Source organism: Salvelinus alpinus, chromosome 24 (genome assembly GCF_045679555.1).
Source record: "Salvelinus alpinus chromosome 24, SLU_Salpinus.1, whole genome shotgun sequence".
Taxonomy (NCBI): domain Eukaryota; kingdom Metazoa; phylum Chordata; class Actinopteri; order Salmoniformes; family Salmonidae; genus Salvelinus; species Salvelinus alpinus.
In genome coordinates this window covers 866,819-934,338 of record NC_092109.1, presented here as the reverse complement: position 1 = coordinate 934,338, position 67,520 = coordinate 866,819, and the positions used below count along the sequence as shown (strand labels likewise).

At 42.9% G+C, this 67,520-nt stretch overlaps 1 protein-coding gene across 1 annotated transcript; it reads right to left on the bottom strand.

Moving 5' to 3' along the window:
- Positions 1-6,806: 6,806 nt before the first annotated feature.
- On the bottom strand, positions 6,807-45,359 carry LOC139551984 (volume-regulated anion channel subunit LRRC8A-like). Its single transcript, XM_071363318.1, has 3 exons — positions 45,240-45,359; positions 26,174-28,295; positions 6,807-9,932 (listed from the first exon to the last, which is right to left on the bottom strand). Exons 2-3 carry the CDS (start codon positions 28,283-28,285, stop codon positions 9,657-9,659), a joined length of 2,388 nt encoding a protein of 795 aa, XP_071219419.1. The 5' UTR covers positions 28,286-28,295; positions 45,240-45,359; the 3' UTR covers positions 6,807-9,656.
- Positions 45,360-67,520: the final 22,161 nt, after the last annotated feature.

The following is a 67,520-nucleotide window of genomic DNA, read 5'->3' as shown; positions in this document are numbered from 1 at the left end:
CCCCTGTTGGCATGTCTGGTGGGGTAAGTGTGTGTGTCAGTGCTGTGTGTACGTTGACTGCAAAAATATGAATTTCCAACACATTGTTTCACATTGTTTCAAATCAAGAAGTGACGCAGTCAGTCTTTCCTCAACTCTTAGCCAAGAGAGACTGGCATGCATAGTATTAATATTAGCCCTCTGATTACAGTGAAGAGCAAGACGTGCCGCTCTGTTCTGGGCCGGTTGCAGCTTAACTATGCCTTTCTTTGCAGCACTTGACCATATGACTGGACAATAATAAGATAAAACTAGTGCCTGCAGGACTTGCTTTGTGGAGTGTGGTGTCAAAAAAGCAGAGCATCTCTTTATTACAGACAGACCTCTCCCCATCTTTACAACCATTTCATCTATATGTTTTGACCATGACAGTTAACAATAGTAAAGTACAGATACCCCCCAAAAATACTTAAGAAGAACTTTAAAGTATTTTTTACTTAAGTACTTTACACCCCTGATATGGTTGAATCATCAGCATACATGTACACATATGCTTTTTTAAATGCCAGTGGCAGGTCATTGGTAACAATAGACAAGAGTAGAGGGGCTAGAGAGCTGCCCTGCGGTACACCACACTTTACATATGTGACATTAGAGAAGCTTCCATTAAAGCCCTCTGAGTTCTATTAGATGGCTCTGAATCCACGATATGGCAGACGTTGAAGAGCCATAACACTTATGTTTTCTTAACAGGTTATGGTCAATAATATCAAGGCTGCACTGAAATCTAACAGGACAGCTTCCACAATCTTCTTATTATCAATATCTTTAAACCAGTCATCAGTCATTTGTGTCAGTGCAGTACATGTTGTGTGCCCTCTATAAGCATTTTCTTTCAAAAATATATATTTTACCTTTATTTAACTAGGCAAGTCAGTTAAGAACAAATTCTTATTTTCAATGACGGCCTAGGAACAGTGAGTTAACTGCCTTGTTCAGGGGCAGAATGACAGATTATTACCTTGTCAGCTCAGGGATTTGATCTTGCAACAAGTCCAACACTCTAACCACTAGGCTACCTGCCACCTGCTACCTGCATGCTGAAATTCTGTTAATTTGTTTACAGAGAAATAACATTGTATTTAGTCAAACACCATTTTTTCCCAACAGTTTGCAAAGAGCTGGCAGCAAGCTGATAGGTCTGCTGTTAAAACCAGTAAAGGCCGCTTTACCACTCTTGGTATGACTTTGGCTTCCCTCCAGGCCTGAGGACAAAGACTTTAATCTAGGCTCAGATTAAAGATATGACAGCTAGGACTGGCTATAGAGTCAGCTACCATCCTCAGTAGCTTTCCATCTAAGTTGTCAATGCCAGGAGGTTTGTCATTATTTATCAATAGCTAACTTTACAAAAATATAACTTGCAATTATTTTCTTTAATGATTTGTTTTGAGTACAAAGGCTCACTGTTCGTGTTTGGCATTTCCTGCCTAAGTTTGCCCACTTTGCCAATGAAGTACCATCAGTACCACGGGGGCCCCTCTGGGGTGTGTGCTCAGTCCCCTCCTGTACTCCCTGTTCACTCATGACTGCACGGCCAGGCACGACTCCAACACCATCATTAAGTTTGCCTGATCACCGACAAGAGACCTGACCATGTGGTGCAAGGACAGCATCTCCCTCAACGTGATCAAGACAAAGGAGATGATTGGGGACTACAGGAAAAGGAGGGCCGAGCATGCCCCCATTCTGTAGTGGAGCAGGTTGAGAACTTCAAGTTACTTGGCGTCCACATCACCAACGAACTAACATGGCCCAAGCACACCAAGACAGTCATGAAGAGGGCACGACAAACCTATTCCCCCTCAGGAGACTGAAAATATTTGGCATGGGTCCTCAGATTTACATTTACGTAATTTAGCAGACGCTCTTATCCAGAGCGACTTACAAATTGGTGCATTCACCTTATGATATCCAGTGGAACAACCACTTTACAATATTCACTTTACACTTTACACACTTTACAATATCCACATATCCCTACCGGCCAAACCCTCCCTAACCCGGACGACGCTAAGCCAATTGTGCGTCGCCCCACGGACCTCCCGGTCGCGGCCGGCTGCGGCAGAGCCTGGGCGTGAACCCAGAGACTCTGGTGGCGCAGCTAGTACTGCGATGCAGTGCTCTAGACCACTGCGCCACCCGGGAGGATCCTCAAAAGGTTATATAGCTGCACCATCGAGAGCATCCTGCCGGGTTGCATCACCGCCTGGTATGGCAACTGCTCGGCCGCAAGGCACTACAGAGGGTAGTGCGTACGGCCCAGCACATCACTGGGGCCAAGCTTCCTGCCATCCAGGACCTCTATACCAGGCGGTGTCAGAGGAAGGCCCTAAAAATGTTCAGACTTCATAGACTGTTCTTTCTGCTACCGCACAGCAAACGGTACCGGAGTGCCAAGTCTAGGTCCAAGAGGCTTCTAAACAGCTTTTATCCCCAAGCCATAAGACTCTTGAACATCTAATCAAATGCCCCCCCCCCCCCTTTACGCTGCTGCAACTCTATCATCTACGCATAGTCACTAGGTAGTAACTCTGCCTAAATGTACATATTACCTCAATTACCTCGACTAACCAGTGCCACACATTGACTATATACCGGTAACCCCTGTATATAGCCTCGCTATTGTTATTTTACTGCTGCTCTATAATTATTTGTTACTTTTATTTTTTATTAGGTATTTTTCTTAACTGCATTGTTGGATAATAAGGGCTTTTAAGTAAGCATTTCACTGTTGTATTCGGCGTATGTGACCACATTTGATTTAAAGAAATCATTAAAATAATTGGCAACATCAAATGGTTGTGTGATGAACAAGCTGATTTCATGAAAGATGGAGTTGAATTTGTCTTTCTGCCCATAATTTCACAAAGGACAAGTAACCAGATGCAGCTGATAATGTACATAGGTGACAGCAGGCCGGGGGTCACTCACTCATGTAAATTATGACTATAAAGGACAATGGAGACTATGTTGGAGACTCATTGCCAACAAAGGGTATATAACAAAGTATTGAGATAAACTTTTGTTATTGACCAAATACTTATTTTCCACCATAATTTGCAAATAAATTCATAAAAAATCCTACAATGTGATTTTCTGGATTTTTTTCTTATAATTTTGTCTGTCATAGTAGAAGTGTACCTATGATGAAAATTACAGGCCTCTCTCATCTTTTTAAGTGGGAGAACTTGCACAATTGGTGGCTGACTAAATACTTTTTTGCCCCACTGTATATCTGGGCAATTCCATGGTAATGGAATTACTGAGACTCATTTCTCACTTTAAAATGTATACCAAACAAAAAACATTGATTTCAAAGTTTAACATTTTTTAAAACATAACTCTGTGCACAATCACTACTTCCAACAATTTCCACAGAACATTTTACAAAAACATCTACTGGAAGAACTTTGCAGATAATGTTTGGTAACAGAATAAAACTCAGGAAGATTTTACAAGGAAAAAAACTGCAGTTTTTCCCAAATATCTTTTTATTATTATATGCCGTGTACATTTTGCAAAAAACACTTTGAAATCAAATGTTTTTTGTTTGCCATACATGTCGTTACAGGAAATAAATAATGTATCAGAATAGTAAAAAAGGAGCGGTAAAACACCTGCCGTGGTGTTGTGAAGGCTAAAATCTCCCACTGTTACAAGGGCCTGGGGCATTCATCATTTCTCCACTTCGAAAGCTAGTGTTCACTCATTTTGGCAACAAAGTGGGCAACCATAATGGTGATGAAGAAATACAGATGGTTATTTGTTTTCACTTTTCACACAGGTCCACGTTACATTCTGCACTTAAATGAAACAAGAACATTATAGTATGCCACTGTGCGTGGCATACCATGTGTAGGTTGAGATGAATATGACCATCCAATGATCAAAGAAGATGGAAAGGAACCAAAATCTGACTGGAACAAAGGCCAGCATAGAGCACACTCGGGGCCTTACAATGCCAGCCAGCCCTGTTCTAGATTGAAAAGGAGATACCTAGTCAGTTGACTCAACTGAAATGTCTTCCGCATTTAACCCAACCCCTCTGAATCAGAGTGAACACAAAACAGAGTAAAAACATCTATGAACTCATTCAGTTGGCTGACTGAAATATGTATCATTGTCCTGTCAACCACCCAAATACGTATGGCTTATAAGAAATATATATATTTTTTTTACAAACACACAATCTGAATTTCCACAGGCCTTCCAACACTGAGAGAGCATGCCTTGTCCATGTCCATTTGTCATGCTGCTGAGCTATTATTTAACTAATGCCATCTTACCGTGTCAACCTTTTGCACCTGCACTTTTTGTAGCTAAGCCAAGTACATTATGTAATGAAAGTAAAAAGCATTTTTTCTATCTCAGCCTCCCTAAAATGTTTCTATAGGTTTTAACTCTATCATGAACTTTAGCCGGTAGTGCAGGGTTTCCAAAACTCGATCCTGGGGACCCCGAGGGGTGCACGTTTTGGTTTTTGCCCACCACTGATTCAAATAATCAACTAATCATCAAGCTTGGATCATTTCAATCAGCTGTGTAGTGCTAGGGCATAAAACAAAATGTGCACCCCTTTGGGTCCCCAGAACCGAGTTTAGGAAACGCTGAGGTAGTGCCTGTTTATGCATATGCTCATTGTTAGGATTTCAACAATAAGTTGCGAACTGAGAAACTATGCCCCTAAACATGTACAATACATACGCATGAGAGGCATCAATGCTGCTTAGACTATGTAAAAGACCACAATTCGGTATGCTACCCAAATTATGGATTGAGAATGCCGTTCATTTCTCTAATCTTCATGGCCAGACATTGGCCAGACATTATGATATTTTTATGGTAATACACAACCGTAGAACCTTTTTCTTACATTACAAAATTAAGGCCTACCCAGTGCTCACACGGGGGCGCTCCACCCACACTGGATGCACAAAATGATTGTCGAAGCAAGGCATGCATCCCATGGAGCAATGAAGACCATTTCTGTGAGAATTAGAATTTTGCTTGTGAAAGCAAGCTGTCAGTCATTCTGCAGAAATATTTTTACATAAAGGAATTTGGGGACATGTACAGTGCCAGTCAAAAGTTTGGACCCCTACTCATGCAAGGGTTTTTCTTTATTTTTATAATTTTCTTCATTGTAGAATAATAGAAGACAAACTATGAAATAACACATATGGAATCATGTAGTAAGCAAAAAAAGTGTTAAACAAATCAAAATATACCCAATTGAAATGGTTTGGGATGAGTTGGACCGCAGCCAACAAGTGCTCAGCATGTGGGAACTCCTTCAAGACTGTTGGAAAAACATTCCAGGTGAAGCTGGTTGAGAGAATGCCAAGTGTGCAAAGCTGTCATCAAGGTAAAGGGTGGCTACTTTGAAGAATCTCCAAATTTTTGGATTTTTTAACACTTTATTGGTTACTATATGATTCCATATGTGTTATTTCATAGTTTTGATGTCTTCACTATTATTCTACAATGTAGAAAAACCTTGAATGAATGCGTAGGTGTCCAAACTTTTGACTGGTACTGTATGTAAAATATGCAAAACTGGCACAGTGCTGATGGGAGATTACAAAAAAAAGTGACAGGATATGCATCAACTGTTGGGACCATGGCATGACGACCTACCTAAAGTGCCGGCACAGTGGGGGAAGGTGCAGAGGTCTTCCCCAAAGACTGATACAAGATCACATACTATTTAATCTCCCTAATGACTAAGCTCATAATTGAGGGTATTGCAATCTGACCCTAGATCTGTCGTTAAGGGCAACATGTAAAGCCAGATACCGTTCCTACAGGGGCCAGATATTTTCTGCGGGTCACACACACACTTCCAGGTTCCACTGCTCTGTAAACACTTGGCTGACCTCACCATCGGTCCTTTAACTCGCCTGTTCCCTCTATGGTGACATGCTGGAGTGGAGTGGGGATAGATGTTCAATGTGCATTTAGGGGGGAAGGTCTGCAGTCTTGTGATTCAAAGGTGAAAGTGTTGCCACTGTGTCGAAGGTCAGGACAAGTACAGGTCAGGACAAGTAGAAAACAGATATTAATTTTAGCTTGTTGGGGGAGGGGCATGGAAAGGACATAAAAAGCTAGAGAGATGAGTTAGATACAAATAGTTAATTAAAATAATGTTTTAACAGTGTAAAAACAGTACATGAAGCAGAGTTAGATGTGATACAAAACAATAGCATGTAACCATCACCTCAGCTGAACATAAAGAGGCTTACATGAAGAGGGGTGATTTTTTGTGACGCTATAAGGCCGTTAAAGTATTACTTTAATTATATACATCTATATATGGCCACAGCAAAGAAGAGAAATATTATATATATATATATTATACAGTTTTATTTGCAGAATCTCTATTACCTACTCTGAGTCAGTCAGCGCTAACTGTTATCATATTCACCCTTTCAAGCCCGCGCCACACTAAAGCTGTGAATCAATGAGCTCTCCAGTGAAGCCCTGAGATTAAATCCTCTGGCACTCAGATCAGTTTTGGTCATCAATCATAACAGCCCTGTTAAGGAATGACCAGGAGTCCGTTTGAGAGCTGTACCTGTTCGCAGTTTCAAATGTTCTAAAAAGCCTGGAACAAGTCAGAGAGGAATACTCGGACATTACAGTATGTCTGTAGTCAAACAACGATTTATATGTATACACTAGATGACTGTTAGGGGGCGCTATGTTGAAGCCACCGTAGCTCCATCTTGGTACTCCCCCACCGTTATAAAAAATATTTTAGAAGCTATAGAAATGCATTTATTAATGTCTACATTCGTTTTTGCCACATGTATTATATTACAGACACCTTAATACATACTTATGTGAGTTAAACATACAAATAGAAAATGAAAAAATATATAAACATTTTCCTTAAAGCATAATTTTTGGAGATTAATAATATTAAAGTACACTTTTGGGGGGGATTAATGTTACTGTCCCTACTACAAACAAAACAATTCTTAAATACATGCAATTTTGTAGTGAAACATTTAATTGAAATAAAATCAGCAAAAAAAGAAACGTCCCTTTTTCAGGACCCTGTCTTTCAAATATAATTCGTAAAAATCCAAATAACTTCACAGACCTTCAATGTAAAGGGTTTAAACACTGTTTCCCATGTTTGTTCAATGAACCATAAACAATTAATGAACATGCACCTGTGGAACGGTCGTTAAGACACTAACAGCTTACAGACGGTAGGCAATTAAGGTCACAGTTATGAAAACTTAGGACACTAAAGAGGCCTTTCTACTGACTCTGAAAAACACCTAAAGAAAGATGCCCAGGGTCCCTGCTCATCTGCATGAACATGCCTTAAGCATGCTGCAAGGAGGGATGAGGACTGCAGATGTGGCCAGGGCAATAAATTGCAATGTCCATACTGTGAGACACCTAAGACAGCGCTACAGGGAGACAGGACGGACAGCTGATCGTCCTCGCAGTGGCAGACCACGTGTAACAACACCTGCACAGGATCGGTACATCCGAACATCACACCTGCGGGACAGGTACAGGATGGCAACAACAACTGCCCGAGTTACACAAGGAACGCACAATCTCTGCATCAGTGCTCAGAGTGTCCGCAATAGGCTGAGAGAGGCTGGACTGAGGGCTTGTAGGCTTGTTGTAAGGCATGTCCTCACCAGACATCACCGGCAACAACGTCGCCTATGGGCACAAACCCACCGTCCCTGGACCAGACAGGACTAGCAAAAAGTGCTCTTCACTGACGAGTCGTGGTTTGGTCTCACCAGGGGTGATGGTCGGATTCGCGTTTATCGTCGAAGGAATGAGCGTTACACCGAGGCCTGTACTCTGGAGTAGGATCGATTTGGAGGTGGAGGGTCCTTTTTTGCTGAGTTTACGAAAGAAATTCCATGCATTCCTATAGAGGACTGCTCCTACTGGGGAGTGCCAATATGACCGACCGGTGGCCTCTCAATGGCCAATACATAGCATCAGCAATCCAGGGTTTATATAGATCATTGGTCTCAACCAATGATTTATATACACACTTGATTACTAATTGGGGATGCTGTGTTGGAACCACCATGCCTCCATCTTGGTACACCTTAGTGCATACTTTTAAATGATATTATTTGAGCTAAACATACAAAAACATATTTGTTGGTGCATGTTTAGCATCAGCAATCCAGGGTTAATATACATCATTGGTCTCGACCAGCGAGCCTTTGCTCTGGGATCGTTTGCTCCTTTCTGATGCACTCCTACTCTCCATTCATTCACATCTGGGCCCTCGCCTTTACTAACAAATCCAAAACCGCTAACTTTTCAGAACAGAGCTAGATTCAAAACACCTAGCTGGAAAGTTTTCATCGGTAAGTAACATTGCGAAAAAAGGGAAATGGCATATGTTAATACATAAAATTAAAATAATTGTGTGAACAAAGATGAATTAATCTCCCTTTCCTCCAAAGTTAGGCTTTCCTCTCCTAAAATAACTTGGGACAGTTGGTGAGAAAAATAAAACCATCGATGCCTATGCTCGAAACAATTTTACAACAGCTATACATTTGTCTGCATATTTAGCAAAATCATGAACATTATGGTTTTAATCATAGACAATGTGGGACGTACAGCACAGGACCCAAAAGGTAAGGCCATATTAGTAACAAGAGTTGCCTGGCTGGTCTTGAAGGAATCAGCTGAGGTGGCAATTTCCCTCCAAATTATGTTGTTTACTCCAAGTCCCATCGATAAAAGTGTCTCTTCTTTGATTTCCCGGCAGAATATATTGCACAATAACGTGTACTGTATAAGCCATCATTTTCATTAGGGCACAGTATCAAACGTTTCAAAACATTTAGCAACAGAAAACAAAAATGTGTGTTTCTTATTGATAGTCCCTCTGTTTCAGACCATTTTCTTCCATTTGGTGGCTAATGAACAGGGCCCTGCTTTGGATGTATTGGCCGTCGAGATGTGTTCCCTTAAGCCAGTCGGATCCTGTGTCCTCTCACTGCCGTTTGGATAAACACATACTGCTGGTATTTGTGGACTGTATACTTTAAAGTGAAGATGATGGAAAACGGAGCACACACACACATTGCTTGGTAGGCTACATGAGCCTTCCACTCCCATACAGCGTCTCTTTCATGTTGACCGCTGGCTTTCTAGCAGTGGATCAGTTAGGCAGAAGATACTATTTTTCTGAGTTCTAGGAGTGTGTGTGTTTTTATTTTCACCACATGGGCGAACCGTGGGGGTACTGCTTAGCTTTGTAACCCCTTGTCCCTTTGTGGTCTCTGTCTATACGGAGACGACTCAGTACTAAAAAAGAGCCTCGATCTCAGAGAGGTTTATGTCTGGTTAGTCTGTTAAAGAGCATCTTGTGGACCTAAAAAAACAAATTCAGCCAGTAAAACCAAGACACCAACCAACCATCCTTCTCTAAACGTACGTCCAGAAATATTGACACCTCTCACCCCTTTCTCCTTCCCGATACCAGTGGAGGCTGGTGGAGGGAGAAATTGGAGGATGGCTTCTGATTTAAAATGACATCATCCTCCACTGCCCAATACCCCTTCTCTCTCCCGCTTTACTCCTCTCCTTTGGCTTTCTGGAATCTCTCCTCAGACCGGCTCTTTGTCGGCCCTCCACAGCTGCTCTTTGACCTCGGGGGGCAGGGTGTTAAAGAGGTCCTCCTCCACCACTAGGCCGCACCTCTTCAGCAGCCTGCATTCTCCCAGCTCCACGGGCAGGCACTCCAGACGGTTCCCCCGCAGCTCCAGCTGGGTCAGGCCCGTCAGCTCGCCGAAGCGCGAGGGCAGAGTCTGCAGGCAGTTGTTGCCCAGGTTAAGGGTGCGTAGCTTCTTGCACTGGAACAGATCCGGCGGGAGGGACTCGATCTGACAGGGACAAGGAGGGAGAACAGAGAGAGGATGAATGTTGAAAAATAGGAAAAAGGTTCTTGTATTCGTACATTCTCCCCATTGTTAACAGCTATATTTGTAATAGCAGACTTGGAAAAAGAGAAGAGAGATATCCGTGCACTGTTCCCGCCGTAGTTACCCAATCAAAAACCAGTCACACACCAACCCATAGAACTTTAAACCAATCAGAAACAAATCAAAACAATCTGCCCTAAAGCAAAGACTGGCATGATACCCTAGCCCAGAATCTAGAGTCAATTATTTAGGTAGAGGTACAGACATACCATGCATTCGGAAAGTATTCAGACCCCGTGACTTTATCCAAATTTTGTAACATTACAGCCTTATTCTAAAATGGATTCAATTGTTTTTCCCCCTCATCAATCTACACACAACACTCCATAATGACACATCAATATCAGTTTTTTAGAAATTTTTGCAAATTTGTAAAAAAGTTACAACAGAAATCACATGTACATAACTATTCAGACCCTTTAATCAGTACTTTGTTGAAGTACCTTTGGCATCGATTACAGTCTTCTTGCGTCTTGAGTCTTCTTGTGTATGACACTACAAGATTGGCACATATATTTGGGGAGTTACTCCCATTCTTCTCTGCAGATCCTCTCAATCTCTGTCAGGTTGGATGGGGAGCGTCGCTGCACAGCTATTTTCAGGTCTCTCAAGAGATGTTCGATCGGGTTCAAGTCCGGGCTCTGCCTGTGCCACTCAAGGACATTCAGAGACTTGTCTTGAAGCCACTCCTGCGTTGTCTTGGCTGTGTGCTTAGGGTCGTTGTCCTGTTGGGAGGTGAACCTTCACCCCAGTCTGAGGTCCTGAGCACTCTGTAGCAGGATTTCATCAAGGATCTCTCTGTACTTTGCTCTGTTAATCTTTCCCTGCTTCACCATAGGGATGATGCCAGGTTTCCTCCAGACGTGTCGTTTGGCATTCAGGCCAATCTTGGTTTTTTCAGACCAGAGAATCTTGTTTCTCATGGTCGGAGTCCTTTAGGTGCATTTTGGCAAACTCCAAGTGGGCTGTCATGTGCCTTTTACTGAGGAGTGGCTTCCACCTGGCCACTCTACCATAAAGGCCTGATTGGTGGAGTGCTACTGAGATGGTTGTCCTTCTGGAAGGTTTTCCCATGTCCCCAGAGGAACTCTGGAGCTCTGTCAGAGTGATCATCAGGTTCTTGCTCACCTCCCTGACCAAGGTCCTTCTCCCCCGATTGCTTGGTTTGGCTGGGCGGCCAGCTCTAGGAAGAGGCTTGGTGGTTCCAAACTTCTTCCATTTCAGAATGATGGAGGCCACCCTGTTCTTGGGGACCTTCAATGCGAAATTTTTTAGTACCTGCTCCTGCTCCTCATTTTTAGTACCTGCTCCTCATTTTTTAGTATCTGCTCCTCAACACAATCCTGTCTCGGAGCTCTACGGACAATTCCGTTGCACTGTTAACTGTGGGACCTTATATAGAGAGGTGTGTGCCTTTCCAAATCATGTCCAATCAATTGAATTTACCACAGGTGGACTCCAATCAAGTTGGAGAAATGTTTCAAAGTTGATCAATGGAAACAGGATGCACCTGAGCTAAATTTCAAGTCGCATAGCAAAGGGTCTGAGTAGTTCTGTAAATAAGCTCTGTTTTGATTTTTTTTTATACATTTGCAAAAAATTCAAAAAATCCGTTTTTGCTTTGTCATTATGGGCTAGTGTGTGTAGATTGATGAGGAAAAATTACTTTCATCCATTTTAGAAAAGGCTGTAACATAAAATGTGGAAAAGGTCAAGGGGTCTGAATACTTTCCGAATGCACTGTACATGTACATATTCTATAATCATTTATGCATCGTGCCCACACTAACACCTGTTATTAATGGCTGCCATCTGTTGGGACAACAGCACAATGAGTGCATCCTATATAGATTGTTAATTTAAGCCAATTACGATCAGAGTAAGACGATTTACGAGCCTAAAAATAGCCTTATCAAATTACAAATGCTTTTCTTAGCTTCATGCGCTGAAGATGTGAGATGGCTGGGGCTACTTAGGCATTGTTCTTCGAGCAAAAAACAAAACGTAGCACTTTGGTGTCCAGCTGTGAGCATCGGGTCCTCGTTAGGGCCCACCTGGGAACGACGTTTTACAAATTACACAACTCATTTAAGTCGATAATGTGCAAATCGCAAAGAGAAGACTCCGGAGAGGGTCGTAAAAACAGAACACACCAGAGGGGTTCCTTGTAAACGGGGCTAATTTGAGATGCATCACACTCTGTTCGAGGACTATTTTCAGTGTGGACAAGGGAGTGCAGCAAATGGTGTAAAATAGTTTTCGAACTTCATTGGGAGGAATGATGTTTGAAATTCTTTTGACATTTTTATCACTTTAAAAAACAAATCATGATAAAAATGGCATTTTTTAGACCTATACATGCCTTCTGTAAAACCATATGACCTGTGAACGTGATAAACGTGTTCTCGCACACCCCGAGAGCTTCTGGTCAGCGGGGTGGTGGCACTGGGATCCTCATCTCTCCCAAGTGGACATTCTCTCTTTCTCCCCTGACCCATCTGTCTATCGCCTCCTTTGAATTCCATGCTGTCACAGTTACCAGCCCTTTCAAGCTTAACATCCTTATCATTTATCGCCCTCCAGGTTCCCTTGGAGAGTTCATCAATGAGCTTGACGCCCTGATAAGTTCCTTTCCTGAGGATGGCTCACCTCTCACAGTTCTGGGTGACTTTAACCTCCCCACGTCTACCTTTGACTCATTCCTCTCTGCCTCCTTCTTTCCACTCCTCTCCTCTTTTGACCTCACCCTCTCACCTTCCCCCCCTACTCACAAGGCAGGCAATACGCTTGACCTCATCTTTACTAGATGCTGTTCTTCCACTAATCTCATTGCAACTCCCCTCCAAGTCTCCGACCACTACCTTGTATCCTTTTCCCTCTCGCTCTCATCCAACACTTCCCACACTGCCCCTACTCGGATGGTATCGCGCCGTCCCAACCTTCGCTCTCTCTCCCCCGCTACTCTCTCCTCTTCCATCCTATCATCTCTTCCCTCTGCTCAAACCTTCTCCAACCTATCTCCTGATTCTGCCTCCTCAACCCTCCTCTCCTCCCTTTCTGCATCCTTTGACTCTCTATGTCCCCTATCCTCCAGGCCGGCTCGGTCCTCCCCTCCTGCTCCGTGGCTCGACGACTCATTGCGAGCTCACAGAACAGGGCTCCGGGCAGCCGAGCGGAAATGGAGGAAAACTCGCCTCCCTGCGGACCTGGCATCCTTTCACTCCCTCCTCTCTACATTCTCCTCTTCTGTCTCTGCTGCTAAAGCCAATTTCTACCACTCTAAATTCCAAGCATCTGCCTCTAACCCTAGGAAGCTCTTTGCCACCTTCTCCTCCCTCCTGAATCCTCCTCCCCCTCCTCCCCCCTCCTCCCTCTCTGCGGATGACTTCGTCAACCATTTTGAAAAGAAGGTCGACGACATCCGATCCTCGTTTGCTAAGTCAAACGACACCGCTGGTTCTGCTCACACTGCCCTACCCTGTGCTTTGACCTCTTTCTCCCCTCTCTCTCCAGATGAAATCTCGCGTCTTGTGACGGCCGGCCGCCCAACAACCTGCCCGCTTGACCCTATCCCCTCCTCTCTTCTCCAGACCATTTCCGGAGACCTTCTCCCTTACCTCACCTCGCTCATCAACTCATCCTTGACCGCTGGCTACGTCCCTTCCGTCTTCAAGAGAGCGAGAGTTGCACCCCTTCTGAAAAAACCTACACTCGATCCCTCCGATGTCAACAACTACAGACCAGTATCCCTTCTTTCTTTTCTCTCCAAAACTCTTGAACGTGCCGTCCTTGGCCAGCTCTCCTGCTATCTCTCTCAGAATGACCTTCTTGATCCAAATCAGTCAGGTTTCAAGACTAGTCATTCAACTGAGACTGCTCTTCTCTGTGTCACGGAGGCGCTCCGCACTGCTAAAGCTAACTCTCTCTCCTCTGCTCTCATCCTTCTAGACCTATCGGCTGCCTTTGATACTGTGAACCATCAGATCCTCCTCTCCACCCTCTCCGAGCTGGGCATCTCCGGCGCGGCCCACGCTTGGATTGCGTCCTACCTGACAGGTCGCTCCTACCAGGTGGCGTGGCGAGAATCTGTCTCCGCACCACGTGCTCTCACCACTGGTGTCCCCCAGGGCTCTGTTCTAGGCCCTCTCCTATTCTCGCTATACACCAAGTCACTTGGCTCTGTCATATCCTCACATGGTCTCTCCTATCATTGCTATGCAGACGACACACAATTAATCTTCTCCTTTCCCCCCTCTGATAACCAGGTGGTGAATCGCATCTCTGCATGTCTGGCAGACATATCAGTGTGGATGACGGATCACCACCTCAAGCTGAACCTCGGCAAGACGGAGCTGCTCTTCCTCCCGGGGAAGGACTGCCCGTTCCATGATCTCGCCATCACGGTTGACAACTCCATTGTGTCCTCCTCCCAGAGTGCTAAGAACCTTGGCGTGATCCTGGACAACACCCTGTCGTTCTCAACTAACATCAAGGCGGTGACCCGTTCCTGTAGGTTCATGCTCTACAACATTCGCAGAGTACGACCCTGCCTCACGCAGGAAGCGGCGCAGGTCCTAATCCAGGCACTTGTCATCTCCCGTCTGGATTACTGCAACTCGCTGTTGGCTGGGCTCCCTGCCTGTGCCATTAAACCCCTACAACTCATCCAGAACGCCGCAGCCCGTCTGGTGTTCAACTTTCCCAAGTTCTCTCACGTCACCCCGCTCCTCCGCTCTCTCCACTGGCTTCCAGTTGAAGCTCGCATCCGCTACAAGACCATGGTGCTTGCCTACGGAGCTGTGAGGGGAACGGCACCTCCGTACCTTCAGGCTCTGATCAGGCCCTACACCCAAACAAGGGCACTGCGTTCATCCACCTCTGGCCTGCTCGCCTCCCTACCTCTGAGGAAGTACAGTTCCCGCTCAGCCCAGTCAAAACTGTTCGCTGCTCTGGCACCCCAATGGTGGAACAAACTCCCTCACGACGCCAGGTCAGCGGAGTCAATCACCACCTTCCGGAGACACCTGAAACCCCACCTCTTTAAGGAATACCTAGGATAGGATAAAGTAATCCTTCTAACCCCCCCCCCCTTAAAAGAGTTAGATGCACTATTGTAAAGTGGTTGTTCCACTGGATATCATAAGGTGAATGCACCAATTTGTAAGTCGCTCTGGATAAGAGCGTCTGCTAAATGACTTAAATGTAAATGTATAAAGACAACATATTGGTGCCATTATACTACTTATACTGTGCTATAAAATATGGAGTATGTCTTGATTCTAAAATACAATTTTCACATTCATTTATTAAACTACCCTTTTTGAATTTGTTTATTTTAAGACATATTGTTTGGAACAATATACTCCACAAGTGCATCACATTTCCAGAGTGGGCTCTCTGCTAATTCTGCGAGCACCACCAACAATGAAAAAATGGATTCAAAGGGAATTCCCTCTGCTGGTGACTTGCTGAATGTGCAATCCTAAATGGGGTCTGTGATTGGTTAACCTCCTAAGGTCGATGTCTGCGCCCACACAGAAATCAAATTAGCATAATAAAAAACATCCCATACAAATCAGTCAGTTTTAGCTAGAGATGTTTTTTGTTGTTGCATTGGATGCGTCCTAATCCACCTCCTATGTAACACACACAACGCATCTGTAGTGAAAGGTGACAGAGTTAGAGCAGTGTTTGTCAGACCATGAGATATCCTGAAAATCTGTTTTCTCACAAAATCGTCTGTAGCATCCAAATTATTATGACCCCTCTATGGAGAGATGAGACTCTAACGAACACGTACATGTTGGCTTTGTTCTAGGATGCCCACATACAGTGGGGAGAAGAAGTATTTGATACACTGCCGATTTTGAAGGTTTTCCTACTTACAAAGCATGTAGAGGTCTGTAATTTTTTATCATAGGTACACTTCAACTGTGAGAGACGGAATCTAAAACAAAATTCCAGAAAATCACATTGTATGATTTTTAAGTAATTAATTTGCATTTTATTGCATTACAAGTATTATAAGTATTTGATACATCAGAAAAGCAGAACTTAATATTTGGTACAGAAACCTTTGTTTGCAATTACAGAGATCATACGTTTCCTGTAGTTCTTGACCATTTTTGCACACACTGCAGCAGGGATTTTGGCCCACTCCTCCATACAGACCTCCAGATCCTTCAGATTTCGGGGCTGTCGCTGGGCAATACGGACTTTCAGCTCCCTCCAAAGATTTTCTATTGGGTTCAGGTCTGGAGACTGGCTAGGCCACTCCAGGACCTTGAGATGCTTCTTACGGAGCCACTCCTTAGTTGCCCTGGCTGAGTGTTTCAGGTCGTTGTCATGCTGGAAGACCCAGTCATGACCCATCTTCAATGCTCTTACTGAGGGAAGGAGGTTGTTGGCCAAGATCTCGCGATACATGGCCCCATCCATCCTCCCCTCAATACGGTGCAGTCGTCCTGTCCCCTTTGCAGAAAAGCATCCCCAAAGAATGATGTTTCCACCTCCATGCTTCACGGTTGGGATGGTGTTCTTGGGGTTGTACTCATCCTTCTTCTTCCTCCAAACACGGCGAGTGGAGTTTAGACCAAAAAGCTCTATTTTTGTCTCATCAGACCACATGACCTTCTCCCATTCCTCCTCTGGATCATCCAGATGGTCATTGGCAAACTTCAGACGGGCCTGGACATGCGCTGGCTTGAGCAGGGGGAACTTGCGTGCGCTGCAGGATTTTAATCCATGACGGCATAGTGTGTTACTAATGTTTTTCTTTGAGACTGTGGTCCCAGCTCTCTTCAGGTCATTGACCAGGTCCTGCCGTGTAGTTCTGGGCTGATCCCTCACCTTCCTCATGATCATTGATGCCCCACGAGGTGAGATCTTGCATGGAGCCCCAGACCGAGGGTGATTGACCGTCATCTTGAACTTCTTCCATTTTCTAATAATTGCGCCAACAGTTGTTGCCTTCTCAGCAAGCTGCTTGCCTATTGTCCTGTAGCCCATCCCAGCCTTGTGCAGGTCTACAATTTTTATCCCCGATGTCCTTATACAGCTCTCTGGTCTTGGCCATTGTGGAGAGGTTGGAGTCTGTTTGATTGAGTGTGTGGACAGGTGTCTTTTATACAGGTAACGAGTTCAAACAGGTGCAGTTAATACAGGTAATGAGTGGAGAACACTAAATAAAAACTAACAGGTCTGTGAGAGCCTGAATTCTTACTGGTTGGTAGGTGATCAAATACTTATGTCATGCAATAAAATGCAAATTAATTACTTAAAAATCATACAATGTGATTTTCTGGATTTTTTTTTTAGATTCCGTCTCTCACAGTTGAAGTGTACCTATGATAAATGATACAGACCTCTACATGCTTTGTAAGTAGGAACACCTGCAAAATTGGCAGTATATCAAATACTTGTTCTCCCCACTGTACCTCACAAGACTTGTCTGAAGGTCCCCCGGTACAAGTTGAAAAAATTCATGAAAGTATATATATACTGTATATATATAAACTCAGCTAAAAAAGAAACGTCCTCTCACTGTCAACTGTTTATTTTCAGCAAACTTATCATGTGTAAATATTTGTATGAACATAAGATTCAACAACTGAGACATAAACTGAACAAGTTCCACAGACATGTGACTAACAGAAATGGAATAATGTGTCCCTGAACAAAGGGGGGGGGGGGGTCAAAATCAAAAGTACCAGTCAGTATCTGGTGTGGCCACCAGCTGCATTAAATACTGCAGTGCATCTCCTCCTCATGGACTGCACCAGATTAGCCAGTTCTTCCCCCAAGGCACCTGCAAGTTCCCGGACATTTCTGGGGGGAATGGCCCTAGCCCTTACCCACCGATCCAACAGGTTCCAGACGTGCTCAATGGGATTGAGATTCGGGCTCTTCGCTGGCCATGGCAGAACACTGACATTCCTGTCTTGCAGGAAATCACGCACAGAACGAGCAGTATGGCTGGTGGCATTGTCATGCTGGAGGGATGAGCCTGCAGGACGGGTACCACATGAGGGAGGAGGATGTCTTCCACCTCCAAATCGATCCCACTCCAGAGTACAGGCCTCGGTGTAACGCTCATTCCTTCAAAATATATATACAGTGGGGAGAACAAGTATTTGATACACTGCCGATTTTGCAGGTTTTCCTACTTACAAAGCATGTAGAGGTCTGTAATTTTTATCATAGGTACACTTCAACTGTGAGAGACGGAATCTAAAACAAAAATCCAGAAAATCACATTGTATGATTTTTAAGGAAATTATTTGCATTTTATTGCATGACATAAGTATTTGATCACCTACCAACCAGTAAGAATTCCGGCTCTCACAGACCTGTTAGTTTTTCTTTAAGAAGCCCTCCTGTTCTCCACTCATTACCTGTATTAACTGCACCTGTTTGAACTCGTTACCTGTATAAAAGACACCTGTCCACACACTCAATCAAACAGACTCCAACCTCTCCACAATGGCCAAGACCAGAGAGCTGTGTAAGGACATCAGGGATAAATTGTAGACCTGTACAAGGCTGGGATGGGCTACAGGACAATAGGCAAGCAGCTTGGTGAGAAGGCAACAACTGTTGGCACAATTATTAGAAAATGGAAGAAGTTCAAGATGACGGTCAATCACCCTCGGTCTGGGGCTCCATGCAAGATCTCACCTCGTGGGGCATCAATGATCATGAGGAATGTGAGGGATCAGCCCAGAACTACACGGCAGGACCTGGTCAATGACCTGAAGAGAGCTGGGACCACAGTCTCAAAGAAAACCATTAGTAACACACTACGCCGTCATGGATTAAAATCCTGCAGCGCACGCAAGGTCCCCCTGCTCAAGCCAGCGCATGTCCAGGCCCGTCTGAAGTTTGCCAATGACCATCTGGATGATCCAGAGGAGGAATGGGAGAAGGTCATGTGGTCTGATGAGACAAAAATAGAGCTTTTTGCTCTAAACTCCACTCGCCGTGTTTGGAGGAATAGAAGGATGAGTACAACCCCAAGAACACCATCCCAACCGTGAAGCATGGAGGTGGAAACATCATTCTTTGGGGATGCTTTTCTGCAAAGGGGACAGGACGACTGCACCGTATTGAGGGGAGGATGGATGGGGCCATGTATCGCGAGATCTTGGCCAACAACCTCCTTCCCTCAGTAAGAGCATTGAAGATGGGTCGTGGCTGGGTCTTCCAGCATGACAACGACACGAAGCACACAGCCATGGCAACTAAGGAGTGGCTCCGTAAGAAGCATCTCAAGGTCCTGGAGTGGCCTAGCCAGTCTCCAGACCTGAACCCAATAGAAAATCTTTGGAGGGAGCTGAAAGTCCGTATTGCCCAGCGACAGCCCCGAAACCTGAAGGATCTGGAGAAGATCTGTAGGGAGGAGTGGGCCAAAATCCCTGCTGCAGTGTGTGCAAACCTAGTCAAGAACTACAGGAAACGTATGATCTCTGTAATTGCAAACAAAGGTTTCTGTACCAAATATTAAGTTCTGCTTTTCTGATGTATCAAATACTTATGTCATGCAATAAAATGCAAATTAATTACTTAAAAATCATACAATGTGATTTTCTGGATTTTTGTTTTAGATTCCGTCTCTCATAGTTGAAGTGTACCTATGATAAAAATTACAGACCTCTACATGCTTTGTAAGTAGGAAAACCTGCAAAATCGGCAGTGTATCAAATACTTGTTCTCCCCACTGTATATGACTTGTTTCAGGAAACTAGGCATATGTCACACGTCACTACTTCACAGGAGCAGCATTTGAAGAATTTTTTTTAATCAAAATGCGTTTTTTTGGCAGAAATGCCTTTTTGAACATGTGAACGTTCATGTGCCTTAATAACAAAGTTGTATTCCTTCCATAAATATGAATAAAATTGTTCAAATTACGAGCTTAGTTGGTTTAGCCATGGAAGAAGACAGGAACCTTCCCACTAGCCATGATTAGCTGAGAATGTATGGGCTGGACATGCCGGGAGTTGAGTTTGGATTGGTCTGCCATGTAGCTCGCTTCTGTCTATAACGTGAGCTGTTCAGTATGTGTTGCCAGTCCTTTCTACGGCGCCGTTTTGGAAAGACATAACGTTAGCCATCGAGAACTACAAAAGTTTTGTTACTTTTCTCAACAACGTTGTCCTGAATTTAGCAGGTGCTACTGACAGATCAGTAGACAAAGTGATGGGCTACTTTCTGCACACGCCACGGTCAGTGTGAACCGGAGTGACTTGACACAAAGCTGGCCAAACAAGTTGAAGCTAAAAACAAAATGTTAAATGGTTCTAAAAACAAAAGTTAAATGGTTCCAGTCTGCCGTGAAGCGTTCATCCACGTATACAGGTAAAAGTCTAGCTACATTTTCCAGATAAGTTTCTAATTTTGTCAGAAAGTCATTTTTATTGCAAGTTAAAGCATACTGTTAGCTCGCTGGCTCCCTAGCTAATGTTACCTGTGTGATCTGTGTAGTAATATTATTAAAATCAGAAACCCATTTGCATGGCTAGTTATAGGATAATGTTAGCTAGTTAACATTGAACCTAGTTTGTTAGCTTTAGCTACCTACATATTCATACTATAGCTAAGACAATTTGTATTGGTAGTAGTATGAGTTGGGGTTATGCCGGTTCATTGTTTAGCTAGCTAGTTACATGTCTAAACAAAAAAGACTCCACTTCGGCCCGATTATTACATGACCAATCAAATTAGTAGGTGTGTCTGGGGGTGATTACGGCCATCGATTGTATTTTATGAAAATGTGTACATCTAGACAATAGTGACCCATCCACTTAGCTAGATGTGGGTGAGGGGTGGTTATAGTATTTCCTTTACATGACCCATCAATTTAGACAAGTGTGTCGGGTAAGCGTCATCTAATAACGATAAAATGTTTATAAAATATTTTTAATCTGGACACTTTGTTTTTGATATTGCTCCTATGCAAGTACTATCCCTGTACCGTTTACACCTTCTGTATCCTGTGCATGTGACAAATAAACGTAGATTTTATTTGATATAGTGTGGGTTTACCACATGGCCTTACATGTGAACCCTTAAGAGGGTGTGAACGATGCTGAATGGGTGTAGACAAAGATGAGCTCTCCAGTAGGTGTACCAAAACATTCAAGGGCCATTTTAGTTATAGCCTAATGTTAGCTAGTTAACATGGAACCTAGTTTGTTACCCTCTGAAAAGTGGGGTTATAAGTTTATCAACTTTAAATGCAGAATTACTTTCCCACTGTTCCTCCACGCTCCTGAGTGGCACAGCGGTCTAAAGCATTGCATCTCAGTGCAAGAGACATCACTACAGTCCCTGGTTCGAGTCCAGGTTGTATCACATCCGGCCGTGATTGGGAGTCCCATAGGGAGGCGCACAATTGGCCCAGCGTCGTCCGGGTTTGGCCGGGGTAGGCCGTCATTGTAAATAAGAATTTGTTCTTAACCGACTTGCCTAGTTAAATTAAAAAATACAGTGTGTGATATACAATTTTCTCTACTTTATCCAATATAAAAAACACAATTTCAAATTTTGCTACATAAGACCGAATTGAGGCGGTTGGTCACATATGGAGAGTGTTTAGTAACAAAAATAAGGGGTTAAATATGTACATGTAAAAAATGTAGTGTTTCTTGTTCTTTCTTATATCTCTCAGATATAGGACAGACTCTTCAGAACAAACTTCCTTTAGATTTTTTGGTTGGACTATCTGTTGTGAATCTGTTATTCAATGCATTTGTATGGGTCAATAGCTTAGACTCTTATGGGTTAAACATCCTTCCTCCCAATGAAGTTTCTATGTGAGAATTGCCAGAACAATCTGAGATACCAAAAATATTTTTTGCTCCCGCTGGAGCGGAATCGCCTTAAAACCATGATAATAGTATCGTTTAGAGTAACCATCCGATCCCACACACAGCAGATGCCCACCAGAACACAACAGGGAGAATGTTGTATAACCTCCCAGAATTCCTTGCAAGCCCTCAGCATGTTTCTCACTGTGAACTCGATTCCTAAATAAATCAATTGGATGAACGGCGTGCTTATTAACCCGACGGTAATGCACTGGCTCACATTAGACATTACAGGCAAATTGGTTGTAAAGAGTCTGAGGTCAGCTTATCAGGTGATCCGAGTGTTGTTCATGCAAAATTCACAAATTGGCCCATGCAAAAACACAAATGACCAGAGCTATGGCTAAGTCACCTCACATTTATATAATTAAAATGATATTAAATTATGTAATGTGTTTACATTATACATTATGTATATTTACATGATATATTACATTTAGTTAGTGTTACACTTTCACTTACAAGTGTAACTTACAAGAGCTAGCCTACACTAATATTATTCTCAAAACTCTCTCTAAAAGTCAGAAATGAGTTAGACAAGAATTCGCATAAATCAAAGTTCATGCAAATAATCTTCTTAAACAATTCACAAAACTCCTGAATGAGTCTAAGACAGCATCACCCTGAGGTGTTCTGTACAGAAGACAGTAAATCTTTTCCAGCTATCATTGGGGTTGCAGGTAGCCTAATGGTTAGAGTGTTGGGCCAGTAACTGAAAGGTTGCTAGATCAAATCCCCAAGCTGACAAGGTAAAAAAAATATGTCGTTGTGCCCCTGAACAAGGCAGTTAACCCACTGTTAGGCCGTCATTGTAAATAAGAATTTGTTCTTAACTGACTTGCCTAGTTAAGTAAAAGGTTAAATAAAATGAAAAAAACTGCTTAACAAGGCTGAGTTGAATCTAACAGGGTGTTCAAAGAATGACTGTTTTAGAGGAGCTTGACTATACTAAATAGTCCTAAAAATGAATTCACTAGACATTTTGACTTCATATTGGCTTGAAGATGCTTACATTTGCAGTTACTAAAAAAATAAGTACAGTACCAAAATAGTGAACATCACCCCAGAGACAAGTTCTATTTATCTGCAGCCAGAAGCGTGACAAAGTCATTAGCATAATACAACTGTTCATCCGTGTACTTAAAAAATATTTTTTATTTTATTTATGAATTTTCTGCTTTACAAAACAGACAGATAATGACAGCAAACAATACATTCAGAATACCCCCACCCCTCAACTGGAGACAAAAAAAAATATTAAAAAACAACAGAACACAACATTGCTCTTAAGGAATTGGCACCTTGCTTCAATGATATTTGACATACTGTACAGTATAAGGACTATGCTCGACATTAAAAAGAATTACTGTGGATCATGGTTGGTTGCAGGTTGTATGTTGTGTTTCCCATCATCACGTGAAAGATACGTGATAAAGGGCTGCCATATCTTAACAAATGTATTAGATCTGCCAGAGATATCATGTTGAATCCTTTCTATATGTAGCAAACTGGTGACTTCAGCTAACCAGGTTTTAAAAACAGGTACAGTCTCCTTATTCCAAAGGCTTAAAATGTTTATTTTTGCAATAACCATGCCATATTGTAATGTTTTTTGTTCCCAGTGGGTTAAAGTCGTTAGGTGCTGTGACCTGCCTAAAACAGCAGTATCCGGGGCTGGTATGAGGTTACAGCTGTGTACTTCTGAGAAACACGTAAAAATATCCTGCCAGAATGTGTGCAGTTTGGGGCATGACCAGAAGAGGTGACCCAGGGTACCCTCTGCAGATTTGCACTGAGGGCATATCGGAGAGACCGAGGGGTAGAACGAGTGTAATTTGGTACAGGAATAGTGTAGTCTGTGAATCACTTTGTATTGAATAAGTTGGTGTCGGGAGTTTATTGAGCACAAGTGAATATCTTGAAGCAATTAACCCAACAGTCATCAGTCATCTCCATAACAAGGTCTTCCTCCCAGGTCTCCTTCAAATGTTACAGAGTAATATGCTGTAAAGTTATCTACAAAGCTGGAGATCAAGCTCTTGGAGCCAGGGGCAAATATACAACTCTCGGGCAGGTGTAATTGCCTCAAAATGTGGTATATTTAAGCAAACGTAGTTCCTTATCTGAAGATATCGGAAGAAGTTAGATGCGGGGAGATCGTACATTTCCCTCAACTGTGCGAATATGGCAAAAATATTGATGTAAAGGTCTGCAATAGTAGTAATGCCCTTTCTCTTCCAGAATAAAAAAGTGTTGCCAGTCGGTGGGGGTGGGGGGGGGGGGGGGGGGGCATGGTTATGGCAAATAGGAGTACAAACAGAGGTCTCCGGGAGACCAAGTGTTTTCCTTATGATACAATTTTTTTTGCATAAAGTTATTGCCAGTAATACCTGTAGGGGATTCAGTTGATGAAAATAAAAGTGCTGGAAGAGAGGTGTTGTGTATATCTTGGATCTACCATGCCAGGGTATGCATCCTGCCAATAAACCTAGCATTTGCTGCCCAATAACAATGTTGAAAATTTGGTAGGCTCAGGTCACCTAATTCTTTGGGCTTGATTATATGTTTTTTAGAGATCCGGTGTACTTTGTATCCCCACACAAAAGGCAAGATAATAGAATCCAAGGATTTGAAAAAAGCTTTACTTAAAAATACAGCCAGATTCTGAAAGAGATAAAGGAATCTGGGGAGTGTAACCATTTTAATAGCGTTAACACGGCCTATCATCGATAGAGGCAACACTCTCCAGATCTCAATGTTGCGTTTCAACTTCTCTATCACGTTGTGGTAGTTCAATTTAGGGTCCTTGGGGATGACAACCCCTAAATATTTAATTTTGTCTCCTGTGAATGTAAACAATATATGTTTAAGGAACTCTGGATTTAAGTCTCCTTTAAGAGGCATGAATTCGCTTTTATCCCAGTTTATGGTATACCCAGAGAGTTCTCCAAATGATTCGATGAGCTCCATCAGCAGTGGAAATGCCTATGTTTAGCTAAAGCAATGGCAGGATGGCTTCTGATACTGATAGCTAGGGGTTCCATAGCAATGGCAAATAGCAACGGACTCAAGGGGCATCCCTGGCGGCAGGAACGTTAAAGTGAAAAGGAGGGGATTTATTGTAATTAGTGAGAACTGAAGCCGTCGGGCACGCATATAGTATTTGACGCCAAGAGACAAAACTCTCGCCCAGACCAAACTCATTTAATGATTTCTGGTGCGTTAAGTGCAAGTATTGCAACTTTAGAATAAAGATTTAGTAGCTCTTCATACTGTCCCTCAAGGGTGGCGATGCATGTCTCGTGGTCACCTGCGTTTCCTTCCAGATCAATAATGTGGGTTGTATGTTCAGCCAGTGAGGTTTGCACTGATTGTAAGGATGAGTCGAGATGATTAAATCGAGCGTTCATGTCCTCTTCCATTTTCTTGATAGCTGCTAATATAATAGTCGGTGAGGGCTCCGAGTCAGGCTTAGCCATGCTAGCCATTACGGCCAGGCTAACGCAAGCATCGCCATCCTCGTCTTGTGCTGTGGTGGAGACTTTACCATCTTTCTTTCCGGTTGTTTTTGGATTAATTAGTTTCCCCATGGCCGTGTTTCTCATAGAGTTGCTCATTGTAGCAGTTTGGTCGGGCAAAAGTAGAATTTAAATAAAATTTAAGCAAGGGTGAGGAGGTAGTCGGAAGAAGCGTCTACTCCATGGTGCTCACTATCGCCCCCCTCATCTGTGTACTTTTAAAACTCTGGCACATTGCATCACATCAGACAGTTACTTTACTTGAACTAATTTGAAACATATTATTAGCACTATTAGGGTAGGCTGTTACTTTCTCAGAATATTGGGCAAATGAACTATTGAAGCGATAATTTTACCTCATTGGAACTATGGAGACATCTCGGTCTACTACACAAAACTCTACAATGTGTACTCTACAATATGTGCACAAGATCATTAGGGCAAATTATCCCTAACATAACCACGTACCGGTCTTCATCATGCTAAGCCCTACCTTCCTATGAGCCCATTCACATGTGAAAGAGGCAGGTAGAAGGGAGTAGGGCTTTTCAAGAACAAATGTCTAACATTTTCCTGTGACACACAGATAAATGCAAAGACAAGTGTTTTTTGCCCATTTGACCTGACCAGGAAATAATCTGGGCCCTAACAAAGATAGCTAGAAAAAGATAGAAGAAAAACTGTTGGTTATAGAGTTAGTTCCAAGTGTGTATCAAATATTTTCTCTGGGACGCTCAAATACTAGATCTGTACTCACCCTGTTGGCTGTCACAGCAAAGTACTGCAGGTTCTGGAGGAAGCCCACGTCGGCATGTATACTGGTCAGGTTGTTGTGACTCAGGTCCAGAAAGCGCAGTTTGCGGCAGAAGAACAGCTGGCCCGGGATGTTCTCGATCTTGTTGCGGTTTAGGTAGAGCCTCTCCATGTTCGTCAAGGTGCCGATCTGGATGGGGATATAGGCGATCTGATTGTACCACAGCTTCAAGTTTACCAGACGGTGCAGGTGCTGGAAGCTGATGATCTCCTCAATGGTCTTAAGGTTGTTGTCCTTCAGGTCAATCTCCTGCAGGTTGTGCAGGCTGAAGATGGAGTGCGGGATACGTTCCAGGTCGCAGCGCAACAGCTCCAGCTCTGTCAGGTTCACCATCTTCTTCAGGCTGTTGAGCACCATCAGCTTGGTGCCCTCATTGTTGATTGACAGCTTCTGGAGGTGGACCCCAACGTCTGTCACCACCTGAGGCAGCTTGGTCAGGTTACTCTTCAGACGGAGCACTTTGAGCCTCTTGAGCTCTCGTAGCCCGTCGATGACAATGTAGCGGTTGTTCTCTGCGCTCAGGTTCCCTGTGAGGTGCAGCTCGCTCAGGTTCTTCAGGCTGTAGATCCATAGAGGGATCTCCTTGATGTCAGTGAACTTGATGTGGAGGGACTTGAGGTTCTCCCTCAGAAAGGCCAAAGCTGGGGCCTCAATTTTTGCCGGTGTGTGGTAGAGCCACATCTCTCTCAGGCTGACTAGCTGGGCAATGATGGGGGGGATGGTGACATCAGGGATGAGCTCCAGCTTGAGCACCTCCAGTTCTATTAGGTCAAACACTGTTTCAGGGATTCCGTTAAGCATGAACAAGTGCAGCTCCAGTTTCTCCTGGGAGTTCTTGGTGATGCGTTGCCGCAGCTTGTCCAGCGTCCACTCATTGTTGAGGTTCAGCTGACGCAGTTTGTTCTCGCTAACCTCCGACAGGAAGACCGCAAAGCGTTTGGAGTAGAGCGGGTCATACTGGTCTATCATGTGCAACATGAAGGCAAAGTCGTTTTTCACGTCTGGTATGTCACTGTATCTGCTCTCCTCGCGGATTGACTCAAAGGAGTAGCGCTTAAGCGAGCGGCTGAGCATCCAGCAGAGGGTGTACATGCAGATGAGACCGTAAATCCCCACCAGGCTGATATAGAAACATGCCAGAATCTTGAAGAGTGTAGCCAGGGGGTGAGCACAGTGGTACATCCTATAGCCCGTCAGCTTCTCAATGTCCACCGTGCAGATCACACTGAACTTGATGTAGTGCACATAGTAGGCCGTGTAGCAGATGATCAGGATGAACTTGATGACTTTGATGATGGTCTGGCGGATGTAGAGCCGGTAGACAATGTCCCCTTCTTCGACGTGGATCCGGAACTTCTTGACCTTCTCGAAAAGAGCTTTGGCCTGCTCGCCTTCCTTCTTGTCCAGGACACCCGTGTCGGAGCGGTCAACAATGCCCTGCTCGATGAGGGACTTGGTCCTTTGGAGCATGGGCACGCTGGCCTCCACGTCCTCGCTGATGCATGATGCCTTCTTGTCCATGGTACCGTTCATCTTCCCCAGGGGCTTGGGGTCGCTCTCCTCCACTACAGTCTCAGACAAAGCCCTGGTGGTCCATGGTGAGTCAAAACACTTGAGCAGGATGGACACAAAGTGCTCCAGTTTGGAGCTAGTCCGGGGGAACTTGAACCAGAAGTTACTGCAGGCCAGGAAGATGAGGGTGTGCAGTAGCACCAGGTAGGGGAAGTACTTGGCAAACCAGTGCAGCTTGTTCTCATAGCAGACCGCGTCAATGTAGTTGTACTGGTGCCGGTCCAGTTCATACTGGATGCCTTTTGGCTCTGGGTCAAAGGGGTCACGGAAGCTCATATTGAGGTACTCGCAGGATTTGTTGACCACCCACTTGCAGGGCAGGCAGATCATCTTGTCCTGGGTTACCTGTAGCGTGCCCCCAAACACGGCAATCATGAGCATGACGATGGAGATGTAGTCTGTGAAGACGTCCCACCATGGCTTCAGGATGCGGTACGCCGGCTGTGTGTCGGCAAAGTACCGGAGCTCTGTGATGGGGATCATGATGGTTTACCTATAGAAAGGGAGAGAAAAAAAATGTAATGCAAGACATTTACAATGCCACTCATATACTTCAAAGTTCATTAGAGTAAAATCTTCAAAAGGTTGGCTCCAACATGCTTGAACTACAAACATAGCTCATCAAATCGAACAGGATTGCACAATAAAGTCAGAGAATTATTTCCGTTGTGGTGAAATACGTCATGTCAGCATGAGTTAGGGCTGGGCCATATACCGGTATTGATACACGGACCGGTTTGGGTTTTTACTTTACCTTCTTTACCTTTACTTTACCTATAACCGTATTTAAATGTTTGGTTTGTTAAATGTGATACGCCATGTGTAACGTGCATTTTTATGGTTTACTTTGCTACTTAAGTCATCTCTCTCTGCTCTCTCTCCATGCCTCTTTCCACACAGACCTAGCCCCGCCCCGTCACTCAAGGAGCGGATGTTGTTCTTCAACCACGAGATACTTGCATTCAGTCTCTGCATGATTAATGCAGCACATTAAACAATGTTGAAGACAAAGATGCTGTTTTCACTTTGCTTCTTAATATAAATCCACTAGTGTTCTATTAGTTTGTGTTTCTTATATCTGCAAACAGCTAGATTGTCTTTTCTTAGCAAATTGGGCCTGAATCTTGTTACCCGCTAATGCTAATCGCTAACTAGCTAATAAATGTACTGAGTCAGAGCAAACGTAACTAGCTATACAGCCTGATAATAACAGTGATGGTGTAGACGTACAGTACCAGCCAAAAGTTGACACACCTATTCATTCAAGGATTTTTCTTTATGTGTACCATTTCCTACATTGTAGAATAATAGTGAAACTATGAAATAACACATATGGAATCATGCAGTAAACAAAAGTGTTAAATCAAAATATATTTGAGATTTTTCAAAGTAGCCACCCTTTGTCTTGACAGCTTTGCACACTCTTGGCATTCTCTCAACCAGCTTAACCTGGAATGCTTTTCCAACAGTCTTGAAGGAGTTCCCACATATGTAGAGCACTTGCTGGCTGATTTTTATTCAGTCTGCGGTCCAACTCATCCTAAACCATCTCAACTGGGTTGAGGTCGGGGGATTGTGGAGGCCAGGTCATCTGCATCTCAGTGCCGTGATTGGAAGTCCTATAGGGCGGCGCACAATTGGCCCAGCTTTGTCCGGGTTTGGCCAGGGTAGGTAGTCATTGTAAATAAGAATTTGTTCTTAACTGACTTGCCTAGTTAAATAAAAGGTTAAAAAAATAAATAATAATAAACACTATTCTCATTCGTAACCCCACATATTTATATCAGCATGCAAACCCCATGAAGACCAATTTGAATGCTTATTATGGGAAATTCCATCATACTAATGATACCATCATGACATATCAGTTTGTTCAGGAATACAAAACATATTTTGGACGTAATCCTACTTGTAAACTAATTTCATTAGTTATAATAATCCCTACAGCCCAGGGGTTCCCAACCTAGATGATTAGGTATTTTTTTATTACAATTTGCGATTCTTTATATCTAAAACAACACATACATCTGCTGTACTTTAGGCTGGAAACAAGCGACTCTGATGCACATGGGAATATCTTTGGTTTGTCTAACATTCAGAAGCTGAGTTACGACCTTCTAAACTGGGAGTCAAAGAAATTGGACTTTGCTTGGGGAGTAATCTCATACTGTCACTATAAATTGATCGAATCACTATGTAAAAGAGAATATGTATAATTAAATTAAGGGTTCATATAAATTGTCATAAAACATATATTTGGTAGCAGAATAACATTTGGGGAAATCAGGTCTAGACTTCTTTTTCCTTATCCATTATTATCATCATCATCATTAAATAGCCTGCCTAAAATATGTCAGTCTTTTTAAACTACGTACAATTTCAGGAAATTAGCTTCAAAACAACATTTTCCAAATGTCCAAAAGGGGGCGTTGGGGAAAATATTTTTCCGAACCCCTGCTACAGCCAAATGTTTAGGCTAAGCTTCACCACCAAGTTAGTTCAAACAATTAGGAAGTCGTCTTTATGATGCGTTTTACAATAGGCCCACAGCCCAGTCAGCTATTTTCAGGTCAAGCCAGTGTGTGGGTTGCCAGAGTGGTGTGTGTGTGGGGGGGGTCTACTCCATGTCAGGGACATCCCAGACATCCTGTGAGCAGACAGAGAACACTATGTGGCTCCAAGAACACAGGAAGCTGGATGCAGAGGGGAACAGAAACTGACACCGCACACAGATGCTAAAGTAAGCAATAAATGTAATACATGTATTGTTACAAGACCCCGCACAAAAATGAGTAATCATTGTGACTCGTACTTTAAAAACACAAAGTTATATAAAGGACAAGCCCATCAGGTAGGCAAACTTGACATTGTAAGGAAGGCGAGCTTTTGAGAAGTTGTTTATTTTTTAAATATTTTTCTTGAGAATTAAGAAAACAGGGACTGGCTGCAAGAGTGAACATGTTTCTTACGGTATTTACTCATTGAGTACTCAGTGAGCATTGAGAAAAGGCTCACATCCTCATGGTGTTCCATCTGTTATGTCGAGCTCAGCTATAGGCAAACTGTATCCTCTCCAGCAGTGATATTTTATCTCCCAGACAGCACAGACGTGGAAAAATGTAAGGTTACTTGCATAACCCTGGTTCTCTGATATTATGAGTGAGATCTCTTCACTAAGACTGCCCACCCTCTCGGAAGTGCCTATCAAAAGTGTTTGTTGAGACAGACAGGTAAGAGTGAATGAGGTGAAACCCTCACACTTCCATAAAAGGAACAACTCTCCCGCCTTCTGGTTATTCTCAAGCATGCTTTTCTTCCTCATGCTCCTGCGAGCAGGGGAATGCGGTTAGATATCTCATACCATAATATCAGAGAACCAGGGTTATGAAAGTAATCTTTAGTTCTCTTTCAATTATTTGTTTTGATATCTCACATGGGGATATGGCCAACTCCCGTATTGCAAAACATGCTCTCCAAAGCCAGGGAAGTCCCAACATCAGCAACCCTCAGAGGTCCCGAAATTAATGGAGTACGTACCGAAGGGGTGCAGAGACAACCCAACAGGGGAAAAACTTCATAAAGTGAGGGGGAGCCCAATATAAGATGCATACAATCTCAGTTTAATGAGATATGCTCCAAAAACAGTGCCCAAGAGGTAAACTCCTTTGTAGGAGAGGAACCTTCCAGGCACCTCCAAAGATTATCGCCCCATTATAATGGTTCCCATGATTCGGCAGGATATCGTCGAAAAGAGAAGGGCCCAATAAGTGATGCGCATAACACCCTTGCCAGAGCTCTCCTACAATCCAAGTAGATGCGAACCGCACGTAATGGACAACAGGGACGCCCTTCTAGAGAAGGCAACAGGTGAAAAGCCATCGGCTCCAAGGTGCGACAATGGGAAAAAGTCGACCCGGGCCAAAGACAGGGTTAGGTACATTGACCTGAAAAACCCCAGGGCAGACTGTGGGCGCGAACAGTGACTGGTTAAGCACAGTCCACACATACGCTTAGTGATGCCAAAGGCCTTAGTAAAGTGAAAGAAGGAGGAATATTACATCTCCACACTTTCCAGTGGCTAATAGCTGCTGTGAAAGGGTTTTAAGCACAACAGACATGTCCCAGGACGAGCTAAAAGCTCAGAGACTGGGCTTAAGCAAAGCGCCCTGCTTAGAGACTACACAACAGTTATGGATAATCTGTTTCAACCATCTCTGAACTTTGCTCCATTCATCTTAGCCTTGATCCTGACTAGTCTCCCAGTCCCTGCCGCTAGAAAACCTTACGCCTTGGAAGGCCGAAAAAGTGGCTAAAGGGCCATAACAAAGATGAACCTTCTCGCACTCCAACAAATCCTGCAAGGAGCATAGGACCATGGAAAACAGAGTGTAGTGAATAACAATCTGTCTAGTCGCACCACTTCTCCACAAAAAAACACACACCAACTGTGAAAACAGGAAGCGTGCATAAGTGGCTGCCACTCTTTTCCAAAAGTTGCAGGCCTGTCTCTTTCCCTTTTTTTCTAAAGAATCTGGGTGAGGATGGAGAATTGCTTCGTTCGCTAGGGTATAAACCCTGCATGACGATAGCCAGGGTTGGGGAGTAACTGATTAATGTATTCTGATTACAAAAAATGACTTTTAAATTCAGAAAGGATGGTCGGGAAAAAAAGACACCTTTCTGTTCTCAATGACATTCAATTCAGCATTGGAAAAAAGGCACAATTTGAAGTTTGTTTCACCTAAATGTGAGTCTGACCACAAGTCAGAGATCACGTATCCTTTTTGTCTTCTTCTAATGCATCTTAATACAAAAGTAACAGAAAGTAAATGAGATTACATTACTGAGTTTGGGTAGTCCAAAAGTTACATCACTGATTACTATTCGACATGTAACTAGTAACGGATTACATTTAGAAAGTAACCTACCCAACCCAGACGATAGCTGCCAGGACTGATCGTAAGCACAGTTGTAACTGCCGACCAAAAAAAAAAAAATCACTGGTCATCGAGGAGCTCAAAGATGAAGAAGATAAGAATAAGGCATCACCCACTTCTCCTGGGTATCAGCTCTTCCATCTCTTTGGGATGGGGTTTCCTCGGGCCCTATCGTGTTATAGCTGCAGTAAGTCAGTCTGGATAGATGCGGGAAGCAGGCTGTCTCGGGACAGAGACCCTTAGCAAGAATCCTGCTAGTGAGGGGCTCTTAGCTTCCCTGAGGCAAGGGCAAACTGGTACTGCGGGGAGCTGTTAATAAAAAAAAAAATCAGGGCTTGAGTCTTTTCCCGTTGTATAGATCGATTGACGGGCGCTGAGCCACTACAGGGGATGGCCACCCGATGTCCAGTCTGGCCGCAGCCGCTTTCAGACATAAAAGAGCCCAAACTTCACTGGAGGTGGTCTGTGGGCCTGAAAGGGTGGGAGAACGGGGTCGTCAGTCCCCATCTCCTGCACTATCTCAAGGATCTCCATGATATTAATCCCATCGTGATCCCCCAACTCGCCTTCCCCTGACACTATGTCGTCAGCCATTGAGGGGAGAGAGTCGAGGCTAGTGGGGCGTTAGCTAGCTAGAAGCTACCTTGTGGTGAAGGTGTGCCGTGGCTAGCTCAGTGCTGGCCAAGTTAGCCTTCAGAAAGAGCGCTTCCGCAACCGAAGGTGCCATGAAGGCTGAGATGGTCAGTCTAGTAAACACAATAGGTGAATGTAGACGATAAAAGGGTGCTCACAACGCTACCGTGTTGCAGGTAGGGTATGGTAGCAAGGTTAGCTTGCCTCTCAGCAAGGTAGCCAAGTTAGCCTTGCAGAGGGGGCTAACTGAGTCTCAGTAGCTAGCGGAGACTGAGAAGTAGAAAAGGATTTCAAAACTAAACCTTCCGGTTAGTACTCAACCTCTCGACAGGGTATGAAGACCTACAGTTGAAGTCGGAACTTATCCTTCAGAGTTCATTTCTGGGTATCCAGTCGATATGAGGCGAGCTAGAGTAGTGCGACCATTCATGAGGAAGAGAAGCAAGAATAACCAGTGGGTGGGAGAGTGGCTCCTTTTATAGAAGTGAGGGTCTCACCTCATTCGCTACTCTACCTCTGTCTCCAACAGACGCTTTTGATAGGTACTTCCATGAGAATAGGCGGTCGTAGCGAACCCCCACATGTGAGATATCAAAATTAATAATTGAAAGAGAACGACCCATTTATTAGGACCAGGAGTTTTTACTGATCACATGACCTGATTAGGGAAAATAATCTCTACCCTGGTCAGGACAAGAGGTCAGAAACACCTTTGTCCCGAAACACTAATACTACTACTACGGTCTACTGGGGAAACCAGTAGACCGTAGGACATTCTTCAAGAAATGAAATCATTATTCAGGTACACAAGTCCTCCGCATTTGGACTGTTTAACCCAGACACGCTACTTAATGAAAACATCTCAAACTGAGATCATAGTGAAGCTTAGAGTGCCTACCTCCAGCAGAACAACCCCTTCCAGTATCACAGACAAATTTCAGACATCAGCCATCTAATCAGTTGAAAGAGATTTCCTGTTTCCTTTTTATATGTGTGAGGTCAGTTGGGGTGGACTGGGTGTAGACTTTAGTTTCTAGCTCCCTCTCTCCATGTGCACCTCCCCTTCTACCTGCAGGAACTAACAGGAAGAGAATAAGGGAGTGTGGTCAATGGAAGCTCACAAAAGAGCCTCATCCAGTCCAAACCAGTCAGACGAAGCCATCTGAAGTCGCTCTATAACTATGGATCGCTGCCCTCTCTTACATTCCCCCCCTCCCTCCACCCCCCCCCCCCCCCCCTCTGTAGCACGAACCAAGTAACCTATCAAATGAAGTCTTTGTTTGCACAAATTTCAAGTCGTGGTGGCATGACTTCTACAATTCCGTCTGAGCGCATAAATAATGAATAATGTGTGCCAGCCTACTGGGTGACTCAAACAGCCCATTATACAGCTGCTCAGTTCACAGTGCACCTAGCTGCGCACTGAGCACTATCTGGCAGATCTAACGATGTAAGGGCACTTAGGGCAGTTCACATGGATCACTGTACGGCAGCTTGATAAATCATTCCCGTTTGCCCCTGGGGTATTAAACATATGGAGATCCATCCAACAACAGTACACAAAACATACTTTCTCTCTTCCTGCTGGAGTTACACTACCGGTCAAAAGTTTTAGAATACCTACTCATTCAAGGTTTTTTCTTTATTTTTACTATTTTCTACATTGTAGAATAATAGTGAAGACATCAAAACTATGAAATAACACATAAGGAATCGTGTAGTAACCAAAAAAAGTGTTTGTATGTATGTTGTATGTATGTATGTTATATTTGAGATTCTTCAAATAGCCACTCTTTACATTGATGACAGCTTTGCACACTTGGAATTCTCTCAACCAGCGTCATGAGGTGGTCACCTGGAATGCATTTCAATTAACAGGTGTGCCTTCTTAAAAAGTTAATTTGTGGAATTTCTTTCCTTCTTAATGCGTTTGAGCCAATCAGTTGTGTTGTGACAAGGTCGGGGGATACAGAAGATAGCCCTATTTGGTAAAAGACCAAGTCCATATTATGGCAAAACAGCTCAAATAAGCAAAGAGAAACGACAGTCCATCATTACATTAAGACATGAAGATCAGTCAATTCCAAAAATGTCAAGAACTTTGAAAGTTTCAAGTGCAGTCGCAAAAACCAAATCTAATTTTATTGGTCACATACACATGGTTATCAGATGTTATTGAGAGTGTAGCAAATTGCTTGTGCTTCTACTTCTGACAGTGCAGCATTATCTAACAAGTAATTTCTAACAATTCCACAACAAATAATACACACAGATCTAAGTAAAGGAATGGAATAAGAATATATAAATACACTGCTCAAAAAAATAAAGGGAACACTTAAACAACACAATGTAACTCCAAGTCAATCACACTTCTGTGAAATCAAACTGTCCACTTAGGAAGCAACACCGATTGACAATAAATTTCACATGCTGTTGTGCAAATGGGATAGACAAAAGGTGGAAATTATAGGCAATTAGCAAGACACCCCCAAAAAAGGAGTGATTCTGCAGGTGGTGACCACAGACCACTTCTCAGTTCCTATGCTTCCTGGCTGATGTTTTGGTCACTTTTGAATGCTGGCGGTGCTCTCACTCTAGTGGTAGCATGAGACGGAGTCTACAACCCACACAAGTGGCTCAGGTAGTGCAGTTCATCCAGTATGGCACATCAATGCGAGCTGTGGCAAAAAGGTTTGCTGTGTCTGTCAGCATAGTGTCCAGAGCATGGAGGCGCTACCAGGAGACAGGCCAGTACATCAGGAGACGTGGAGGAGGCCGTAGGAGGGCAACAACCCAGCAGCAGGACCGCTACCTCCGCCTTTGTGCAAGGAGGTGCATTGCCAGAGCCCTGCAAAATGACCTCCAGCAGGCCACAAATGTGCATTTCTTCCTCGGTGCGCACTGTCACTGTGTCCGTTTCCATCTTGTCCAGCTGTGTCTAACATTTCACGTAAACCCTGTACCTTGTGTGCATTGAAGTAGAGGTCCTTGTACCTAGCATCGAGCATGGTGGCGACACAGTAAAGAGGCTCAGAGAGAATGGCACGAATCACTTGTTCACAGCCTTGAGAACTTTTGGAAGTTTTAACCCTACTGTCTGTGTCGGCAGTTTTGTTGAGCAGGCATTTCAATGCCATGACAGAGGGTATCACGTCTGCTGCAGACGCAGTTGATTAGCTTATTTCTCGAGTCAGCTGTTCGAATGGAGCTAGGGGTATGTTCATGTTTCCAAGTTTCAAACATGTTCTCAAATGCCATTGAAATGGCAGCAGCGGTATGAGAACCAGCACATTCTTGAAAAATCTGAAAAATAGCGCCTACTTGGTAGTGTGTACCGGGGGCTCGAGGTGATTGACCAGTCGGAAAAAACCAACATCAGCCATGACAGAGAACAGTTGATTGTCAAGGTCAATGAACTCCATTATCTTGGCGTTAATGGATGTCGCCTTTGAGTTGTCTCGCTGAAAATGTCGTACTCTTTCAAGTGACTGCTCGACTTGAACTTGTTTAGTTGTTGGAAGTGTGCCCTTTGTATTTTTCTGCTTTTGTTCTGTGTAGCGCTGTATTTTTGTGGCGTCATTACGTCATCTACCTACGTTTATATAGGTATGCACGTCAGCTGTGACATTGGTTTTGCACATTGGTGTTAAACTAGACATTGGGCCGATGCTGTCCTTTTTAGAAATATATCGTGCATCCCTAGTTGAGACGCAGGGCCTCAAGCTCAACGATGATCTTGGAGGGTACTATGGTGTTGAATGCTGTAGTCAATGAACATCATTCTTGCATAGGTATTCCTCTTGTCCAAATGGGATAGGGCAGTGTGCAGTGTGATGGCGATTGCGTTGTCTGTGGACCTATTTGGGCGGTAAGCCAATTGAAGTGGGTCTAGGGTGACAGGTAAGATGGAAGTGATATGATCCTTGACTAGTCTCTCAAAGCACTTAATGATGACAGAAGTGAGTGCTATGGGGTGATAGTCATTTAGTTCAATTACCTTTGCATTCTTGGGTACAGAACAATGGTGGCCATCTTGAAGCATGTGGGGACAGCAGACTGGGATAGGTAGAGATTGAATATGTCCGTAAACACACCAGCCAGCTGGTCTGTGCATGCTCGGAGGATGTGGATAGGGATGCCGTCTGGGCCGGAAGCCTTGCGAGGGTTAACATGTTTAAATGTCTTAATCACAACAGCCACAGAGAAGGAGAGCCCACAGCCCTTGGTAGAGGGCCACGTCGGTGGCACTGTATTATCCTCAAAGCGGGCAAAGAAGGTGTTTAGTTTGTCTGGAAACAAGACGTCAGTGTCCTTTTGTGGTCCGTGATTGTCTGTAGACCCTGCCACATAAGTCGTGTCTGAGCAGTTGAATTGTGACTACACTTTGTCTCTATACTGACATTTTGCTTGTTTGCTTGCCTTGCAGAGGGAATAACTACACAGTTTGGCCATATTCCCAGTCGCCTTGCCATGGTTAAATGCAGTGGTACGCGCTTTCAGTTTTGTGCGAATGCTACCATCTATCCACGGTTTCTGGTTAGGGTAGGTTTTAATAATAGTGGGTACAACAACTCCTATACACTTCCTTATAAACTCACTCACCAAATCAGCGTATACGTCGATATTATTCTCTGAGGCTACCTGGAACATATCCTATTCCGCGTGATCAAAACAATCTTCAAGCGTGGATTCCGACTGGTCAGACTAGCGTTGAATAGTCCTTAGTACGGGTACTTCCTGTTTGAGTTTCAACCTATAGGAAGGGAGAAGCAAAACGGTCAGATTGTCCGAAACGAGGGCGGGTGAGCATTGTGGAAGTCAGAGTAACAGTGTTCGTGTTTTTCCCAGCGCGAGTGCTACAGTCGACATGCTGATAGATTTTAGGTAGCCTTGTTCTCAAATTTGCTTTGTTAAAATCCCCAGCTACAATAAATGCAGCCTGAGGATATATGGTTTCCAGTTTGCATAAAGTCCAGTGAAGTTCCTTGAGGGCCGTTGTGGTATCGGCTTGAGGGGGGGATATACACAGCTGTTACAATAACCGAAGAGAATTCTCTTGGGAGATAATACGGTCGGCATTTGATTGTGAGGAACTGTAGGTCAGGTGAACAAAAAGGACTTGAGTTTCTGTATGTTTTTACAATTACACCATGAGTCGTTAATCATGAAACATACACCCCGCCCTTCTTCTTCCCGGAGAAATGTGTATTCCTGTCGGCGCGGAGCACTGAGAATCCAGGTGGCTGTACTGACTCCGAAAGCATATGCCGAGAGAGCCATGCTTCCGTGAAACAGAGTATGTCAATCTAGAAATCAACCCGTGTCCTGATTTTGTCGACCTTATTGGACATTAGCGAGTAATATACTCGAAAGTGGTGGGTGGTGTGTGCACCTCCGAAGTCTGACTAGAAGACCGCTCCAGTCTCCCTCTTCTCCGGCGGCGTTGTTTTGGGTCGGCCCCTGGAATCAGTTCAAACGCCCTTGGCTGGAGCGGACAAAGGATCTGCGTCGGGAAAGTTGTATTCCTGGTCGTAGTGCTGGTAAGTTGACATCGCTCTGTTATCCAATAGTTCTTCCTGGATGTATGCAATAACACTTAAGATTTTCTAGGCTAACAATGTAAGAAATAATACATAAAAAAACTAAATACTGCAAGGCAGCACTCTCTGTCGGCGCCAGCTTTCACAACCATCAAGCACTATGATGAAACTGGCACTCATGAGAACCGCCACAGGAATGGAAGACCCAGAGTTACCTCTACTGCAGAGTATACGTTCATCAGAGTTAGAGGCCTCAGAAATTGCAGCCCAAATAAATGCTTCAGAGTAACAGACACATCTCAACATCAACTGTTCAGTGGAGACTGATGAATCAGGCCTTCATGGTCGAATTGCTGCCAAGAAACCACTACTAAATGACACCAATAATAAGAAGAAAGTCGCTTGGGCCAAGAAACACTTGCAATGGACATTAGACCAGTGGAAATCTGTCCTTTGGTCTGATGAGTCCAAATTAGATTTTTTGGTTCCAACCGCCATGTCTTTGTGAGATGCAGAGTAGGTAAACGGGTGATCTCCGCATGTGTGGTTCCCACAGTGAAGCATGGATGTGAAGGTGTGATGGTATGGGGGTGCTTTGCTGGTGACACGGTTTGTGATTTATTTAAAATTTAAGGCACACTTAACCAGCATGGCTACCACACCATTCTGCAGCCATACGCCATCCCATCTGGTTTGGGCTTAGTGGGACTATCATTTGTTTTTCAACAGGACAATGACCCAACACACCTCCAGGCTGTGTAAGGGCTATTTGACCAAGAAGGAGAGTGATGGAATGCTGCATCAGATGACATGGCCTCCACAATCACCCGACCTCAACCAAATTGAGATGGTTTGGGATGAGTCGGACCACAGAGTGAAGGAAAAGCAGCCAACAAGTGCACAGCATATGTGGGAACTCCAGGTGAAGCGGGTTGAGAGAATGCCAAGAGTTTGCAAATCTGTCATCAAAGCAAAGGGTGGCTTTTTGAAGAATCTCAAATATAAAATATATTTTGATATGTTTAACACTTTTTTGGTTACTACATGATTCCATATGTGTTCTGTCATAGTTTTGACGTCTTCACTATTATTCTACACTATTATTCTTGTCACGCCCTGACCTGAGATATCTCTGTTTTCTTTATATTTTGGTTAGGTCAGGGTGTGACTCGGGTACGCTAGTTTTTTTTATTGTCTAGGGTTTTGTAGGTCTAGGTGATTTGTATGTCTATGGTGGCCTGATATGGTTCCCAATCAGAGGCAGCTGTTTATCGTTGTCTCTGATTGGGGATCATACTTAGGTAGCCATTTTCCCTTTGGTGTTCGTGGGTTCTTGTCTATGTGTAGTTGCCTGTCAGCACTCATTTGTATAGCTTTTGGTTAGTTTGTTCAGTGTTCATTCTTTTAATAAATTAGAATGTACGCATACCACGCTGCGCCTTGGTCTGATTCATACGACGCACGTGACAACAATGTAGAAAATAGTAAAAATAAAGAAAAACCCTGAACGAGTAGGTGTTCTAAAACTTTTGAACAGTGGCAAGAAAAAGTATGTGAACACTTTGGAATTATCTGGATGTCTGCTTAAATTGGTCATACAATTTGATCTGATCTTCATCTACTCACAACAATAGACAAACACAGTCTGCTTAAACAAATAACACACAAGCAATTATGAGTTATGTCTTTATTGAACACACCGTGTAAACATTCATAGTGCAGGGTGGGAAAAGTATGTGAACCCTTTTAGTTTTAGTTCAGCAATATTCTTGTGATGTGTGAACTGCTCTTGAAGTAATGCCACAGCATCTCAATCAGGTTGAGGTCAGGACTCTGACTGGGCCATTCCAGAAGGTGTATTTTCTTATGTTGAAGCCATTCTGTTGATTTACTTCTGTGTTATGGGTCGTTGTCCCGTTGCGTCACCCAACTTCTGTTGACCTTCAATTGACGAACAGATAGCCTTACATTCTCCTGCAAAAAGCATTGATAAACTTGGGAATGTATTTTTCTGTCGATGATAGCAAGCTGTCCAGGCCCTGAGGCAGCAAAGCAGCCCCAAACCATGATGCTCCCTCCACCATACTTTACAGTTCGGAGGAGGTTTTGATGTTGGTGTGTTGTGCCTTTTTTTCTCCACATAGTGTTGTGTGTTCCTTCCAAACAACTCAACTGTAGTTTCATCTAATCCACAGAATATTTTACCAGTAGCGCTGTGGAACATCCAGGTGCTCTTATGCGAACTTCAGATGTGCAGCAATGTTTTTTTTGGACAGCAGTGGCTTCTACCGTGGTGTCCTCCCATGAACACCATTCTTGTTTAGTGTTTTACATATCATAGACTCGTCAAAAGAGATGTAAACATGTACCAGAGATTTCTTGTAAGTCTTTAGCTGACACTAGGATTCTTCTTAACCTCATTGAGCATTCTGCGCTGTGCTCTTGCAGTCATCTTTGCAGGACGGCCAGTCCTAGGGAGAGTAGCAACAGTGCTGAACTTTCTCCATTTATAGACAATTTGTCTTACCGTGGACTGATGAACATCAAGGCTTTTAGAGATACTTTTGTAACCCTTTCCAGCTTTATGCAAGTCAACAATTCTTAATCTTAGGTCTTCTGAGATCTCCTTTGTTTGAGGCATGGTTCACATCAGGCAATGCTTCTTGTGAATAGCAAACTCAAATTTTGTGAGTGTTTTGTATAGGGCAGGGCAACTCTAACCAACATCTCCAATCTTATTTCATTGATTGGACTCCAGGTTAGTGGACTCCTGACTCCAATTGTCTTTTGGAGAAGTCATTGGCCTAGGGTTTCTAATAGGTTTTCCAACCTACACTGTGAATTTTTAAATAATGTATTCAATATAGACTAGAAAAATACAATAATTTGTGTGTTATTGGTTTAAGCACACTGTGTGTGCCTATTGTTGTGTCTTTGATGAAGGTCTGATCAAATTTTATGACCAATTTATGCAGAAATCCAGGTAATTCCAAAGGGTTCACATATTTTTTCTTGCCACTGTGTGTGTGTGTGTGTATATATCTATAAATAAACATAATCTCCAAAAATATCAGACAGAATTATAATCACATGGTGAAGCCTTGCCTGATTGAACTGCAACATAACTTTACCACATCAAAGTGTTTCCCTGACAGTTGCCTGACATAGTATTCAAGTAGGCAGGTAGAGAGCTTTAGGCTTACCTGCCACCCCTCCTGAATCTTAATTTATGTTATTCCCCAGGTAGATTGATCAACGTAGTCTGATCGTCTGGGCTACAGAAATCTGAAAGCATACCACTAACAGAACAGTCCTTGTGTAGAAGTGGGGGTACAGGAGAATAGTAATGCCCAGCTGAACACTGGACGGTAATGCATTTCAGTAAGAGATTACCAGAGTTTGTTTTACGTCTCCCTCCAGAACAAGCAAAGATGATGACCAGTCTGTTAAATAGTATGGCTTGTTTTATGTAAGGCTTTGAGGAGAGGAGTAAAATAAGAGAATTTGGTGGCCGATTCCTGAACAACGTCTATTTGCGCCCCTACTGGATGGAAATTACAAGTGTAATGGCTGTGCTCAATGCAATGGCACTTATAAACACCCACAAACAGGGAAATCGATCCCAATCAAAGGTGTTATTACGCGCTCCACTAAGGCAGTTATTTATCTTATAACTTGTCCTTGTGGTAAAAATTATGTGGGTAAAACAAAGCGCGAATTAAAAGTACGTATCTCAGAGCATCGTAGCACCATTAGGTGCAAAAACTTGACTTACCCAGTTGCGGCCCACTTTTTGGAGGCAGGCCACTCGATTTCGTCTCTGCATTATATTGGCATCGAACATGTCACCCTCCCTAGGAGAGGGGGTGACCTTGATAATTTATTGTTAAAACGAGAGGCTGTCTGGATCTTTAACTTAAAGACCCTTGCTCCCTTCGGTCTCAACGTAGACTTTGATCTGAAGCCATTCTTGTGATTATTGTGACTTTGCCATTGTAATTGTTTGTAAGCTTGTGTAGTCTAAAATGAGTCTATGATCGTATGCTATCCATTTGTTTTTTGTATGCTGTTCTTTGTTTGCAATTTTAATATTTGAGAATTAACCAATGATATTAGGCCACTCTTGGCCATGATTACAGACACCTGTGTGTCTTTTGACACTATAGAAACGAGTCATCCCGCAGTGTTTGTGATTATACCCTGATGAAGACAGCTTGGCTGTCGAAACGTTGGTAATTACATTTTTGCATCTGAGCTCCTACAGTGTGCGGCTCTCCTTTATTTTCAAGTTTTCTACTCCGCTAGCCAGCACCTCACCTAAAAAGGTGTGCGTTTCTTTTTCTTCTAGATGGTTTTCAGATCCTACCCTCAGCCTTATGTAGGTACAGTGAGTCAGTGCTCCCACCTTCTGAAGACAAAGCTACCATTGTCCAGGCAGGGCTGCGTTGTCCAGGCAGTGTTGACTGGCATACATTAGAAAAAGGGCCAAACATAGAAATATAATTACTAGAAGGCCCATCACCACTGCGATTTGTATGTACCATGATGGGTACACTAAATTGGAGATGCTAGTTCTAATAATTATATTTCTATGCGGCCAAACCTGAGCCAAACTTATATCCCTGAGTCAAGGCCAAATAACCTCCTCCAAGGGCATTACCGCTCTTTACCTGGAACTACAGGGAGTCATTCTTAGAGAAAATATCAAAGAATGTAAAAATTGGGAACAAATACCATCCCTCTTTAAAAGAGCATTAAGACGTTGAGTGATGTATCTGAAATTCATCAGAGGGTGATTTGCGCTGCCAGAGGATCCAAGGACAGTTGAGACACTCAACATTTAAAAAAAATGACATTTGATTTACAAACATGGTGGTGCGTAGCAGACAAACAAGCATTTGTTAGCACCCTAATCAACACCAAGTACTCGACAAAGAAGTTAGAGGTCAAGTTGTTTGCAACATTTTTACACACAGGGTAATTACATTACGTGTCCCTCTTTATGTCAGCCTTGTAAAAGAGATGTTGTCTTTCTTCAACAATGTTTTGAAAGTAGACCAAGGCTGAGACAGTAGAACAGTCCAGTGCATAGGATTAGCATGAGGGCTATGTGTGTTTGTTATGATCTGGTGAGTAACTTCAAAAATAACACTTTGCAGAACATACCAGTGACCTCACCGATGTCCAGCCCCGGGGACAGACAGTGTCACAGAGAGACAAGATGATGTCATCATTTTATGTCAGGGCATCCATGCTCAGGTGTTATAATTGGGTGGAGGCGGGAGACTTGTAGTGGTGGCCGTTACTTTTGGGAAAAAATAGCAATTTTGTGAACAGTTTCACCTCTCTGAAATAAAAACACTCCAATTTAGCCTTGATGTCCAACTCACATACAGGGTTCTGATGGCATCAATGTGATGTGTACATTTAATTTATAATTTTCTCCATGAGGTTCAGTGGACAATGTTAAGTGGCCTGGCTGGAAGTCTATATGATGTTCTGGACAGTAGCCTACCTGAGGTGCCCCCAGGGCAGGTAAAATGCCAACAGACAGAATAATATTGTTTTTGGCACTAGAGCCAACTAACGCTAACTAGTATCAAAGTATGGATATGTCGTCCAAAATAATATCGCGAAATGTAACTATATACATTCTTCCCCGTCACTATCAAAATCCATTATTTGTAGAAATGCAATTGCATAGAATGACATGTTGCCAACTGATGTGTTATTACAGACTGCAGATAATCCAAGACAGGTGAGCATTTGAAGGCCCACTCAATATGTGCTTCTATGTGCCATTGTTTGAGCTCCCTCAAATTACCTGTTATTAGTTTTTTTTTTACAATACATGTTGTAAGGCCTACTTTACATTTTTCCAAATATTCATTCCATATTGAAATATCATCCCATGACATTAATTAACAAGTGTATATCCAGAAATCATTATTTATCGTCACTAACATGTTATCCACATTGCAACGATTTATAGGAAAGTGGTATACAATTGCCTACCTAGACTGGTGTAAAATTAAATCGCTGTGAAATCATAAAAAGACTAACAGTCTGCGTGTGCCAGGTGCCGGTTGAATGGCACGTGTTATGGCTCCAACAAAATGCACAAGCTGATAATGAAGCAATAAGCCACAAAATACAGTTTACGTTTATATATAAAGTCGTTTCGTGTCTATAACAAAGGTAGAATTACGTTATCACCGACAGTCTTTGTTGGATTCCCAAACAACACCCCGGTGACGCTGTTACGATGTCATACACAGAAGTCGACATTTTTCTCTGAACATCATAATGTATAAAGTCCTTACTCACCTAATTTGTTACAGTAACTGTCTTTATCCTTTTCCGCACATAATTGAAACATTTCGTATTGGTTCACAGAGGGGCAACGTTAAGGTTCACACTAACCATCCGCAGCACGTGTGTGTCGTGAGCAACATTAGCATATAGTGGAATCGGCGGTTCGCCTTCAAAATAAAAGTATTCAATTGAAACTGATGCAAACGGATAAAGTCAAAACATGCCACAATTGGACTTTAATTATATACAAATGAACAAGATACAAATAGACTAACCTATGGATTGTGCACCCATTAAATGGGATATCAGCCACTCAGTGACACCCACAGAACACAACTATGTAGAATTTGCACAGATATTAGTGTTTTAGCTCTTATTGCAAGACTTTAACTGTTGGAAATCACCATCCCAGTCAGTATATTGTGTGTATTGAACATTCATATTCATATTAATTTACATAGACTTAGATCTGAAGCCATTCTTGTGATTATTGTGATTGTGCAATTGTATATGTTTGTAGGCTTATGTAGCCAAATTGTATCTATGATTGTATGTTATCTATCTATGTTTTTTGTATGTTATTTTAATATATGAGAATTATCCAATGATATCAGGCCACAACTGGCCATGATTACAGACACCTGTGTGTGTCTTTTGACACTATATAAATGAGTCATCTCGCAGTGTTAATCATTATACCCTGATGAAGACAGCTTGTCTGTCGAAACGTTGGACATAAATATTTTTGCATCTGAGCTCCTAGAGTGTGCGGCTCTCCTTTATGTTTTAAGTGTTCTATTCCGCTAGCCAGCACCTCGCCTAAATAGGTGTGCGTTCTTTCGCATCTAGATTGCTTTGAAAAAGTAATTCATTACATCCAAACTACTTTGCGATGAATTATCATATGTAAATCTGAAATGTCATCACTTTGGGGTCATAGATGTAGGATCTTAATTTGAGTCAGTTTGCTACAATAAGAAAATAATCATGCAACAACAGGGAATGAGAATTATAATTAATTAACATTTTTGTAGGGGTTGATACATTTTTTGTGATGAAAAATTAAGTCTGACATTTCAAAGCGGAAATTACTCATTTCAGAAGCCCTTTTAAAACCTGCATGGCAGGAATGTTCTCCTGCAACACGCTGATCAAATTAAGATCCTACATCTGTATGTTAACATAATATGTAATTTAGTCTATTAAACACAAAAAGAGTTTCAAGTGAGAATTAAGCAGGTCTGATGCCAAAAAGGAAAAGAAATGGCCTAATTCACCCATATTTTATTTTTGTCAAAAAAGTAGTGCATGTAACAGATATCCAGCGATGACAAGAAGTACTTCGTAACTCTCTTGCATTGTGATTTTAAAGAAAGGAATGCCCAGCCAGCGGTCCCAGTTGAATGGTGTTTATTCTGAAGATAGACACAAGGAAGCATAGTATGTGTGCAGGACAACAGTATGTTAATGGCTGTAGATCCGGGATTCGTAGCTTGCAAGTCAATATCAGACTGGGAAGAATTGACCTTCGCAAACATGACCAATGGCACACCTTAATGATAGAGTATGTAAATGAACCAACCAGTAGGGATACATAAACATTGAATACATATTTTTGCAGTGGCAAGTGGAAACATAACCAACCCTGTTACATGTTGTTCCAATAGACAGCTAGGACCTACGCTGCAAAAAAAGTAATTAATGAGGCTTGCGAAGCAAGAGTCCCCACTTCAAAACATTGACATACTTCTTAGGTGGGACTTGCCAAGCAAAAGTCCTGACTTTATATCTTTGTCATTGTGGTGCAGCAGGGCTAGGGGAACAAGCTCCAGATGAGCACTGTTCCCTTAATGAGGTTGGCAGCCCTCTGACTGCCTAAAGACTTATACAGTTGAAGTCGGAAGTTTACATACACTTAGGTTGGAGTCATTAAAACTCGTTTTTCAACCACTCCACAAATGTCTTGTTAATAACAAACTATAGTTTTGGCAAGTCGGTTAGGACATCTACTTTGTGCATGACACAAGTAATTTTTCCAACAATTGTTTACAGACAGATTATTATAATTCACTGTATCACAATTCCAGTGGGTCAGAAGTTTACATACACTAAGTTGACAGCTTCTGATATGTCTTTTAGCCTCATTTTAGTCAATTGGAGGTGTACCTGTGGATGTATTTGGATGTATTTCAAGGCCTACCTTCAAACTCAGTGCCTCTTTACTTGACATCATGGGAAAATCAAAAGAAATCAACCAAGACCTCAGGAAAAAAATTGTAGACCTCCACAAGTCTGGTTCATCCTTGGGAGCAATTTCCAAATGCCTGAAGGTACCACGTTCACACAATAGTACGCAAGTATAAACAGCATTGGACCACGCAGCCATCATACTGCTCAGGAAGGAGATGCGTTCTGTCTCCTAGAGATGAACGTAATTTGGTGCGAAAAGTGCAAATCAACAGCAAATGACCTTGTGAAGATGCTGGAAACGGGTACAAAAGTATCTATATCCACAGTAAAACGAGTCCTATATCGTCATAACCTGAAAGGCCGCTCAGCAAGGAAGAAGACACTGCTCCAAAACCGCCATAAAAAAGCCAGACTACGGTTTGCAACTGCACATGGGGACAAAGATCGTACTTTTTGTCGTACTAAATGTGCTCTGGTCTGATGAAACAAAAATAGAACTGATCATCGTTATGTTTGGAGGAAAAAGGGGGATGCATGCAAGCCGACGAACACCATCCCAACCGTGAAGCACGGGGGTGGCAGCATCATGTTGTGGGGGTGCTTTTCTGCAGGAGGGACTGGTGGACTTCACAAAATAGATGGCATCATGAGGTATGACAATTATGTGGATTTGTTGAAGCAACATCTCAAGACGTCAGTCAGGAAGTTAAATGGGTCTTGGGACAATGACCCCAAGCATACTTCCAAAGTTGTGGCAAAATGGCCTAAGGACAACAAAGTCAAGGTATTGGAGTGGCCATCACAAAGCCCTGACGTCAATCCTATAGAAAATGTGTTGGCAGAACTGAAAAAGCGTGTGCGAGCAAGGAGGCCTACAAACCTGACTCAGTTACACCAGCTCTGTCAGGAGGAATGGGCCAAAATTCACCCAACTTATTGTGGAAGGCTACCCAAAACGTTTGACCCAAGTTAATCAATTTAAAGGCAATGCTACCAAATACTAATTGAGTGTATGTAAACTTCTGACCCACTGGGAATGTGGTGAAAGAAATAAAAGCTGAAATAAATTATTATCTCCTATTATTCTGACATTTCACATTTTAAAATAAAGTTGTGATTCTAACTGACCTAAGACAGGGAATTTTTACTAGGATTAAATGTCAGGAATTGTGAAAAACTGAGTTTAAATGCACATTGACTCAGTGCCGGTACCCCTTGTATATAGCCTTCTTATTATTTTATTGTGTTACATTTTATTTTTCTTAAAAGTGCATTGTTGGGGTCTTGTAAGTAAGCATTTCATGATAAGATTGTATTCGGCTGTCACGATCGTCTTTGGGTGAGAGAGAGGACCAAGGCGCAGCGTGTGCAAAATACATCTCTTTTATTGAGAGAAGGAAAAACACGCAACAAAACACTATACACAACTAACAAAATAACAAACTGACGACCGTGAAGCTAAATGACGTAAGTGCACAGAACAAGCAACAAACGTTAAACATAGACAATTACCCACAAAACCCAAATGCCTATGGCTGCCTTAAATATGGCTCCCAATCAGAGACAATAAACCACAGCTGCCTCTAATTGAGAACCAATCTAGGCAGCCATAGATATACAAACACCTAGACAAGACACTGACCCATTAAACGTACAAAACCCCTAGACAAAACCAAACCACATACATTCCCCATGTCACACCCTGACCTAACTAAAATAATAATGAAAACAAAGATAACTAAGGCCAGGGTGTGACATCGGCGCATGTGACTGTCACGCTCGTGGGAAGAAGACCAAGGTGCAGCGTGGTACGTGTTCATGCTTCTTTATTAAAAAACAAAACAAAACAACAAAAGAACAATGAACCTAACGTCTTGAAGCCCACCAGAGCTAACAAAAACAAAATCCCACAACCTAAAGTTGCAAAACAGGCTGCCTAAGTATGATTCCCAATCAGAGACAACGATAGACAGCTGTCCCTGATTGAGAACCATACCCGGCCAAAACATAGAATCACAAATCATAGAAATAAAGAACATAGAATGCCCACCCCAAATAACACCCTGACCAAACCAAATAGAGACATAAAAAGGCTCTCTAAGGTCAGGGCGTGACAGTGACTAATGACATTTTATTTTGATTTGACTTTCTCTGTTTTACTTTTAGCTTGCTTGGACAGTTTCACCACCACCACCATGTGAGTTACCTTGTTTTCCCTTACAGCTTAGACTAGAAACAGTCAGAAAATGCAGAGCACAGAAAACACACACACTTAGTATTTCACTGTAATTCTTTACCTTGTATTTCTAACAGTTTAGCAGAAGGCCACCAGACCACATTAGAGTTGGTAAGTGCATGAGAAAACAATACATTTACTAATTCATCTGTTTTTGATTCTTTGTCTCATTTGGAGCTCAATTAGTCCAGTAGTCTACTAGTTAAAGGTGAGTAGGTTGTCTTTTGCTACTTCAATATATAATTTGCACTTTTGTCACTGTTTTTCATGTAACACACAGATGTTCTGCAGATATTCTGAACTCTGTCCCTCATCTGTCTCCTGACCTCCTCAGTTAAAACAGAGCCTGCGAACAACAGTGATATTGACTACCACAGAAGGCCGCACTGGACAGCCATGTAGGCGACGATAACACCACACACAGTTTCAGCCTCTCATTTCTCCCTTTAAAACGGAGCCTAAGACACATGCATACTCACAGATGTTGTTGGTTTAACAGCCATATTAAAACCAACTATCACCAAGTTTACCATTGCAGACATCCGTTTCCCTTCACACCAATACACATAAGCTGTTCATGTGTTGTCACCATTACTCTCACTCTTGCTATAAAGTCAGCTTTTACCATATTTATTCAAAATCTCGTATTTTCTTTCTCCTAGGAACTATATTTTATGCATTGCTGGTGAAATGGACAATCGAACACGTCAGGTGTGGCTTGATTGGATAATACAATTGCCATGGAACCTTATATCTTGTGCAATCTGTGCATTCTTTTGAAGGAATGTGGATTGACCTGCATGAAATTATCTGAAGGATGAGGAAAGACTCTACTGGAATTCTTTAGAACCCATAGAGGCCTTCGATGGCCTTTCTTTAAATGAATATAGCTGCCGCGAACGGTCTTGTCTTTCTAACAATAACGTCTCTGTCAATAACACAAAATTAACTTGCTAACAACTTGTTGTAGTATTCGCATGGCTGTTGTCATCAACCAGACACCGGAAACAGGGTATGCGGTCATTCAATTTTTTCATTACCCAAAATGCTTGAATGATTGCTTTCTGTCTCATCGAAATAGCTCCAGCATTTAGCTGTGTATACTGAGCTAACTAGATGTCTGTTTTGTCTTGTTTCTACAAATGTAATTCATATGGAAACGGCCCAAGCTGCTTGCCATAGCTACCTAGTCTGTCAGGCAAGAAAAGTTGTGTGCCGGTAAATGTGGGCTGCGCTCTTGAAGCATCAACCTCAGCTGTCACTTTCTCTAGCTAGCCATACAGTCAACCAGCTAACTAGCCACCAAAATGGAGATTAGAGCAATTCGTGTTGATCTGTTGGGATAAGGTTATGGTTTGTCATGTTAAGGAGGCACAGATATTCATAGATATTCATTCACCGTATTGTTACTCTTTTCCTATTATTTGACAGTTTAGCTGCCGTCTTAGGGTACATGCCCGCGCAGTGGAACTCATAAGATATTGAGTTGCAGTGATATTTGTTTGCATAGCCAGCTAACAAGTTGCTTGTTTTGTCCTGTTTCTACAGATGCTATTCATTTGGAAACTGTCCCATATTCATCACTAGCTAATAAGCTAACATTGGCGAACTCTGTAGTTAGTCTGTCAGGCAAGAAAACGAGAGTCGATTGTGCTTCGCCCGCGACGCTGTCACTTGATCGTCTCACTCCCTTCGTACAAAGACAACCAGCTAACTATGCCCGTCGTAGCATCATCCCCCGTTCTGAAAGACTTGGCATTAACCATCAGTCAGACATCTTATGCTGCGACATCTGTAGAACGTTGATAACGATGCGACCAAGTTGCAACACATGAAGAGATCGTAATCAATAAAATGTCACAATATGGTGCAGAACGTTCCATTTGCCTCCTGGGGGGCAAGGAGACTCTCCAGCTCCCCTAAAACCATTGACAACTGAGTGGCGTTTTCAAGGGACTGTTAAATAAATGTTAACTATTTGGTTCTAATATCATCTCCTCTTGAAGAGCATAGTCACAACCACACATTTCTGATTATTCCATGCAAAGTAATTGTGCACGTTTAGCTCTATCATCAGAGATATAAAGCAAGTAACTGCATGTTTTTGTGGGCGCTGCGTTATTCGAATCCGGTATCAGGATAAATAAAAAGCAAGGTCTGCTAACTTTCTTTAATTATGTTTAATTAACGCAAGCAATGAATGGCAAATGCAATTGTCGTATATATGGGTTCGCTGTATCACCGCGCAGGGTAAAACAGAGAACTGGCAGGAAGTACGTAAACAGCTGTTCTTATACCGTGATGACGTAGTTCCAACCCGTCTGTTGGCCTATCACAGTAGAGGCTGAGTGTGGTTTAAACTTTGCTCAGCCTTTCGCCGGCACTCAGACTGGTCCCAGTCTCTCAGATGTCCGCATCTGGTCGTTGGGTAGATTAGATCCGTCTTGTGTCTCCCCCCAGATTCTACACTCAAACAGTTCCTTATTTGGTATTGTCCAGTGTCCTACCCTCCCTGGTTGGCCTGGAGATATGCACCCCTCCCCTCTCCAGATTGACCACAGCTTTTACAGCCTGTCACTCTATGTTGCTCAGTCTTTACACACATACACACACACATATGTATTGTTTGTGTGTGTGTGTAACAAAACAATATTCATCTTCAAACAATATGGTAGCGGGCTATAGTGCATAAACATAAATCCTAACACTTTTCATGATCAGTAAACATAAATTGATCATGTAATTTCAGATACGTGATGGTAGCCTCTCAATATTGTCCACCATTAATTGGATATTTGAGTGATATAAAATTAAAGTGAACTATACAAGCATGAGTGGTTTAGGTTAATTTCTCGTCCTTTGTGGGCTCCGCCTTTCAAGCAGCAGAAGGGCGCATTTGCCATGCAGTGGTAAGTAGACCTAAGGCCTTTTCACACTGCATTGTTCTTAGCCCCGGAGTATCTTAGCCCCAGGAGACTGGCACTGGGCTAGTTTAGCTAGCTAGTTTTCACTTAGCTTAGCTAGCTAGCTATATGCCAAATGGATAGGCTAGCCTCGGGTATCTTAATAAATTACATAATCAATTGATGTTTACTGATCGTGAAAAGCATGCAGTTACTGCTGTATAACTCGGATTATATAGATACATGTGGAATAATCTGAAAAGTGTAGTTCTGAGTGAACTTAGAGGTGACGCTATTAAAATCCAATCGTTTTATTATAACATTTATTTAACAATCCCTTGAAAACGGCACTTAGTTGTCAATGGTTTTAGCAGAGTTCGGCGTCTCCTTGCCCCCCCCCAGCAGCCCAATGGAATGCTCTGCACCGTATTGTGACGTTTTATTGATAACAGCCCATTAAATGTTCTATCCTTCGTTTTGTTCTCCACTTTCATGGGATTTCCTCAGTATTCTAAAAGTCCCATTGTGACATCATGACTTACAACATTCCATTCACTGTAAATGCAACAATGCAACTGTAAGAAATTGTAATAGAGACTGGAAACTAGTAATAACTACATTTCAACATAAGCCATATTTTATACAAAAATACACATACTCCTCATTTCTCTTGGACATATGCTGGACTTATTAAGACACCAACTACAGACACACATAATTCCCCTCCCCCATAATAACCACAGAACACACCCAACACATGGTTGGAGCTCAAGACAAAGAACTATCTCAGGAACCAATGGAACGTGGACACCAGGCCTGTTCAGGACTACCCAAGACTCAGATCGACCAATCGGAAGGCCAGACTCGCAGATCTACCTACTTTGCTTGTTGTCTATATAATACTGTACAATTCTTGAAACTATCTCTTTTCCGGACGGTTCAATAAGAATCAGACAGAAAGAGCCTTGCTGCAAGATTTTACTAAGATATCTTTACATGTGATTAAACGGCCTTATTATAAAATTATCCACCTCGTCCTATTGTCTCCTCTTGTTCTCCTGTCAACAGTAAACGATTTATCAACACAACTTTTGACACAAATCAGTTACTTTGCCAACAATGTACACACAAAACTAGTGAACACAACCACACAAATTCTGACCACAACCACACAACTACTGGCGACAACACAACTACAGACTACAACTCCTGACCACAAGTACTGACCAAAACCATACAACTACTGATCATAACTACTGATCCCAACCACACAACTGACCACAACCACACAACTACTGGCCACAACTACATACCATAACTACTGAACACAACTTCTGACCGCAAGTACTGACCACAACCACTGATCACAATTATTGATCACAACCACAAAACAACTGATCACAACCACACAACTACTGACCACAACTACTGACCACAACCACACAACTACTGACCACAACCACACAACTACTAACCACAACCACACAACTATAGCTAGTTTTCGGCAACCTATGCTGACTACCGCAAAAAAGGTAACCATTGTCACTGGTGTAGAGAGGAGTAGGCAGGAGGCAGTTGCAGGTTTAGAACTACTGAATTTATTTAAGCAACGTAGATCAAAGCGGGACGAAACCCAAACGCTGTTGTGATCAAAATATATCTTCATAAACAAAAAGGCACAGTGCGAACCCAAAGTGCAAAATATAAATTAATCAGGAAATAGTAGGAGAGATTCCTCTCAGGAAAACAAGTAACATTTACAATGACCAACAAAGACAAATGGCAGAGGGAGTGTATATATACAGTGATAGAGTGGGGGATTGGAACTAGGTGTGTGTAATGTCACATGTCCGGGGTTGACGAGTGAAGGGAGTTTGCCAGCAGTAGGTTCGGCAGCAGGTAGAAGGCCTGCGCCAAACACCTGAGCTGGACAGGAGGGGGAGCCAAAGCGAAGGCTGGTGTGACAAACCCAGTTTTTATATCCCAGGACAAATTAGCTAGCAACAGCAAGCTAGCTACCTAAATTGCCATAAATGTTTATTGCTTTTCGACCTGCCCCCAAATGAGTATAGTTGGTTCAGAGTTTTGTTTTGATATTTCAACCTGCATGTCCTGATTGTGTGTGGGTTGACAAATCAACATGCATGCGATGGCGGATGCACGCACTCACGCAAGCGGCAGTCAGCATAGAGTAGCCTACAGGTTGCCGAAACTAACTAAAGTCAAATCTAATTTATTTGTCACATGCGCCGAATACAACCTCACAGTGAAATGCTTACTTACAAGCCCTTAACCAACAATACTTTGCAAGTACAGGGGGTGCTGTTTCGACTTAGCATTTTTTCGTCTCCAAATTAAACTGCCTAGTACTCAATTCTTGCTCGTACAATATGCATATTATTAATTCTATTGGATAGAAAACACTCTCTAGTTTCATAAACCGTTGGAATTATGTCTGTGGGTGACCCAGAACTCTTTCTACAGCGAAATCCATGACAGGTACTGCCAAGGTCTGAGAGCGAAGCTCTGGTCTCAGATCAGTTTTAAAGGTCTGTGTGTATCCTATGGAACGACATGAACTGCAGCCGCCTTCCCCTGGATGTCAGTAACCAATGAGAAGTGGAATGGGCTTTCTGCGTAGCTCTCAGAGGTTATAAAAGGCCAAGGAGTGAGGGTAGCCTTCTTTTCGACGCTGGCCATTACGCAGAGGAGGACCTCAAGATGCCATTTTCAAACGCTCAGTTATTAACGTTAGATGTATCCGTCTGTAATTTAATTCGATATAGGTGTTAGAATCATCATAACGAAGCTATTTTAAACCGAGTTATATCAGATTATGCGAGTATATTGCTATTTTTCGGAATTTCCTCAGTATTGCGTCGTGAGGATTTGGACATGCTGGGGCAAAATAGCTATTGTTAGCTATTGTTAGCTGCTATATCCGAAGTTGAATGCAACGTTTTACAACCAAGCAACGATTCTTTTGGACAAAGGACCACTTGGCCAAGATTCTGATGGAAAATCGTCGAAAAGTAAGAGCTATTTATGATGTTATTCCGTTTTTATGTGGAAAAATGTAAACTCAATAATGGCGACTAGTGACGCCATTATTGCGGCACTAGTCTGGCTGTAACGCACACTGTATGTCTAGTAACGTTAATTTTAAAAATCTAACTCAGCGGTTGCATTAATAACTAATGCATCTTTCATTTCATGTCCAACTTGTATTTTTTTAGTCAAGTTTATGAATAGTTTTCGATAAAAATAGTTGTATTTTCAAGATGGCGCAGGGCAGATTGCTTGAGTAGTTGGACACTATTTCCATTGTGTAAGCATGATTTGTGCCGCTAAATATGCACATTTTCGATCAAACTCTATATGGATTGTGTAATATGATGTTACAGGAGTGTCATCGGAAGAATTCTGAGAAGGTTAGTGAAAAAATTAATGTATTTTGGTGATGATAACGCTATAGCTCATTTTGCCTTGAATCAATGCTCGGGTAACGTTTGCAAATGTGGTATGCTAATATAACGATTTATTGTGTTTTCGCTGTAAGACACTTTGAAAATCTGAAATATTGTCTGAATTCACAAGATCTGTGTCTTTCCATTGCTGTGAGCTGTGTATTTTTAAGAAATGTTTTATGATGAGTAAATTGGTAATACACGTTGTTCTCTGTAGTAATTCTAGTCGCTTTGGGGAGATTTGTGATGGTGGCTGCAATTGCAAACTATGATTTATACCTGAAATGTGCACATTTTTCTAACAAAACCTATGCTATACAATAAATATGTTATCAGAGTGTCATCTGATGAGGTTTTTTCTTGTTTAGTGGCTATTTATTTCTTTATTTGGTCGAATTGGTGATAGCTGGTGATGGAGTGGAAAAATAGTGGAGTAAAAAAAATGGTGTCTCTTGCTAACGTGGTTAGCTAATAGATTTACATATTGTGTCTTCCCTGTAAAACATTTTACAAATCAGAAATGGTGGCTAGATTCACAAGAAGTGTATCTTTCATCTGGTGTCTTGGACTTGTGATTTAATGATATTTAGATGCTACAATTTACTTGTGACGCTATGCTAGCTATGCTAGTCAGTGGGGGGGGGGGGGTGGTGGGGGGTGCTCCCGGATCCGGGTTTGGGACTTGTTAGAGGTTAAGAAGTTAAAAATAGATATGTAAAAAATAGGAAATAGAAAATTAAAGTAACAAATAATTCAACAGCAGCAGTAAAATAACAAGCGAGGCTATATACAGGGGGTACCGGTACAGAGTCGATGTGCGGGGGCACCGGTTAGTCGAGGTTATTGAGGTAATATGTACATGTAGGTAGAGTTAAAGTGACTATGCATAGATTAGAAACAGAGAGTAGCAGCAGCGTAAAAGAGGGGTCTGGGTAGCCCTTTGATAAGCTGTTTGGAAGTCTTATGGCTTGGTTGTAGAAGCTGTTAAGAAGCCTTTTGGACCTAGATTCGGTAATCTGGTACCGCTTGCCGTGCGGTAGCAGAGAGAACAGTCTATGACTAGGGTGGCTGGACTCTTTTGACAATTTCTATTACCTTCGTCTGACGCTGCCTGGTATAGAGGTCCTGGATGGCAGGAAGCTTGGCCCCAGTGATGTACTGGGCCGTACGCACTACCCTCTAGTGCCTTGCGGTCGGAGGCCGAGCGGTTGCCATACCAGGCAGTGACGCAACCAGTCAGGATGCTCTCGATGGTGCAGCTGTAGAACCTTTTGAGGATCTGAGGACCCATGACAAAACTTTTTAGTCTCCTGAGGGTGAATAGACTTTGTTGTGCCCTCTTCACGACTGTCTTGGGGTGTTTGAACCATGATAGTTTGTTGGTGACACCAAGGACATTGAAGCTCTCAACCTGTTCCACTACAGCCACGTCGTGAGAATGGGGGCGTGCTCGGTCCTCCTTTTCCTGTTGTCCACAATCATCTCCTTTGTCTTGATCACGTTGAGGGAGAGGTTGTTGTCCTGGCACCAGATGGCCAGGTCTCTGACCTCCTCCTTATAGGCTGTCTCATCTTTGTTTGTGATTAGGCCTACCACTGTTGTGTCACCGGCAAACTTGATGATGGTGTTGGAGTCGTGCCTGGCCATGCAGTCATGAGTGAACAGGGAGTACAGGAGGGGACTGAGCACACACCCCTGAGGGGCCCAGTATTGAGGATCAGCGTGGCGGATGTGTTGTTCCCTACCCTTACCACCTGGGGGCAGCCCGTCAGGAAGTCCAGGATCCAGTTGCAGAGGGAGGTGTTTAGTCCCTGGGTCCTTAGCTTAGTGATGAGCTTTGAGGGCACTATGGTGTTGAACGCTGAGCTGTAGTCAATGAACAGCATTCTCACATAGGTGTTCCTTTTGTCCACGTGGGAAAGGGCAGTGTTGAGTGCAATAGAGATTGAATCATCTGTGGATCTGTTGGGGCGATATGCATTTTTGAGTGGGTCTAGGGTTTCTGGGATAAGGTTGATGTGAGCCATGACCAGCCTTTCAAAGCACTTCATGGCTACCAATGTGAGTGCTACGGGTCAGTAGTAATTTAAGCAGGTTTCCTTAGTGTTCTTGGGTACAGGGACCATGGTGGTCTGCTTGCAACATGTTGGTATTACAGACTCGGTCAGGGACTGGTTGAAAATGTTAGTGAAAACACTTGCCAGTTGGTCAACGCATTCTCGTAGGACACGTCCGGGTAATCCGTCTGACCCTGCGGCCTTGTGAATGTTGACCTGTTTAAAGGTCTTACTCACATCGGCTACGGAGAGCGTGATCACACAGTTGTCCGGAACAGCTGGTGCTTTCATGTATGTTTCAGTGTTACTTGAAGCAAAGCGAGCATAAAAGTAATTTAGCTCATTTGGTAGGTTTGTGTCACTGGGCAGCTTGCGGCTGTGCTTCCCTTTGTAGTCTGTAATAGTTTGCAAGCCCTGCCACATCCGACAAGCGTCGGAGCCGGTGTAGTATGATTCAATCTTAGTCCTGTATTGACGCGTTGCCTGTTTGATGGTTCGTCGGACGGTATAGCGGGATTTCTCATAAGCTTCCAGGTTAGAGTCCCGCTCCTTGAAAGCGGCAGCTCTACCTTTTGATACAGTGTGAATATTCTTTGTAATCCATGGCTTCTGGTTGGGGTATGTAATAGATGTTACTGTTTCATCAGGGAGCGACAAAGATGAAGTAAACAAATGTAATGGATGTTACCGTTTCATCAGGGAGCCACAAAGATGACGTAAACAAATGTAATCGCTGAATTAACGTTGTTTGCTATTTCATGCAGCCACAGAATAGAAAGCTAAACAAATGATTTTGTATTCGAATTTCGCATTGTTTAAAGTTGAGATATGATTCACGCAAAGTAATTAGATTGGTTGCGCAAGTAATCCTCCACGATAATTGTAAAATTTGCCTCATGCTAGGTTCAGACGAGGGACACAAAAAGTGTCATACCAGTCGGTATAGCGGGACAAGAAAGCAAAAATGAGGGTGACGCAAAAGAAAGCCAGCATGACAATATGCATTGCTATGGTGATTATAGTAAATTAACAGTGCAAATCAACATCCGGTAGAAAGCAACACTATGGCAGAAGTTGAAATATTTGAACTCTGGCGGCAAGGCCCGTCTACCGTGGCAGCTGACGGCATTCACCGCCAGTCTCAACAGCATTTTCCGTTGTGCTCTTATTGAAAACAATGACTTCCGGCTTGCCATCTACCTCCTACCATCTAAACACAGCATTGTGTAAGGACATTCAAAGTTATTCAGATCAACAGTTTTTAATGAAACCAGCAACGCAAATAATTATTCTCAGTGATTGACAGTATATAGGTATTATTGCATGCTGAATAAGTAATCACATTGAAATGAGATTTAATGATCATGATCAGTTTTATATATCATTCATGACAGTTCTGTAAATTGGCTTGGTAGCGGTACTGACATTGTTGGTTGGTTAGCAAGCAATTGATGTTACACATCATTCACATTTGGGAAAAATGGTCCCGCCGCTTGGTAGCTAGCTGCCGTTAGTTCAAATAAAGCAAATGATGTACTAATATGAAAGGGAAATTGTAGGCTAAACCATATAGTATGAACACCCCATATCTTAATTTAATGAATGAGGTCCCATGCAGAGGGTTCTCTGTTGAACGTGGATGTGCTTTGGACAGTCCTTGCACTTTGCCAAACCGTCACATATAGCACCGCCCGTAATGCTAAATGGCGTGAAAAGAGTTGGCTTGTTTGACATTGCAGCCGACACTGCAGGCGACTGCCGACAGACTGATCTACAAATCACCTTGGATCATAAAAAACGACTCATAATTATTTGTAGATCAGTAAGTCACAATTTGCCCATGATACATCACGTTTTTTGAAGCTCTCGAACACAGTCAGTGTGTCCCTTCACACTGCGGCTGTACTTGTGCATCAAACCACGTGCAGTGTTGCAGACATGTTGAAATTGTAGTACCTGGATGTAACTGCCCCCGCCCACATGGTGGAGGTGTTTGAGTTCTATGCACATAATTTGTAATATCAAAATCATTTGCATATTCAGCACAGCCTACACACCCATCACATCACAAAATCCGGTGACAGCCAGCTCTGCTTCTTCGTAGACATTTAGCCCCCTGTTAAACTGTAATAGTGACAGAATGAATTAACTAGAAAGGAAATGCGTTGATTTACGGTACCAGTCAAAAGTTTGGATACACCTACTCATTCAAGGGTTTTTCTTAAAAAAAAAAATATTACTGTTTTCTACATTGTAGAATAATAGTGAAAACATCAAAACTATGAAATAACACATGGAATCATGTAGTAACCCAAAAAATATTTTATGTTTGAGATTCTTTAAAGTAGCCACCCTTTGCCTTGATGACAGCTTTGCACACGCTTGGCATTCTCTCAACCAGCTTTTAAATGTTTTATTATGAGTTTTCAGGGCGTGCTGCAGCACCTTCAGCACCCCTACTTCCCACGTCTATGGCCATGAGTACAGTAGTTTGCAGAAGAAACATCACTAAGACTCAATCAAGGTAGCTCTGGTGATTGTTTGCACTGTCTGCATGGCCGATTAATTAGGGCCTATTTCAAGTTTTCATAATCGGTAATCGTCATTTTTAGATGCCGATTATGGCCGATTACATTGCATTCCACGAGGAAACTGCGTGGCAGGCTGACCACCTGTTACGCGAGTGCAGCAAGGAGCCAAGGTAAGTTGCTAGCTAGCATTAAACTTATCTTATAAAAAAACAATCAATCTTCACATAATCACTAGTTAACTACACATGGTTGATGATATTACTAGGTTAACTAGCTTGTCCTGTGTTGCATATAATCAATGCAGTGCCTGTTAATTTATCATCGAACCACAGCCTACTTCGCCAAACGGGTGATGATTTAACAAAAGCCCATTTACGATAAAAGCAAAATTGTTGCACGAATGTACCTAACCATAAACATCAATGCCTTTCTTAAAATTAATACACAGAAGTATATTTTTTCAAACCTGCATATTTAGTTAAAATAAATTCATTTTAGCAAGCAATATTAACTAGGGAAATTGTGTCACTTCTCTTGCATTCATTGCACGCGGAGTCGGTATATGCAAGAGTTTGGGCCGTCTGGCTCGTTGCGAACTAATTTGCCAGAATTTTACATAATTATGACATAACATTGAAGGTTGTGCAATGTAACAGCAATATTTAGACTTAGGGTTGCCACCCGCTCAATAAAATACAGAACGGTTACGTATTTCACTGAAAGAATAAACGTTTTGTTTTCGAAATTATAGTTTCAGAATTAATCATATTAATCATATTAATCATATAGATCATATTAATGACCAAAGGCTTGTATTTCTGTGTGTTATTATATTATAATTAAGTCTATGATTTGATATTTGCCAGCAGCTCTTAACAAAGCTTGAATCACAGCGCTGTTTATGACTTCAAGTCTATCAACTCCTGGCAATACTAAAGTGCCTATTAGAACATCCAATAGTCAAAGGTATATGAAATACAAATGGAATATAGAGAAATAGTTTACGCGTCATAATTCCTATAATAACTACAGCCTAAAACTTCTTAACTGGGAATATTGAAGAACTGGGAATATTGAACCACCAGCTTTCATACGTTCTGAGCAAGGAACTTAAACGTTAGCTTTTTTACATGGCACATATTGCACTTTTACTTTCTTCTCCAACACTGTGTTTTTGCATTATTTAAACCAAATTGAGCATGTTTCATTATTTATTTAAGACTAAATAGATGTTATTTATGTATTAAGTTAAAATAAGTATTCATTGCTCATTCAGTATTTTTGTAATTGTCATTATTATTATATATATATAAAAGAAATCAGCCGGCTTTTTTTGGTCCTCCAATAATCGTATTGGTATCGGCGTTGAAAAATCATACTCGGTCGACCTCTAGTCTTTATCTTGATCAATACAAGTGTAAAAGTCTGTCCTGCTCCCCTTCCCTCCACCTAGCTCCACCTCACAGTCCCCTTAGTTTCTCTTATTGAGTCTAGGTAGTTTGGCTGCTCAGTTTAAAACTAGTTGTCACTCACCCATCATAGCCCTGCCATTCCCAACCAATCAGAGCTTGGAAATGCACATCTGGACATTGCACCCACCCACTCAGGTCAGTGTTATTGTTGTACAAAGAGAGAAGACGCACGGTTTCTGATTACTTTTTGATTGTGGACAGTAACACTAACAGTGATACTTCTATGTCATACTTGAGTAAAAGTATAGATACCTTAATAGAAAATTATTTAGAATTATGGATCTGGACCCACTCGGGTCCAGGATCGGGGCTCGGGTATTCGGATGCAGGTGGATATGTGAAGACCTCTACTCCACGGTAGGGTCAGTTCCCTGCCCCCACGGCAGGGTTAGAGTCTTCATCCTCCCTGGCAGGGTCAGAATCACAGAGTTCCCTTCCTTCCCGGCAGGGTTGGAGTTCCCTTTCTTCCCGGTTCTCGGACTCCTGCAATAGTGCTAGGCCCCCAGTCCTCTGTCGTTCTAGGTCCACAGTTCCCTGTACTAGTAGCCCCTAAGTTTGTTGCTCTGCCAGGCCTTAGGTATTTGTTCTTAACTGACTTGCCTAGTTAAATAAAGGTGAAATAAAAATACATTAAAAAAAGGCAAAAAACAACATTTGAGAGTGCGCTGACCCTGGTGCTAGAGGGGGTACGCAAGCTGGAGGTTGAATGTTTGAAGGGGTACGGGACATTAAAACGTTTGGGAACCACTGCTCTATATCAATGGAATGCACATAATAATCCAATGAGTAAAATAAAATATAACATGTTCTATTCTAAATTTCCTTCATGCCCCAAATGTGCGTAGGCAGGGCATGGAAAACACAGATTCAACCCCAAAGAAGAGGAAAAAGAAGAGGCCCAATGAGAAGGGGACCCAGGTTGAACTACGCATGCGGGAGGATATCCATGATCTTGAGCTTGCCCATTGGAGATTGGCTAGAGCGACATGGAGAACTGAGCGAGGAAACATGAGGGAGATTAAGGCACTGGATGGAGAAATATTTCGGCCGCATGAGCTGTTGGAGGAGGTAACATCAGTTTTCTTAAATCAGACTTTCATAACAGTAGATGGTTGCTTTGCCCATGGAAATAATATGTAAATTGTCAAATAAAAGAAAGAAAAGCTGCACACTGGTAATATTCTTAGGAAGGTCAGCATTCTTGGAAAAGAGTTGAAAAAGAATGGAAGAATTTATGAATTGGAATAAATATTTTTCACCTTTATTCCAAGAGTGTGGACCTTGCTATTTTTCTAATAGGCTGAGATACAGTAATATAAATGTGTTTTCTCTATGAGATGTACTACCCATACACATAGAATTGTTTTAAGATAGTAATAACATGAACCATTCCGCTATTAAGTAATAGAAATGTGTCTGTCATCATACAGAGTGGGGTAGATAAAGGACTGATCAAGCAGTGCTCCACCTCCTCCATTCTTTGGCCCATCTCCCCGACACTGCCAGCTCTCCATAGGTACAACCTCCTCAGGTACCTTGTCAACAGTCAATCAGAGCCTGACCAGCATGCCGCCACCACCCAGAAGGACCCGGCTAAGAAACACTGTATGTCATCCCCTATGGGCACACAGAGCTGCAAGATGGAAGGACATTAACATCTAAACTGCCCTCCATGCTGCCCGGACCAACACCAACCCCGGACCCCAGACCCGTCCTTCAGCCTCATCGCAGCATAGTCCCTTCACCACGTCCCACGTCACTCTCCACCCCCAGCCCTTCACCCTGGTTGAGCAGGCCACAAGGAGTGCCATCACTGACCTCCGGGTCTAGGGCTTCCTTGTGTGCCTGCTTGCTCCTCAGGTTGCCTTTCCTCCCCTTTATAGTTCCAGCACCAATTCCATACCCAGCACCAACCCAGTTCCCGGTATCCAGCACCAGAACAGGCACGGAGGAGAGACTAAACATTGGACCTTCACCCGGAGTGAGCAGGCCACAGGGGAGTGGCACCACCAACCTCCGGGTCTAGAGCTTCCTTGTGTGCCTTCTTGCTCCTTGGGTTGTCCTTCCTCCCCTCTGCAGATCCAACACCAGTCCCAGCACTAACCCCAGCACCCGACCACCACTCGAGGTGCGGCGGTGGGACCAAAGATCGAACCTTCACCCAGAGTGAGCAGGCCACAGGAAGGTGCCAGCCCTAACCTTACGGTCTTGGACTCCCTTGTGTGCCTGCTTGCTCCTTGGGTTGTCATTCCTCCCCTCTACAGTCCCAGATCCAACCCAGCACCTGCACCAACACCAGTTCTCGTCCCAGTACTAGTCCTGGCCCCAGTACCAGCACGGTTTCCAGCTCCGGCCACAGCACAAGCATGATTGGAGATTACTGTATGTGTATAAATGCAATTATCCAATGTCTTTATCCAAAATGCTTCTGAACAGCTTCTACCCCCAAGCCATAAGACTCCCGAATAGCTAATCAAATGGCTACCAGGACTATTTGCAATGTCCCCCCCACCCCCATTTTTACGCTGCTGCTACTCTCTGTTTATTATCCACGCATAGTCACTTTACCTCTACATATTACCTCAATTACCTCGACTAATAACCGGTGTCCCCGCACATTGACTCTGTACCGGTACACCCTGTATATAGCCTCACTACTGTTCTTTTATTTTTGCTCCTTAATCATTTATTTTATTCATTAATTTTTTTACTTCAGTTTATTTTAGTAAATACTTTAACACTTTTTTTCTTAACTGCATTGTTGGTTAATGGCTTGTAAGTAAGCATTTCACTGTATGTGACAATTTCATTTCAGCACATGTGACAAATACAATTTCATTTGATTTGATTCAACTAAAAAACTACATTTATGTTTGTTTTACAGCACCGTATGATCACATTCTGTATGGATTGAAGGCATTGCTTTTAATGAGCGACTGGAGGACACCATGGAGGAAGAGGGAGAGTGTCCATGATAGGCAGTTTGCCATGGCTCTAAATGGGCTTTTGGATTTTTATTTTTCCTATATCAAATAACTTCACAATAAAAATGAATTCCAAGCATCAGCCTTTTCTGTTTGATTGTGATCAGTGCAGTAGTAGTTGTAGGATTGGTGTAAACTCATTGTCTCTTCACTGCCGCATACCACACCTGCTGTTCTATTCTGACCTTGGCAACCTCAACCTGTCTCTCTCGCACCGAGCACTTCTGATCCCCAGCAACTTGGGCAACCCCACAATTGACACAATACTACACATTCCTTTGTCCCATGCCCTCCTGCACACTTCTCATATCTTGGAATCTCCCTCCTACACACTGCTGCAACATAACCATAAGCTTGGCATCTGAACACCTTAGTGGGTTTGGCACAAAAGCTCTCACTGAATAACTGACATATCCTAACATGACTTTATCAGGTAAAAACTGCTTCAAAACTCAAAAGGACAATGTCTTCTCAGTTTTACCACGCTCGCCACCGGGTCTGCGTTGCACCAAACGGTGTTCGTCAGACACAGAGAATTTTCCATTTCAGTCCACCTCAACACTTAATGCCACCCCAGTTATCACTCAAAGACGCCCTGCTCTGGAGAGCAAAGCAAGTCATAGGTATTGTCCCCAGTCACGTGACATGAAGCGCCTGCTCTCTCGGGATGGAAGAAACAACGAAAATCATCACAAGACCACTTCAAGCTACCTTCACCAATTTAACAGTACCCAACTTATTTTCTACCCAGCCTGAGACTACATATGGATCAGCCAAAAGGCAGGGATCCACTGCGGGTGCAGTGTCCAGATATGCATTTCCAAGCGCTCTGATTGGTTGGGAATGGCAGGGCAACAAAGGGGACTGTGAGGGGAAGTTAGGTCGAGAGGGGGGTGTAGGACAGTCTATTTTACAGACACCCCAATATTTCCTAATGGAAATATTAACTTCCACAAAAAGGCCTCTAACCTAAATGGCACAGTCTCTAATGCGGGTCTATAAAGGGGACCTAGTAAGGCAGGAGGCTCTAAACCTGGCGGAACCGGCAACTGCCAACGAACGAAGGCAGAGGGCTGCAATCCAAGCAGTGCAGGAGACTGCAAACCTGCAAACGGACCAGCTAACTTAGGGCCTAGCATGGCAGGGGACACTAAGCCTGGCAGGCTAGGATGCTGCGTACCCAATAAGGCGGGGATCTGCGGTCCCAAGTTCTCATTTACAACTGCGACCTGGCCAAGATAAAGCAAAGCAGTGCGACACAAACAACAACACAGAGTTACACATGGAATAAACAAACATACAGTCAGTAACACAATAGAGAAAAAATTGTCTATATACAGTTTGTGCAAATGAAGTAAGGGAGGTAAGGCAATAAATAGGCCATTGTGGCAAAATAATTACTATTTAGCAATTCAACACTGGAGTGATAGATGTGCAGAAGATGAATGTGCAAGTAGAGATACTGGGGTGCAAAGGAGCAAAAAAATAAATAACAGTATGAGGATGAGGTAGTTGGATGGGCTATTTACAGATGGGCTATGTGTAACGGTCGTCTAAGTCGTTCTCCTCCTCAGACGAGGAGGAGCATGGATCGGACCAACACGCAGCGAGGTATGTAGACATAATGATTTATTATCACAAGACGAAACACTATGAACACTAGAACAAACTATAAAACAATAAACTAAGTCAACAGACCTGAACAAACGAACTTACATAATAACACGAAGAACGCACGAACAGGAACAGACTACAAACACGAATGAAAACGAAACAGTCCCGTGTGGTGCGACATACACAGACACGGAAGACAATCACCCACAAACAAACAGTGAGAACAGCCTACCTTAAATATGGTTCTCAATCAGAGGAAACGTCAAACACCTGCCTCTAATTGAGAACCACATCAGGCAACACATTAAACCCAACATAGAAACACAACACATAGAATGCCCACCCCAACTCACGCCCTGACCAACTAAACACATACAAAACAACAGAAAACAGGTCAGGAACGTGACACTATGTATAGGTGCAGTGATCTGTGAGCTGCTCAGACAGCTGGTGCTTAAAGTTAGTGAGGGAGATATGAGTCTCCAGCTTCAGTGATTTTTGCAATTCGTTCCAGTCATTGGCAGCAGAGAAGGAAAGGCGGCCAATGGAGGAATTGGCTTTGGGGGTGACCAGTGAAATATACCTGCTGGAGCGTGTGCTACAGGTGGGTGCTGCTATGTGTGAGCTGAAATAAGGCGGGGCTCTACCTAGCAAAGACTTATAGATGACCTGGAGCCAGTGGGTTTGGCGACGAATATGAAGCGAGGGCCAGCCAACGAGAGCATACAGGTCGCAGTGGTGGGTAGTATATGGGGCTTTGGTGACAAAACGGATGGCACTGTGATAGACTGCTTCCAATTTGCTGAGTAGAGTGTTGGAGGCTATTTTGTAAATGACAT

Excerpts from the sequence above, each read along its gene's own strand:
- LOC139551984 (XM_071363318.1), bottom strand. The coding sequence starts at position 28,285 with ATGATCCCCATCACAGAGCTCCGGTACTTTGCCGACACACAGCCGGCG. Across the intron at positions 9,933-26,173 it reads TTGCTGTGACAGCCAACAGG|ATCGAGTCCCTCCCGCCGGA; the intron begins GTGAGTACAGAT and ends TGTCCCTGTCAG.